This window comes from Eumetopias jubatus, unplaced genomic scaffold (assembly GCF_037043125.1).
Source record: "Eumetopias jubatus isolate StellerSeaLion01/CBP00866 unplaced genomic scaffold, mEumJub1_p1.0 scaffold_3, whole genome shotgun sequence".
Lineage (NCBI taxonomy): Eukaryota > Metazoa > Chordata > Mammalia > Carnivora > Otariidae > Eumetopias > Eumetopias jubatus.
In genome coordinates, this window is record NW_028274809.1 from 194063696 (window position 1) to 194131486 (window position 67791).

General features: G+C 55.1%; 3 protein-coding genes across 5 annotated transcripts in view; 2 read left to right on the plus strand and 1 right to left on the minus strand.

Moving 5' to 3' along the window:
- Positions 1 to 3275: 3275 nt before the first annotated feature.
- Positions 3276 to 44056, plus strand: TFDP1 (transcription factor Dp-1). Of its 3 annotated transcripts, none has more exons than XM_028087330.2 (12): positions 3276 to 3298; positions 4053 to 4127; positions 22149 to 22215; positions 30656 to 30762; positions 33654 to 33775; positions 34820 to 34985; positions 35353 to 35496; positions 35959 to 36027; positions 38024 to 38175; positions 38662 to 38828; positions 39691 to 39769; positions 42795 to 44056. In XM_028087330.2, exons 2-12 carry the CDS (start codon positions 4116 to 4118, stop codon positions 42940 to 42942), a joined length of 1233 nt encoding a protein of 410 aa, XP_027943131.1. In that variant the 5' UTR covers positions 3276 to 3298; positions 4053 to 4115; the 3' UTR covers positions 42943 to 44056. The 3 variants fall into 3 exon arrangements, with proteins under 3 accessions (XP_027943131.1, XP_027943130.1, XP_027943129.1); XM_028087329.2 differs by lacking the exon at positions 3276 to 3298 and adding an exon at positions 3305 to 3393; XM_028087328.2 differs by lacking the exons at positions 3276 to 3298; positions 4053 to 4127 and adding an exon at positions 10949 to 11039.
- Positions 44057 to 45463: 1407 nt separating this feature from the next.
- Positions 45464 to 51100, minus strand: ATP4B (ATPase H+/K+ transporting subunit beta). The gene is made up of 7 exons (XM_028087331.2): positions 50989 to 51100; positions 50355 to 50483; positions 48159 to 48272; positions 47818 to 48017; positions 46775 to 46831; positions 46084 to 46182; positions 45464 to 45625 (listed from the first exon to the last, which is right to left on the minus strand). Exons 1-7 carry the CDS (start codon positions 51098 to 51100, stop codon positions 45464 to 45466), a joined length of 873 nt encoding a protein of 290 aa, XP_027943132.1.
- A 7860-nt stretch (positions 51101 to 58960) lies between these two features.
- The window catches only part of GRK1 (G protein-coupled receptor kinase 1), a 17341-nt gene continuing 8510 nt past the window's right edge, over positions 58961 to 67791 (plus strand). The window contains exons 1-4 of the mRNA XM_028087383.1: positions 58961 to 59659; positions 61417 to 61544; positions 66438 to 66595; positions 67123 to 67206. Coding sequence (XP_027943184.1) covers positions 58961 to 59659; positions 61417 to 61544; positions 66438 to 66595; positions 67123 to 67206 — 1069 coding nt within the window. The remainder of the gene's footprint in view (positions 59660 to 61416; positions 61545 to 66437; positions 66596 to 67122; positions 67207 to 67791) is intronic.

The following is a 67791-nucleotide window of genomic DNA, read 5'->3' on the forward strand; positions in this document are numbered from 1 at the left end:
AAGGGCTGTGGGGTTAAATGACAAAGACCGAGGGGGATTTCCCGCATTGTAGAAGCCAGAGAGCACTGCAGGCAAAGGGTAAATAAAGGAAGAAGGTCTGAACAGTAAACAGGTTGGTGAGATCAACTTGAGTGAACTGGATGCCGCAGTCTAGAATTTGTCAGATCTGAGAAGTAGTTTCCAAAGGGCCGTGGCTTCAGCCTGCAAATGCTCATGCAAGTCTTTTAAGATGTGAATAAATGCTGGTAGCCTAATGTACAAGATGGTCCAGTACTGGCCCTCTTCCCAAGAAATTTGACCAGAAATTGTCAAAATGAGTCATGATGTAAGAAGAGCAAGGATGTCTCTGTGTCTAGGAGGTGGGGGCTGCAGAATTTCTTGGTCGATGGGGCTTAGAAGCCATGGCCTTTCTGGAGAGGGCCAGGGGATTTATCTTGAGGTTGAGCAAGCACACTGATTTAGCGATATTTTATGATACCCAAAAATAAGCAGAACAAAGTTTTCTAAAAATGCCTGTATATTTTAGCAAAGAATGAGAAAATGTCCCTTGTCCACCTTAGGAACATTCTATATAACTTCCATGAACCTGTCCCCCATCCCTGTCTTCCCACGTCTTGATGTCACCATATTGTGATCCAAGAAGGTGGAAAACAGGAAGGCTGGAGAGAGAGGACCGTGTCATCAAGGAGGGAAATCGCATATTTAACAAACACTCAGAATTTCAATTTCCAAGGGGCTAGAACACATTCTCTCCTAAAAAGGACAGTTTAATGGGGTGGGGAGGTTGGGGGTAAGGATTTGTATCACCCCCTGAGACTCAACAGGGCAGGCTCACAAAGAAAGAGGAAGCTTTTGGGAGATGCGGAATTTTCCTGGGAAGGATCTAATCATCTTGTTCTAATAAACACAGAACAGTACCAGGGATGATGACACAGGGCTGAATGCCAGCCACTGAGAAGGGACAGGTCAACGCCCAAACATCACGCTTCCTGAACCCATGCTGCAGATACAGAGTGGATACTGGAGGGTCAGGTGGATGCAGGCACTTGTAGGCTCATTACCCATCAAGAAGGTCGCATTTCTTCCATCCAGTCTAGAGACTTCAAGGCAGTGCAGCAGCCGAAAATACCTGGATCTTCAACCAAAAATTTTAGAAATTCTGCTACCTTTTAACACAGAAATGAGGGTTCTCTGGTATGACTGTAGAAAGTCAAAAACTAAAAACCCCAACCAACTTTTTGCCCTTTTCCCAAGAAAAAGCAGAGCCTCTTGAGCTGTTACCTGCTGTGGGAGCTCTTGTAAATTCGGCATATTTCACTACAGTGATTTCCGTGCAGACATTACTTAGAATATTAGGGGTAGTTATCCTGTGTGAATGTTGTTGAATTACTGGAATCTTTTTTTTTTTTTTTTGATTTTTACAATTTATTTGACAGATCACAAGTAGGCAGAAGAAGAGGCAGAGGGAGAAACAGGCTCCCTACTGAGCAGGGAGCCTGATGCAGGGCTTGATCCCAGGACCCTGGGATCATGACCTGAGCTAAAGGCAGGTGCCTGACTGAGCCCCCCAGGCGCCCCTAGAATTACTGGAATCTTGAGTTCCTGGGGAGAGGTTTTAAGATTCTGTACTCTGATCCTGTTTCTTCCTGAGCCTCCAGCTCTTACTGAGAGGCTTGCTGCCCTGTGTACTTGGGTCCAAGGGCTGGGAGTGAGGCTTCCAGCTGCTGCCTGGGGGTGAATATTCAAATACCGTAAAAAATAAAGAGATACTGTGCAAGGAGAATGGAGGTAGGACACATGACCACTAGAGGGACAACATGGAGGGTGCAGGTTCCGACGCCCCAGGGACCTGCTGAGGGGCCAAGAATGGTATAAATTGCACCAGCAGAGAAATAAGACCATTCTGCAGGCAGGCATGTGCAGGATTTTGCCTCTCCCCCATTACCGTTCGGTGCCCATTCTGTGCTCATCTGCACAAAGAAGGCACCTATTTCTGCTGTCTTCAAGAAACCAACGCTGAGTCCAGCGTTAGCAGAAGTAGGAGTGGACACGAACCGCGCCGCGGAGTAATGGAGTAACAGCTGCCCTCACCGTGGGGAGAGGCCTTTGCTCTGCTCCTCACCGCACACGGCCAGGGAGCCCTGAACTTCAGACTCCAGCCCGCCCTCTGCTGGGTCTCTAGTCTGGGGGGTGGAAGGTGAGGTGGTCAATGCCATGGCCCTGCAGGTGGTGGGCTCCAGGGAGGAGGAGTCTCCAGGACTCAGGGTCCACCGGGCCCACCCAGTGATGGCGAGCAAACAGGCTGCCTGATTTCCCTCCTGAGCACCCCAATGGGATGCGGAGGATCAGGTGTAGGCTGGGTGTAGGCACGGAGACCGCTGGCCTACAGGTGGACAGGGCCTGCTGTGCTGTGTGCATGCACACCCTGTCCTCTCTGCGCACCTATACTTGCACATGGGCTCACTGCACAAACCCAGTCTGCCTTTCTCTTCCACAAGAACGCTTGCCCACATGTGCACACACACTCACCACCTCTTCTCCACATGTGCACACACCGGCCCTTCTTCCTCTGCGTCTGTACAGCCACACCTGCACACAGCTGGCCTCTATACAAGTGTGCACACACCTCTGCCCTCTCCTCCAAGGACATGCACGCCTGCATATGCACACCCTCAACCCCCTCTCCGCATAAACACCTGTGCGCACAAGATCTACCCTCCTTCCGCCCGCATAAACACACACCCACAAATACACTCATGTGCACATGCGCACACCCGTGCACACACACTTGCCTCCCCACCTCTGCACACACCTGGCCCCTCTCCGAGTGTGCGCGCACACCAGCACAAGCACACTCCCGGCCCTTCTCCAGGTGCGCGCACACCTCTGGTCCCTCTCGGAGTGTGCACGCACACCGACACGTACACACCGCCCGCCCGTCTCCAAGTGTGCGCGCACACCGGCACGATGCACACCTGCGGCCCCTCTCCAGGTGTGCGCACACCTCCGGCCCCTCTCCAGGTGTGCGCACACCTCCGGGCCCTCTCCAAGTGCGCGCGCACCACAGCCTCTCGGCACCAGACTTTCCGCCTCCGTCCCCGCCCGGCGCGCACGCGCACATGCACCCGCACCCGCGCAGCCCATCCCCCTCGGAGCGCGCGGGCCGCACCGGCGGGAGGAGGAGGAGGAGGGAGGCGAAGGCGCGAAAAGGCGCGCAGGCGCGCTGCGGGAGCCGGCCCGCCGCCCACGTCACGCCGCCGCGCCGCGCACGTCACGCCGCCCGACGCCCGCTCGCAGGGTGAGCCCCGCGCGCCGGCGCCTCGGAGGGCAGGGACCCCGGGGCCGAGCGCGCCGCCGGGACCCCGCCCGTGCCCGTGCGCCGGAGCGAGCCAGGTGCGGCGGGCCGGGGTCCCGCGAGGGGCGCGGACGCGCGGGCGCTCGCCCCGGTCCCGCCGCCGTCCCGCCGCGTGTGCGCGTCGGCTCCGCGGCTCCCGCGCCCTGGGCCCCGGGCCCCCCGCGTCCGCGCCGCCGTCGGGGGCGCCCGGGTGGCTCGGCCCGGCGGGGTCGCGGGCGGGTCGGGAGCCGGGGCCCAGGGCGCGCGGGGGGCCTGCGGGCGGGACTCCCGCGGAGCAGCGGCGCTCGCGCGGGCGGAGGCCGGGGGGCCGGGGCGCCGGGGTCGGCCCGAGCGCGGGGCTCTTGGGGGCCCCGCGGGCGCGGCGCGGGGTGGGGGCGGTGCTGACCTGACTGCCGGTTCCGGCGCGGGAGGCGCGCGCGCGGCGGCGGCGGCGGCGTTCGGGTGACAGGCCCGCCGGGCCGGAAGCCCACCTGTCACGGTGGCCGCGGGTGGCCGCGGGTGGCCGCTGGCGGCCGGGTCTTTGTGTGGGCCGGTGGGCTGTACCCGCTGTCGGGGGCCGCGGGCGCCGGGGGGCAGCTGCCCCCAGGCCGGGCAGTGCGTCTGGAAAGGAGGGAGGGCCGCTCCGGGGGGAGGGGGTGCCGGGGCCACCGGGGTTTTCATTCTTACTCATTTCTTGTCTTTCCGTCTTTCTTACCAGAAAAATCAATTTTCTTCTCTGGAGGGTGAACATTTATAGCATCGATCTCACGGATCTGGTAACATGGCAAAAGATGTAAGTATGTCTGCCCCGTCTGCGGGCACGTTCTCGCTGTCCGTCCGTGGTTCGGACGCAGCGGTGCGCGGGCCCTCCGCGTGGACGGCAGCGGCCGCCGGTCCTGCAGGCGGGGTCACCCGCTCGTTCTGAGTATTTGCGTTCAGTGAGGCCAAGCGCTGGGGCTGCGGCCGGCCGTGCGCGCAGGGACCCCGAGCACCTGTTTGTGCGGAGGGGACGCAGTTCAGCCCTAAGCGCTTGCTTTGGCCTCCTTTTTTTTTTTTTTTTTTTGCCTCAGAAAAATGAAATTTGGTGACTAATGAAATGTGAAAAATCCTACTTTAGTTTTTTCCGTATTTGTCACGAAACTCTAGAATATGTTTGTTCCAAGAAACAGGCCTTTAGGTCCAAAGCCAGCCTGTTTCCTGGGTCCTGCGGCTCTTTGCTGCACTGTGACCTCAGGCAGCTGTTCCGTGGTCATCGGTGCAGGGGGCTGCTTAGTATCTGCTGCCCAGAGTGGACACACAGCCCAGAGGAGCGGCATCTGCCTGACCCACGAGCTATCGCGCTTCTTGCAACCCCTTGATGGATGTCCAGCCTTCCCGTCATTCCCCAGAAAGCCTCACTGGAGGCATGCCCGTGCTCAGCCGCCGTTGGGCACGCACTGCTGTTAGGCTCCTGCCCTCCAGCGCGGCATTTCACTTGGCAGAGAGTGTGAGAATACGCACTGCGCCCTGCATGGTGTGGTTTAAGTTAAAAGTCAATCCACACACAGTGTGAGGCTGTGGTTATCACCTCTGGTCGCATTTGTTGATGGCCGTGCCCTGTTCCCTGGCATTTATCCCCCACGGATGCCCGCAGGTGGTGTGTGCTCAGTAACAGAGGAGGTAGGAGTTTCAGAGGGAGTCTCTGTTAGTCTGGGGTGACTGCTCCAGGGAGCCACGTTGATTGACTTTATTAACTGTATTCGGAGGCTGGGGGACTCTCTGTTGGAGGCCCTCTTTGGAGCCCGTGATGGCCTCTGCAAAGTTCAGGGCAGCCCCCTGCCTGGGTGTCCCTGGAGCTTATGGTGGGTGACAGGCTGGAGGGTGGAGTGGGGTAGTTGAGGCCGAGAAACGGTGTGAGGAGAAGCAGAGGTGAAGGGCCTCTCTGTCCTGGGAGCTGGGAACGTCAGGTGTGGCTGGAACCAGGTCTCAGCAGGGCTGGTGGATCAGGCTGGACTGGGGAGTGTGGTCCAAGGAAAGGCTTTCGGCTTTTCCTCTAACTGCCTTGTTTATTAGGTAGGGGTATGACGTCTGAGTTTGGGAAGAGGACTGACAGCCAGTGTTGGGGGGAAGCAGCAGTGGTTAATTTAGGAGGTGGTGCTGCGATTTGAGTCAGTGTAGGATCAAAGGCCATAAGCACGGGCGGGAGCTGAGCCCCTTCCTTGGGTTAAAGGGGTTGGCTGGGATCCCAGCTTTACAGAGCTCTGGCGTTTCTGTGGAAGGCTGGAGCGGGCTGCAGTTAGGTTCTGGGGGTCATAGTGAAGGAGGGCAGATGTAGGGACAGGTAAGGGTCAGGCAGATCTTCCTGAAGAGGATACGGGAAGACGGCGTGGCAGCTTCCTGCCTCCAGTGCAGGTCCAGGGACAGCAGCAGGTTTTGGGGCGCTGGACGGCTTGAGCCTGTTCACCGAGGGTGATGGGGTGGTGGGTGTGGGCAGGTTTTAAAGGGCAGGAGCCACCCCTTGAGGGAGAGGGGCAGCCAGCTGGAGGGCCTAGGGAGGGGCAGCAGGCCCGGGGCCGCGATGGCCAGCCTGACCGGTGAGCCGTGGGCCACACCGTGGCCCTGGGTGGGCGTCGAGGCATGCAGACCGCTGTTGTAGGCTAACCCCCCGAACTGTGTCTCTGGTGGAGGGGCCTGATGTCATCTTCTGGGAAGACCTGTATCTTTTCACTCGTCCTGTTGTGGGCGTGTCTTGGTTTAGAATTGACAAGAGCCAGGCCCGTGGCTCCTGTGTGCACTATGTCTGCCTCAGGTCTCGGCATGTGGGGACGAGGGGAAATGCCTGAGTCGAGGCCGACCTGCTTGTTCTGTTCATGCGTCTATCCTGTCTGTTTGATGAGTGCCCGTGCCCGGCGGAGAGAGCCAGGTGTGCCGTTCGGCTGCTCTCATGAAGCTTGCGGGAGCCGGGAGGCCTGGGGCAATGGGGGTGGAGGGGGCGCTGGGGGCATGGGGGAGGCCCGGGGGTGGGGGTGTTGGGGCAGGAGGGGAGCCAGGGGTATGAGGGGGCCCTGGGGGCAGGGGGCCGGAGGGGGTGCTGGGACGTGGAGGGGCCAGGGGTTGTGGGGGTAGAGGGTGGATGGAGGAATGGGGTTTGCCCAGGGGCAGGAGGGCCTGGGGGGATCGCAGAGGCATGGGAGGGCAAGGCAGGGGTGATGGGGGTGGAGGCCCCCGAGGAAGCCGTGCTGTTTCCATTGAAATGGGAGGACAGGAAGAGCGTGGAGGTGGGTGTGTGGGACCTGCAGGAGCCTGGACCTGGGGCCCAGCCGCTCTGGCACTGACTGCACCTTGTGTTTTCTGTTTCTAGAACACGAATAAATATTTCTGTATGTTTAAAAAGGATATCTAGACAAAACACTGTAATTCCTTTGCTTAAAAAAACCGTTGCATTTTCTAGCAACATGTGAAAATAAGCCAGATTCCTTCGTGATTAGTCTTGAGCATTGCATTTTGCACGCATGTCTCTTCACCTGGAGGTGTGTGTGACAGGAGTGAGTGGGCTGCCGTCAGGTGTCCTGGGGCAGGACCCCAACTGCCCTCCTGTTTCCCTGGCTTTACTCTGGACTGACACAGAGGGCTGTGCAGCCTGGGGCAGCGCGTCAGGGTGGAGGCCCGCTGCTGCCCGTCTCCAGGGAGCTGGCTGGGCAGCAAGGGCTCAGTGGGCTGTAGGCCTTTGACGTTCGTTTACTGGAATTATGTTGGTATAAGCAGGCAACGAAAAATTCAAATGGTAGACATCGAAATTCCGTATTCATACCTGGCATGGAGGAAAGAAAGCTCAGCTGGTGCAAAGCACAGTTTGGAAGTGACCGAGACTCCCAGCTCAGTCATTCCCAGAGGTGGCCATGAGCAACAGTTTTGGGGTTTGCTTCCAGAATTTAATATGAGAATATTGGCGGGTGCTGGGATCTGGGGCGGGAGTTCCCTGGCTGTAGAGCCTGCCACACGGTGATGGCGGTCCCTCCTGCAGTTGGGGACAGCTTTGGAGGCCGACACCTGGGGGTCAGTGCAACCAGCAGAGAACTGCCTCAGGGCCTCCCACCAGCGCCCACGTGGGACCACCTGGCTGCTCGCAGGCTTCCCCTCCACGCTCAGCCTGGAAGCTTGGGGCCCTCCATAGATGAGCATCGTGGGCAGTGTTTCTACAGTCCTATGGAGAGAGTCTCGGCTGGGCAAGGCACACGGTGACATTTCAGTTGCCGCCCCCGGACCGCGTGGGTCTCTGCTCCCACAGCCATGGACCTGTCCCTCCGTCATGGGGTCTCAACACCCTGGGAGGTGAAGACTGTAGATTGTGTACTGGTTGATGAAGCTAGGTGTCTGAATTTCGTTTTGTGCCAACCAAAGCTCCCATGGACACAGATCATGAATGGGGAGGTTCGCCAGACTGAGGAGACAGTCACATTTCCAGCCGGAGAAGGACTCCAGAGAGAAGTGTTGACTTCAGAGAAAATACAGAAATTGTAATGGCTTAAACATACTCATTGCATTAGAAATTACCCTTGGGTGAAGTAGGAAAGGGAAGGCATCTGATGCCAGTGTGTCCATGTGCCTGCTGTGTGTGTGCACGTGTGGTGTGTGTGTGGTGCGGCCCCACAGGGGTTTGCGGATTTTCTCAAGGTTACAGGCAGAGCCCGGGGTCCTTGTGAGCCCCAGTGGGAAGTCCGTGTTCTTGTCCTTGTCCAGTACGGTGAAGGTTTGTAAAGAACAGGGAGATAGCTGGTTGTAGACTGACCGAGATGCTTCTGCGGGGCCGCCCCTGCAGCCTGCAGGTGGGGGAGCCAGAAGGCCGGCCGGCCTGCCTGTGGGGAGCCCGGTCCGGGGCTGAGGGCAGTGCGGTGCAGCTGGAGGAGTGGTCTGTAAGACCCTCTGCAGCGCGTGTGGCTCCGTTTTGAGAGCTGGTGTGTGACTCCACTCTGTGTTCTGTGAGTTTGTGGAAAATTCTCTGAATGGTGTCATCAAGAGCTGGAGACCAAGGAAGAATGCATCCCATCTAAGCTTTGGAGGGATGATGTGATGAGGCCTGCTTTAATACCACTAGGAGACTAATGAGCTTATCTAAAAATACACGTACTGAGTATCATTTTTCAGACCCAGACCTCGATGGCGAAATGAGGGCTGAAGAAATAAATGCGGTAAAGCAGTAACGTGCAGTTTCCTTCAGTCTCGGCTGCAGTGAGTTGTGGGATCTGATGCTGACTCGTGCAGCGGTGACGTCACATCGGACATGGAGAGGGGCGTTGGTGGCGTGCCCCCAGGTTACCAAGTGAGGAGTGCTGAGGTGGCAGGCTTGCGCCTACCCGGGCTTCTCATGGCTCAGAATTGACGTTTTCCCGTGCAGGATGCACTTTCCTCACAGATCACAGAGCCACCTTTCTGAAAAGCTCTTCTCTTTAAGTGTTTAAAACACCTTATTACTTTTCGGTGTAGAACAGTTAGGAAATTCTCATTCGGAGTCCATACCAGGCTTCTCCTGTGTTGAGCTTTGCACCCTCTGTGAGGAGGGACTGGGTTTCCAGGAGCTTCCAAGAGCAGGCAGGGAGGGGTCGCCCAGCAGGTGCTTGCTGAGGGCGTGTCGTCTGGGCTGTGGGGTGTCGGCACTGGCCAAATTAGAGGGGGACCCCCCCAGGCACCTTCTGACTCTGTCTTGTGACACGCGAGAGAGGTGTCTGCGGCGAGTTTGGCAGCTATATGTTTATTCACGTTGGGGACTTGTAGATGGTTGGCTATTGAGAAGGTGAGGTAAAATGGGAAATCAAAATGGATATAAGCCTAAACACGTTATTTTAAATTCAAGCAAATACTTTAGTCCCCACTCCTTGCTTTAGAGTGGAAGCCCTTTCTTAGCCCACTTGTTTGAATTTCTTGCCTGAACCGTACACATAACATCCAGTGTCAGTGTCTGTCATTTAACCTTCTAGGTTGTTCGCAGTTTCTCCAGGGTCTTAATAACAGAGGACTGGCACAAAGAGGTGTGTAGGAATGCGCGCAGCCGAGCGTCCCACAGCACTCCACTGAGCTACTGGGAGCACAGCTGTGCAGGCCGCCCGAGGCTCCTCAGGGAGGGCCGAATGCCCACCGGTTTGGCAAATGCCCGTCCTGCCATGTGGACGCGCCCTCAGCCCCCCACCTCCAGCGCCGGGGGTTCCCGTACTTTCCGGCCAGCTCTTCTCAACTTTGTGCCAGTCTGTGCTGACATCCGGGGCTGAGTCTTCGGTCGTGGAATTGTGCGTGGACACGGGCGGGCACGTGTGCGCACGCGCTGTCTCTGAGAAGGACTGTGCTGGGTTATACTTACCCATCAGGTTATAGCAGAGAGCTCATTGGGACGGCATTCGGTTTGAAATTCAGTTTAAAAGCCCAGAAAAGTTGCTCCCTTTGGTAGGTAAACTTTTAAATTGTGTTTTGTTTTAGTTTGCATCTCTTGATACAGAAGTTGGATATTTTCCTTTTAAAATGTGTTTCTCTGTGAATTGATGAGTGTGTCCTGGTGCTCATTTTCCTATTCCAGTGTCTGTTTCCTGTTGATTTATTTGCATCCACTCTTTATAAATTAAGTATATTAAACCTTTGTTCATCATTTCACAGCAAAATGTTAACATTAGGTTTGCCTGGGTCATTCTAGCAAGAGTTGTAAATATAAAATGATTTCATTGTAAACCTATGGGAAATATACCTTGATTTCATACCCTAAATTTTAATGTTAAATACAGATAGTTTTTAGGTGGTTTAAATGTTTGTGCTGTGTTTAATGAGTTAGTGTGTTTTTGTTCACCTTCAGTCAGTGTGACCCGCAGGACTCTCTGAGGCCCACGTTCAGGACGGCGGCCGGTGTTCATGTAACTTCCTGAGTAATGACAGCGCAGCATAAGTGTAGCCCATCGGGTGTGCTCGGCCTTGCACAATATCTTCCTTCCTCTGCTTGGGAGTATCAGTGACTTGGACTCTACCCCGGAGGGGTCTTACGTTTCTCTTGTTTTATTTGCTTTTCGAAAAATGAGGATTTGAATGACAATATCTTATTCCCCCTGTATTGACAGACCCTAAATCCTGGTTTACAGGGAGGGAGGGTAAAGAGGGAGGTGTTTATGTGGGAGTCCAACCTGCAAATCTGTCCCAAGGCTGAGTGTGGGGGTCAGTTAGTAAGTCATACGTGGCTTTGATGCAGCGCACTTTGTAGTTAACCCAGATCATCCAGAAGTTGTTCATTCCTGGAGGTCATCAGTACTTCTGCACTTCTGAAACTCTTGCTTTTTTAAAAGTGAGGTACCTTGTTTGTAACAAAATACAGCGTAAAAGATGAATGTTTGTCTTAATGTTGTCTAAGTAAGTAGGCTTACAGTCGGATGGCTGTGGATTGTGAGGTGTCCCGTCCTTGTTTTAGGGTGCCCTGATGTGCCCTCCCCCAGCACAAGCACCAGCTTGGGCAGGAGGGAAGTCACAAAATTAAACAATCTCATGGGGTTTTGCAACTGCAGAGAGCTTTGAAATGGGGCCTGTAGACCTAGGTGCTGGAGCACTTCCCAGCCGGAAGTGGGGGCTCCCTGGGGGCACCTTCCTCCCATGGGCGTACCTCCTCTTTCCTTGACAAACTGGACAGTGGCGCCCACAGAGCTGCATGGCCACATTGCACTTTGAGGGCAAGAGGGATGAGGAGGTGGTTAGTGTGCAGGTCAGTTTGTTTGATGGCTGGGGCCCCGACCTCTTGTGCATCCTGGGTCGTTGCTGCAGTGGCTAGAAACTGCTCATTCTGTATTGTGGAGCACTCCTTCCCCTGTGAGGGGCCCCACCTGGGCCCCAGGGAGCGCCTTGGAGGTTGTGAAGAACTGCGGTCCTTGTTTAAGCTCCTGGCCTTGGCGACTTGGTTTTTGTTGAGAGGGAATTTGGGGTCTCTCTGAAAGGGAGAAAGTGCCCTGCAGTGACTTTTCTAGGAGAGAAGTTAGAGTAGCGTGTTTTTAAGTTAGCTGATAAAATAAAGACACTCCATGAGCAGAAGTGTCTCCACCTCTGGCTCTGTTACTCCCAGGAGAGGCCTATAGGCCTGGACCCCGCCAGCCTCCACTCGAAGCCATGGGACCGTGGGCATTTCCTGGAAATGGTGTCTGTGTCAGGATGGACGCAGTGATTCTGAGCAGCTGTCCGTCTTGCTGAGTCTTCGGAGGGCTTGGTGACTCGTTGGTAGAACGAAGGTGACAAGTGTCCTATCCCTTCCTCTCTTGGGGCAGTGAAGATTAAAGGGCCAGGCACATCATGTGTCCCGCCCAGCCTGGCAACACTTGGATGGGTTCTGAGAGTGCGGCGTGTGGCTTTGAACATCGCAGCCCTGGGTCTCGTAGACATGCTCCGTGGCTGTGAGTGGTTGGTCTAATCAGAGTTCTGGGGGGGACCCCACTCCTAGTGAGGGAATCGGCTCCTTGTTAGGGCCTGAACTTGGGAACTGAGTTGGGGTGCAGGGGGCAGCAGGCTCCTGGGTACGGGGTGTAGGGGGCACGCTCCTTCTCTGCCAGGAGCCCAGGTCCCCAGGCCTGTTTTAGCCCCGTTCCTCACCTCAGCCCATCTCTGCAGACAGCTCTCTGCCCTGCCTCCTCCAGCTTGCCCTGACTACAGTTTGGACAAATTACATGGGATGTGGGCAGCGGGAACTCGTCCTGGGTGGATGGAGCCTCTGACCCCTGGGACTCCCCCTTTAGGGGTTGAGGCTGGGACCCGGCCGTCAGGAGGGTGGGTGTGGGGCAGTTAAGTAGCATGGACTTTGGTTAAGAAGAAAAGCACTCAGTGTGGCCATCTGGTTGGCTCAGCATTTGTCGTCATAAAGAGGGCGGACTCCTGTTCCGCTGGGGAATGGCTTACTGATAAATTGCATCCCAGCCGCTTTGTGCTCCGTGTTTCGAGTCCTCGTCAGGCCCCTGAGCCGTCTCTCTCCGCTGCTCGGCAGGTGTGAAAATGCAGGACACAACATGCAGCGCCACCTCCGTGCAGGTTGGCCGTAGAAACGCCAGAAAGTGAGATACAGGCAAATACTTAAACATTGTTTTGGAGCCATGTTATATTTTCTTCCAGGCAGTTTTGCATTTCTGCATGCTCTAGAATAAATTTGACATTTTTCTGGCAAAAAGGCAAAGGGTGAAGTGCAGAGTGCAGTCAGAGAGGGAAGAAAAGCAGCTGCTGAGGTTCCGGCCGCGTCTGCCTGGGGAGGGCTGTGCCTCTGGGGAGGGCTGTGCCTCTGGTGAGTGAGACAGACCTAAGGAGCAACACAGAACCTTGTGGGAGTAGGAGGCCGTTGCTCCTGTGGTTTCTGAAGTGGGGTGGGGAATAATACTGCAGTGATTCTGCATTTGGTTGACATGCGGGTCCCGCTTGGTGGGTGGAGTCGGGCAGAGGTATCTGGAGACACTAATTCATACCGAATCTCTGGTGGCGCTCACAGGAGCCAAGGGGTGCGGGCATTCCTGCGCTGGGAGAGACCTAACGTTGTGAAGCAGTAAGGAGAATGCGGGAGAGCTTGGCCTGGGCTGTGAGTCGTCCTGCTGACCGTTGCAGGAGGGGATGGGCAGGAACAACTGTACCTTGTTTGTCAGCTGCTGGGGGTGGCCCCTGGCAGAGAACCCATGTTCTCACCTCAATTTCAGAGACCCTGGTGGCAGTACCCCTTCCCCTGGGCCACACCCACTCCTTCCCTCCCCGCCCCCCGCTCCCCTGCACTTGCTGGGATTTGCAAATTTGACTCCTACCTCCCAGGTCGCCCCTCACTGATGGACTTGAGGCTCTATCCTGAGGATGTGGGTTTCTTACGGCTGCTCACTGGGGTGCGCTCCTGGCGTGAGCCTGTGCGTGTCCTCTCCAGACTTGCCCTTCTGCTCTCTAGCTACCACTGCCCTGCCTGGGGCTCGGGGCCACCTCCCCGTGACCTTCCCTCCTTCTCTGTTCAGTCTGTGGACGTGGACCTCTGTTCCATTGGCTCTTGCCACCATCTTGGTTTCTTTTCTGTGGTTGCCCCTCGGGGTCCTGACATCCGATCTGCAGCCTCTAGCCTGCATCCTGACTCATCCCTCATCACCACTAGGTTCGCTATCCTTGGGGCCCCGTATCCTTTGTTTTATCCAGCCTTTCGCTTTATCCAGTTACAAAACAGCATTTCACTAAGAATTCAAAGGATATCAGAAAGCTAATAGTTATTGAAAATCATAGTCCAGGGTGACTATTATTAATGTGCTGGTGATGATTTTGGGGGCAACTCCCTAGCTATGTGTGTTTAAACATATGCATCTCTCATACGTTATGTAAACGGACTCCCACATTTCTGTTCCCTGCTGTTTGACCCCACAACTCCTCCTAGGTACATTGGCAACGATAAAGAGAAATAACTGGAAAACCACTTTCATGGAACATTAGAGACGTATGCAAGTGCAGAGAGAGAACGTGTTGCTGACACCCTGCACTGTCCCGAGTAACGCTGCTCCCGGCTGCTGGGGGTCATGACGCTGGTTCCAAACACGTTGTCCTCCCGTTAAGTACTCTAGTGTGCATCTCTAAAAACGCCCAGAATAATGAACGGTAGTTTGTTAGTATTGTCGGAGAGCTAGCGTCTGGGAATTTGAACGGTTTGCGTCCAGGGAGAGCCGGTGTTTTGTTTGGCTGTGTCCTCATGTATTTGGTCCTGCTGAGGGCATTTAGGTCATTTCCAGGAGCTTCCTTCCCTATCAGTGGAGTTTGCTGGCGGGCTCTTGCAGTGGTGGGTGGCTCAGGGCGCCGTCCCCTGCCGTGGGAGTGCACTGGTCTCTGCAGAGCAGGCGGGTTGGGTAGAGGCAGGATCGCTAGCTCATGTGTGCTGTTTAGGGCAGGGGCTCGGTCTGAAGCCCACCTCTGGGTGCAGCATTCCTACATGTTTCCACTTTACTCTTTTGTCCACTTGCAACCTGTTCTTCATGTGATGAACCTTGGCTCTACTTTAGGCTTTTTTGCATAATGTGCCACATCCGACTGTCACTGTGGTGCCCTTTCTGTGCAAGGATAGAACCCGCGGCAGGTGGGCAAGGCAGGAAGGTGTCCAGTGCACAGAGTTGAGGGCACGGGCCTCGGTGCATCCGCCTGCGTGGTCAGCCTTGTCACGGCTTGCCCAGGCAGCCTGGAACTACAGTGTTGTTACTCCACAGTTTCTGTGGCTCGAGTTCGGCTGCAGCTGGGCCAGCTCCCAGTCCAGGACCCGAAGTGGCCTGATGGCTCGAGGTCCCTGTGGGCAGGACCATGCCTGAGCTCACTCACCTGGTCCACGGCGGGATGTATTCACTTCCGGGCTGTTGGTTGGAGGCTGCCCTCAGTTCCTGGCCTCTGTCGGGGTAGCTAATGTTGCCAGAGCGAGGGGGGAAGGGGGTGGAGCGAGGCCCACACACACAGAAGGAGCGAGAGGCGAGCCAGCAAGACATGGCTCCTGAAACCTAACCTGCTTTTGCAGATCTCGTCACTAGGTCAGGCCACACTCAAGGGGAGGAGATTGGGCAGGGCCACGAAGTTCCACAGGTGGGAGACCCCCCTCACGTCCCACATTGGATGCAGGCAAGGCGCCTACAGGCTGTCCTCTGGGCCTGTCCTCGAGGGGGCGTCTGTGGCTGGGAGGATGGTGGTGCTGGAGGCTCTGGTCCTGTTTGCCCTGCAGTCGAGTGGTGTTTGCAGGGTCTACGTGGGACCCGCGGGGTGGAGTGAGGGGTGGGTTCTGCTACGGGTCCCCACGCCTTCCAAATGCCTCGACTCAGCTCCTTCCTTAGATCACCCCGAGGGCTTGTGGTGTTGAGCGTCCAGCATTCTGTGATGGGATTTGCCGTCTGGACGTTTCTGCTCAGTGATGGTGCTGTGTATCCTTCAATGAGGTTCGGGAGTCTCCTTGGGCCCTGCATGCTTCTGTAGTGGGATCACTCCTGGTACTCGGTGTCTTTGTTGCCTTGTGAGAGGGCCCCACTGCCATCTTTTAGGGCAGGTCCCTGCTGGTACAAGGAGCACTGGGTGAGTTTTCTTGTTCTCCCTGTCACCCCGTCGGCCCATATGGAGGTGTCCCCAGCAGCACCCGCGCACTCCGTGCTCCCTCGTCCCACAAGTGCTTCTGATGCCATAGCTGGGGCGCGGGCCGCCGCTGGGGCCTCTGAAAGGAGGAAAGTCAGGAGCGGAGCTGAGGGCGAGGTCCGCAGAGGGAGGTTCCTCTCTCAAGGTCCTTGTGGATTCTTTCCAGGCGCCTGGACAACGGCACCTGCTGGTGTTTTGTGTGACTATCCGTAAGGAGGTGGGCGTGCAGGTTTCTCTTTCTGTGCTGGCTTTTCCAGGTTTCCGTGTCCTCATGACGCCGTTTGAACCTTGACTCTTCATCCCCTCCTTGGCCTGTCGTGGTGTTTTCATGCTTCTGTCTTGGAATATGTCTGCATCTCGGTTGGCAAGCTGCCCGGCCCACGGCCTCTTCTAGGGAGTACAGTTCTGTGTGGGTGCTGCCCAGCACTTCCCAGCCTGCCCCTGGCCAGTGTCCTGCCTCGTGGGGCTTCTGCTCCAGCAGGGCACGGGTGCAGCAGGAAGTAACTGGTACGGGAGTGAAGGTGTGCAGAGAGGCGGCGGGACATGTGGGGCCTGCCCGCCCGGCGCCCGAGCTCAGGGGGCGGTGAGGCTGTGTCCTGCAGCCCGACTCCCGCTTCATCTCTGATGCGCCCCTGTGGGTGCGGGTGGGCCCTCCGCCCCGGGGCTGTGTCTGCTGCAGGGCCTGGCCACCAGGGGGCTGCGAGGGGCCCCGGGGACACAGGACCACCGGGGCTCACAGCCTGTGCAGGACGCCTGGAGCTCGGTGACTTCCGGCTGGTTCTGCTGAATTACCTAAAGTGTCCCAGCCGGGCTCCATCAGCTCGGTGTCCCGTGCAGCCTTGTGCTTTGGCGCTATGAGCCGGGTCCTCGGAGCCACCGCGGGAGCAGATTGGCAGTTGGGTTTCCACTAAGTGCAAACACGACAAGATGAACGATGTTTGTGAGAAACACTGAGGTGAGCTGTGGCCGAGTGCTTCTGTGTCTGGTTTACATGTTTACACAAATTTAGCATTTTGGTGTTTTCTTACTGGAGGGTAGGTTTGCACCTTCAGTATAAAGATTTTGGAGAAAAATACATCCTATGCACTTACCTTAAAATTAGCTGCAGCTTTAGGAATAACTTAAAATACAAAACACAGCCTGTGTTCCGATGCCTGTAGTTGCGTCCGTGCGGGTCTCGCCTCTGGGCAGAAGACAGGAGGGCCGTGGGTAGTGTGGCCGCGGTACTTTCCTGGGCCCGTGTCGGGGGTGTAACTGAGGCTCTGTCGTGTTTACTAACTAAACCTGTAACAACGGGTTCGTGTTGGAGCATCACAGGGAGGCTGTTGCAGGGAGGCTGTCACTGACGTGTTGGCATTTCCTTGTGTGGAAGGCGCAGGGTGTCGCTCGTGGCTCTGGGCAGAGGAGCTGAGCACGTGGGCATGGCACACCTGGGCCGCCGCAGGAAGGCCGCGTGTCCGTCCTCACAGAGAGACAGGAAGCAAGCGTGAGAAGAAGGAGCTCCGGGAGGGGCACCTTTGAATATGCGGCTGTGCTGCGTATTCAACACAGACGTGAGTGTGGTCTCAGCCCGCATTATAATGCGCATCCTCTGCAAGGGAGTCTCCCCACGTGTCTGCTGCACACCCCTCGTAGACCTCATCATCGATGGCGGGTGGCTCTTTGGGCTGCTGCTGACGACCAGTCTCAGGGACCACCTTGCACTGGCCTTCTGGTGTGGAGCCCTGGCGGTCCTGTGCCCCCGGGGCCGCTTGGAGCCCCATAGTCGTGGGCAGGTGGAGATGACTCGTCCCCCGGGTGCAGGTGTTTAAAGGTTTGCACGTCACGCTGTGATTCTTGTGAGGCTGTGAGGGAGGTGGGCTCGCACTGCTGTTCTCGTCCTGCAGGTGGGGACTTGCCCGGGGTCCCCCCACAGGAGAGCCCAGGGTGGGTGGCCGCTCCACAGGGGGACGTCAGCGAGGGAGGGGCGCCAGGCTTTGGCACCTGAGCGGGGGGTCTCACAGCTGACGCATAAATCAGATCCACAGTAGTGAGCTCTTCTCAGGAAAGGTGATGGTAATTTCCTGCTGTACTAGGTTGGGTCTTGCCACACCTCACCACGGTCAGCCCCAGAGGTCTTTATCAGGTGTTCTGTGTCCTTTGGGACTCACACCCCATGAAGGGGGTGGTGTTTTAGAAAAGCACCATTGGGGGAAGCCTGAGGCCGGGACCCGGGGGTGGCGGTGGGGTTCTGGGTGATGATGCTGGTGACCTTTCCATATGTCCCTGAATTTGTGTGGCTCAGACAGACCTGCTTCTCTCCTGAACTCCACGCCACCCTCGTGCTTCTGCCGAGCGATGCCCAGTGCCCCCCTGCACTCCACTGTACCAGCCGCTGTGTGGGAGGGGAGCGGCCCTGGGGGGCTGTGCACCTGCAGGTGTGGTAGACACACAGCCTGGAACAAGCAAGTGTGTCCCCCTGAGTTGGTCAAGCCCAGAAGTGATTTCTGTCATCTTCACAGAGAGCAGAGTCAGGGGGACGAGCTGGGTGGGCCCTGGATTCAGGCTTCATTTGGGAACTGGGTTGTGCAGTGAGTGTGGGCATTCGGGCAGGATGAACCAGCACCGGAACCCATTTAGGTCATCCATATGTGGAAGCTGGTTGACCTCGAGAGTCTGTCCGGCTCTGTCAGGCCTTTGCTGGCTGGGCCATTGGCGGCATTCCAGCCCAGCCAGGCGCCACGGGGCCCTCTTGTTCCCAGGCTGCCGCTCCTTACGGACAGACTTGTGAAATGCTGTTTTCTGTCTTTGTCTGAGGTCAGGAAACCTAGATAGCTCATTCTGGTCATGACTGTTTGTCTTTGATAATTGGCAGTTAGGCATGTTACACCAGGAAATTTGGGCCAAATCTGTATGCTCCGGTTAGAGTTTGCTTCAAAAATACTTTCAGTGACTTCCCAGTTGGTGAAAGAAGCACTTTCTCTTATGTTCTAGAGAAAAATCGTTGACCACTGTCCTCTGTTGTGGTAGAACAGATGACCCCAGAGTTCAGTGGTTAAGAGAACAGTAAATGTTTCTTCTCCCGCACGGTTTCCGTGGCTCAGTTTGGGAGTGGCTGGGTTGCAGTGGACACACTGCCCAGGTTGGCAGCAGCCAGAAGGTGTGTGCCTGGAGCGTTTGCCTCCACGGTGGCTGCCCTTACGTGCCTCGCCACCTCTCCTCACCTCCCACCACACCCCTGGGCGAGGAGAAGGCTCTCGGGTGGCGTGGAACCCTCCTGGAGCCTGACGTCCCGCCCCAGCCGGAGCTGGGCCAAAGGCCTGCAGGCTCCCACATCCCAACCGTAACAAGGGCGCCATCCCCCAGGCTTGGTTTGTAGGCGTTCTGCCTCGTGTTCTCCACCTCACCCGTGAACAAGAGCATTAAAAGTAGCTAATTTCCTTAGTGAAGAGCAAGCTTGCACTTCCTGTGATTCTGACATGTTGTGTCCAGAAACAGATCATTTCTGTGCCTGGAAGACTTACTGTGGGGTAAACTGGTCACTGTCCTGAGTGCGGAAAATGCAGGCCACAGGAGCCAGTCACCAGCTGCTTGAGTTCTCCCTAGGTCCAGTTTACTGTCCTGTAGGTCTTGGCTTGGGAATAAGGCAGGTGTGTATTTTACTGACCTGGCAGCTCTCTGGGGAGTGTATCCTGTCGGAGGCTGTGCAGTTCCAGAAAGTGGCCCCTGGGTCTGTAGCACCCAGGTGGTGTCGCGGCTGGGAGGCTGCCGGCGTCTGGTGGTTGTGGCCCCTGGTCTGCTGGCCTAGCAGGGAACGGCAGCCCCGTCAGACAGTCTTCCTAGCCCAGTGTCAGGACTGGCAGTGCTGGGACAGCCTGCTCTGGACGCGGCAGCCACTTTGTGCCGGGCCACCGCGCATCACCGGGCTCTCACGGACCAGACTGGGCGTTGGGCCCTGCCTGCTGTATACGTGGGGGTGGGGCTTCGCTGACCGGGGCTGCCCACTATAGAAGTGCAGCCCCCTTCTTGCAGGAGCTCTTTCAGGGTGCAAGACACGGAAATGTGTCTTGCCAAGTGGGATTCACCTTAGGGTTTTCCTGGTGCCGTGGAGCAGACTTGATGCTTGTGGGTGGGTCTCTTGTCCAGGGCTCGGGTGGCTCCCTTCATTCTCTTCGCTCTGCCAGTGTCTTCCTTTATGTCCTGGTCTCTGTGTTCTCCAGTGACTCCTCAGCTCAGGCTCATGACGTTGAGATGGTAGGGAGCGACTGGCCCCCTTGTCGGTTCCCAGACTTGGCCAGAAAGGGCCGGCCTGGTCTGTTCCCGGCCCAGGCCGCTCGTTGGTGGCTCCTGCAGGCAGCATGTTGGGAGGGGGGGATGCAGCCTTCTCCAGGGAGGCCGGGCTACTCTGACCGCGTGAGTCGGACTGGGTGTCCCCCAGGGGAGCCTGGGGCTGCCCCGCTGGGTTCCTGATCTGGGTTGTGAGGGCTTGGTTGCCAGGGTTGTGCCGCTGCTGTGCGGACCGGGGTCGCCATCTCTGTGGGGGGGGGCGGCATTCTTGGCATTCCCGCCACGCCCAGTGACCGCGCTGCCGGAGCCGCACATCCAGTGTCGGGCGGACGGGGGCCCCTACCGGTCCCACCAAGGCAGACCCACGCAGGCAGTGGCGGCCTTGTTCTCACCGGCTCTGGCATCCACTCATGCATCTGCTCTGGTGTGGACGGATGGTGGACCAGGAGGTCAGGCCCGCTGGCTGGGGGGCTGAGGAGCCCTTGGGGCCATGGGAGGGAGGAACTGGCAGCGCCCGTGATGTGCAGGGGGCCTCGGGCCGTCGGATAGGTGCTGCTGTCAGCGTGGGGGCTGAGGCTCTCGCTCTGGGGTGTTTGGTGTCCTGTGGCTCTGGGGCACTTTGAGCCTGTTTGCTGGGACCAGCCTAGCCTGGCGCAGGCTCCCTGGCCCAGAGCGAGTCGCTCTGCTCCTCCAGGAGGTGGAGAGTCCTCTTCACCCACCTCCTGGCCGGTGATCTTCTAGCCCAGCCAGGCCTCAGTCTGTGATCATCGTCATGGGCACACACTTGGCTGCCTCAGTTTCTGTGGGAAGGTGGGGTTTTGGAGAGTCTGGGAAACGTGGCCCATGTGGTCTTGCCAGGCTCAGAGGCCATGCAGGTGGCCCCTCACCTGCGCGGGCCTGACTTCTATCTCCGGTGAATTCAGCAGGTCAGGATGTATGCTCTGAATTCTTGTGTGGATTGTACATTTGGGTGCCTTTGGTTTGTTCACGATGCACACAAAGGAGACGGTGAACCCATGCCTGGGATGCAGCAGGGCCCGAGGTGGGTGGTCTCCCGTGCCAGGCTCAGGCGAGCTGTGTATGTGTGTGCACTCCAGGCTTGTCACTGCCACAGGTGTGCTTGGGGGGTGTCCCTCTGGAGGCTTCTCCCAGGATGGAGGCTCCGGCCTCGGCCGTGCCCCTGGGGTCTGCATTTGCTCGGGGTGGGAAGGCAGTGGGGCTTCCTGGAAAAGCAGGATGGTGCCGGAAGCTGTGCTCAGACCCCTTCGCAGGCTGGCCTGTGCTCACACAGCCCGAGAAGAAAGTCCAGGCCCACAGACGTGAGCTTCTGTGGGTGTGTGTGAGGTGACTGTGGACACAGGCGTGAGTCCCTGAACACCTGGGCCACGGGGTCTCCGGGGCGTTCTTGGGGGTGCTCCCGCCAGGCCAGGAATCCCACTGGCCTGGTCGCTGGAGGTCAGAGGCCAGGGCAGGAGGGAGAGGCTTGTCTGCCGGGCCCGACTGACCTGTGTGGTGGCTTGTGTGTGTGTGCGTGTGTGTTTGCGCACATGTGTGTCCACATGTGGGTGTAGATGCCCGTGTCTCTATGGATGTGTGCACATATGTGAGTGAGGGAGTGTGTGTAAGCATGTGCCCACATGTGCCCACGGCAGGGCAGGTGTCGGGAGGCTCGGTTCCCCGGGACCCCCTTCCCCCCAAGCAGAAGCACCTGTGCTGGCTCAGTGCGGCATGCAGACGCCTCTGCTGGACTTGGGACGCCAGCTGTGCAGGGTGCCTACAACTCACTGCTTCCCATGGAAATCTAGATAAACAAGAGGAGAAGGCAAGGCAGCAATCATTCCTAGACCTGGACACGACCACTCGTAGCGTCCTGGGGGCCCCTGCAGGCCCTTGCTGCGCACTGTGCGTTAGGACGTTACTTCCCTGGTGCCCCCAGTGTGCACAGCGGGTGCCCTGCTCACGAGGCAGGGCTGCCCCGGGCGTCAGGCTCACCCTGCAGTCCTGCTGTGCCCACACTCCTCTGCACACCGCGGTACGTTTCTCCAGCTTCAGGAGGAACTGCTGTGCCCGGGGCTCTGACCAAGCCCTCTCCTCAGGTCCCATTACTCAGCTGCCCTCAAGATGGTCAGATGAATTTCCACGTCCACCCACGGTATGCCCCTGCCAGTCTCAGGCTTGCCGTTTAATGCATGTGCGGACTTCACCTACGAAAGCTGTGTTTCATTAGTACGTCAAGGGCTAAGCTTCGGAGGCAGACATCTTCGAGTGACCTTTTCTCTGCTGAGTGTCCAGCCAGAGAGCTCAGCGGCGGGAGGCCCTGCTCCCCCTGCATGGCATCCTGCCCTTGTTTGCATAACTGTGACCATTGTATCTTTTAATGCTTTATTTTACACCTCCCTCAGACGGGCTGGCTTGTTGCTCTTTCAGACGTGCTATTTATTGTCCTTGTTGCTTTCTGCAGGCCGGTCTAATTGAAGCCAACGGGGAACTCAAGGTCTTCATAGACCAGAACCTTAGTCCTGGAAAAGGTAAGGCATCTTTTTCTGAAATACAGTTCTGTTGATAAGAGTGTTAAGTTTGGTGTGTTTGTGAATTTCTCTGGTGTGAGAGTCCCGGTCAGCGGTGGGGACCCTGCTGCGGGAGTGCTCTGGCCCAGGGCCCCCGATGGAAGGGGTGGTGTGGTGTTCGGAGCCCAGCTGGACACGCCACCTGCGGGCACACGGCAGCGGTGGAGTTCATCTTGGTCTGTAAGTCATACGGTTCGCAGAAGTTCGGGAATGTGAAGAAGTGCGGAGAACCCAGGGCATGTGCTTTCCTCCACCTCAGGGCCGCTGTGAGCCCTCCAGGTGTCGGCTCTGGACACGGGCGCCAACCAGAACAGACTCGATTCCAAAGCTTATGGTGCACACCTCGTGTGTGGACGAGCGTCCTCCCCGTCAGGAAGCCATGTGTGTATGTTCAGGGGCAGGCGCGGAGGTGGATTGGCCGAAGCCCCTTCTTCCCCTGGGGCCCCACGGCTCCCCACGTCGAGTGACCGTGAGGAACAGACGTCTGCCAGTGTGTTTGAGCCCGCTGCTTGTTTCCTTGGGTGGACTAGCCATGGAAGCTCCAATCAGAGGAGATGGCAGGCGACCGCCAGCTGCCCATAGCGCTGGGTCACTTCCGCAACCTCTGCTCTGCCCGCATCAGCCGGATGGAGGCCCGGACACGGGATCTCTTGGCTCCCGAAATGGGTGCTGTGTCCCAGCCCCTTCCCATCCATCTGTTGCTGGCTGCTGCTGGCAGCCGTCTCCTGCCCTGTGGGGCCCTTCCTGTGTGGGTCAGCAGGCTGGCGTGGTTTGGGGTGGCAGGCTTATGCCCTATCCCCTCTGTTGCTTTGGGGCATCACCGTCAGATGCCCCCGGAGGTTCTCGTGCCCTGCAGGGCCCCTGGCCTGCCCCCTGTCCAGGCTCCGCTGGTTTTCCTTGTCCCACAGGCCGCTCTCCCCCAGGATGGGCTGTGGGCCTGCAAATGCTCTCCTGGTTTCTGTTTTGGGAAGGTCGTAAGCAGTGTCTTGCTTTTCTGTGGATCCCTTGCTCTTTTGCTTCCTGTGCAAGGATGGAGAGCCCGCTGAGGGGTTCAGTGTGTGCAGACGGTTTATCTCAATGGCTTTCACTATTCACAGATTGCCTGAGTGAGAGACGCGGTAGCGTAACTGACAGGACCCTTAGAATTTCAGGAGCTGTAGGCATGATGTGTTCTGTTAAAGTGATGAAGCAGAAATAATCATGGAAAAAGTCCACAGACTTTGCTCCCTTGGAAATATGGAAATCTTTCATTCTGGTGTTCATCTTGCATGTCTTTGTTGTTCGGATACTCTGAGAGTCTCACTTATTATCACATGTTGCTTGTCTCCTTTTCCTTCTTACGAGATGGGCTTGTGTCCTGCGGAGTCTGATGGTGAGGCAGGGGGTTGAACTGGACCAGAAAACAGCTTCTTGAGTTCATTAGAATATTCCGGTGTTAGCTGCCTGCACTGTTTAAGTATTTCGTGTCCTTCTTGGGTGTGGTCTGGCCGCTCTGCAGCCCCCTTATCTTGCCCGGGTGCGCCCCCAGCGGGTTCTGTGCTCCACTCTTGGCTGGACGCAGAAGAGCTGCCCCTCGAGGCTCTCCTGGCTTCTGTCTCTGCTTCCACACCTCTGCTGGGACCAGTGTGGCCTCCCAGATGCTTGCGCTCCTTGCCTTCTTCTGGGGCTCCTGCCCCTGCACCTCAGGGGTGTTCTGGGTGCGAGAAAGCCCGTGACCACATCTCTGTGACCTGCTCTCTGGCTCTGGCCCTGCCCGTGCAGGCTGAGTGCTGCCAGGCTTCTCCTGCACTTCTGATCAACAGAGCTGTTTGTCTGTCGGACGGGCAGCCCGGTGCCGTTCTGGCCATGGACGGAGCAGGACCAGGTTGTCTGACTGCTCAAGCTCCGTCCCATTCTATCTGCCCGTTGAGACCGTTTCCACCCCCAGTCCCCTTTGCTTCGGACTCAGGAGTTTGAAGGGTAATTTTAGGCAGTGTGGTGCTGACTTGAGCTCTTCACTTTGGGTTATTCACTGGTGTTTCATTAGGTTGAGGAGCCCGTGGGGATCACACTGTGTTGTCTGATTCAGTGGTCACTGCAGGCACTTCCCAAGGAGGTTTGGCAAAGTCTCAGCCAGGGTCATGGTGAGTGAGGCGCAGACCCTCCAGCACAAGCTTGTCCAGGAGCCCACGGGCATGGCTGGCAGTGTGTGCCGGAGAGCTGTTGCTGGAGTGACCTTGAGGGGCAGGAGGGCTGCAGTCCAGGCCCGGTGCAGGCTGGGCGTTGAGGGGCAGGGGCTGGTCTCTCTTGGCCCCCACCCCTGCGCCCCTGCACCCCGCACCCCTGCGCCCCGCGTGTTGCACCTGCAGGACCAGCTTGCCACCGCTCCCGGGTCCACCCAACGAGAATTTGGGAATGGGCCGGCATCTGAGTTGTGCTGGGCCTGGGCACTCACGGGGTCCCTACTGCCCTCGGCTGGGGTCAGTGAGCCCCTCCTGAGACGAGGCCTCCTCCCTGCCTCCTGTGTTGTGCTCCTGTCCAAGCTCTGGCTTATGATGCCCCCCACAAGGGGGTCCTGTGCACTCCCAGGCGGGGCTTGTTGCTCTTGCCCTCTTGTGTCCTGACCGTGACTGCTCACCATCCTGGCCTTCAGCGCTGCCCGTGCCTCTGCTTTGCTGCTGTGTGTGGGGCCCATTTCCAGATCCCAGTGTCCACAGGCTTCTCCAGAAGCAGGGCCTGTGGGAGGCACATTGCAAGTGTGAGAGAGGTGGAATTGGCCCACGTGACGAGGGGTTGGCAGGTCTGACATGTGCAGGGCGAGCCAGCAGGCTGGACCCAAGCAGTACTCCTTCCTCCTTGGGGAAACCTGGGTTCTGCTCTGAAGGCCCTGGTTTGGTTAGGTGGTTCTGGAGGGTGGTCTCGTTTCCCTGAAGTCGGCTTATTGGCTCCAGAGCAGCCGCCGGCTGGCCTGCAATTGGATAGCTGGGGATGGGCACCTTGGCAGGTGGGCATATCAAGTCGGTCATCACAGCTTTCTGTACCCACCGGCTCTGAGGACCAGAGCCCTGGCAGTCGGAGACGGGAAATTTTTGTGTGCGGTCTTGGTTGTGACAGCATCGATTACTTCCAGTGTTTTGCCCATGGCTGTAATGCTGTGTCAACCTTTGCACGCACATTTGTTCCTGTGTTTTGGGCTGATGCTCGGGAGTGGAAACCGGATCACGTGGCACGTGTGCGTGGCTGCACCATTTTGCATCTGCACCAAACACGTGAGCGCCCCAGGCCCTGCACACCTGCAGCAGCACTCCCCCTTCCCGTGTTCTGGGTTCTGGTGGCCTCAGTGCGTCTCCGCCGTTTCGCTCCTGGGCCTGCCCTCCTGGTAGGGGTCTGTCCAGGGCCTTCGCTGGCCCAGTTTCTCTCTGGTGTTCCTACCTGGTTCTCTTCTGCCAGTCATCTGGCTGCTACTCTGGAGCTCAGGCCGCCATCCCCCGCCACGCGTGCACCCTCCCCCTCCCGATGCACCTGCTGCCTGCCTGGGGCCACAGCTCACGTGTGGGTCTCTGGCTGCAAATCCTTGCTTGGACCCTTCCCCCAAATTTTTTCTTTATTAGACACACAACACATGCTCCCTGAAGAAACCCTGAGTTACCTGAGTACAGTTAAAGCGTGTCTTCACCGTTCCATAAACACTTTCCTGACACGCAGTGTTGGGGCGTGTCATGCTGGCATGGGTGCTCATCCAGTCCCCGCAGTGTGTGACTTAACACTTGGCTGTTGCTGGGCCATTCCTGGAGTTTCTAGTGCCACCTTTTTGTGGAGAGCTGTGATACCTGTCGATTGTTGACAGAGACCCCTCTTCTCCCCAGAGAGCTCTGTGCCTGCGTGTGCTCCATGTGGGGGGCAGGCCCGTCTCTGTGGAGCAGTGCTCCAGCGTCCATGGCCGCGTCTGGCAGGTGAGAGGGCATCTCCCGCGGCCTGCGGCACTGTGCTTCTGCTTCGGTGTTGCCTCTCCTTTTAGAAGGGCTCTAAGGCAGGAGAGATGAAATTTTGGGGTGTGCTGTATGGCTGAAAATGTGGCATCGCTGTGTAATCCTTGAGACGTGGTGACTGCACCCTCCCAAACACACACACACCGGTGCACACAGTGGGTCCGTTCAGGCTGGTGTTTGAGCGGCGGTTTGGAGAGGGGCCCCGCTGTAGGAGGAAACAGCAGGACTCGCTCAGCCCCTCAGAGGCTGCCCTCTTGGGGAACATGGAGTAGAGGCATCAGCTTGTTTTCTCCTCCCAGCCGTTCAAACCCAGAGGATGCCTAGAGCACGGAGTGATGTCCCAGCCTCTGAGCCCTGCTTCTGGGCTTGCGATGGTGACTGGCCGTGGTGCCCAGAAGAGTGCGCACTGAGCACACGAATGGTGAGGGCGTCGTCGACCCGCCTCGGTCAGAGCGGGCATCCTGAGACGCAGCGCACTTCGCTCGGACCGGGGGAGCCCCTGCAGAGCCTGTTTCCCCCTTTCAGGGTGCTCAGCTGGTGAGCAGCGAGCGCGGGAGGTGACGTAGGCGCCGCAGTGGCCCTAGGAGCAAGCCTGTCCTGGAGCTGCTGCTGTTGCCTGGCGTGGAGCCGTGCACACCGTGGACACATTCTGGTGGCCCTTTTGGCCATATCAGCGTATGCAATATCTGTAGTATGGTGGGCAAAATAGTAACTCTTAAAACGTTAGGTTGTCAGAACTTAAAAGTGGTTAAAATTGTTTTCAAGAAAACATTCAGCCTTACGATTTCATAATTTAAGGTATCTTAAAACCTATAGATATTAATAGGTTGTGATTACTAATTACAATATGTTTACATAATATTTTTAGGATCCTTTTTCTGTGAGTGGTTACAGCAGTTCAGACCACATGTGTCCCTAACGCATTTTCTTGCCGGGAAAGGAATCCTCCATTTCATGATGTTATATTTGAAAATACCGTGTTACATAGTTCCCTTAATAAAAGGCTTTAAGTACATTTTACAGTTAAAATAATACTATTTCTAGTGAGTAGATTTCTAGGCTGTTGTAATCTCGCCCGTCTTGTAACTGAAGTGTGAATTCCTAAGCCCTGCAAGTGGGTTGTGTGTGTGGCGGTCTTTGTTGGAAGAGGATGTTAAACATTCTAATTTCTGTGGTCAGATTGAACCAGAAATGAAATCCCATCCTTGAGATTGACAAAAAGGGCTGTGTCTTCCTGAGTCAGCAGTTGGCAGGAACCTGGGAGAGGGACACTGGCTGCTGGGGGGTGTGCCAATGTGTGCACGCGTGAGTGTGTCTGCTGGGGCGCATGCCCGTGCATGTGTGTGCATATGTTTGCATGTGCATGTCTGCTGGGGTGCGTGTGTGTGTGTGCGCGCGCGTGCCGGGGTGTGTGTCCATGCACGTGTCCGTGTGTGCATGTGTGTGTGTGCGTGTCTGCCGGGGCGCGTGCCCACGCATGAGCACACGTGTGTCTGCACGCACATGTGCGGAATGGCCCTGGGGATGTGCTGGGCTGAAGCCCAAACACAGATGGTCACCTGGACTCAGCTGGAGATTGACTGGACTCCCTGGACACCTGGAGACTCAGCAGGAGGAGGCCCGTCCAGCATTAGCCGCCACATCGTAGTAGGAGCTTCTGTGCATTCGCGCAGCCGACCTGTTACCGGGGTAGCGGCACAGCGTTAAAGGCATCAGCTAGATCTTTCTGTGGCTAGGTCCCAACAATAGTGTAAGCAAAGTGGCAGACTGTTGTTTTCTAGATTTCAAAGGCCCACACCAGTAATACTTGTATTTTCTCAGATTCATGGATGTGCGTGGGAAAGTATGAAACACAGACGGAGTGCATCCCTCAAGCCCTGATGGCTGTGGGCAGGGATGGGGTGGGTCTGTGGACGGCGAGATTAGCTCTGCTCCTCAAGCCTCTTCAGCAGATAGGATAGAATGGTCGTAGTCAGTCCTAGCTTGTACTCTGGAGCAAGATTGTCTGCAGAGTAATTCTTTGTATTGAAGAGTTTCTCACTTAGTAAAACAAGGACGAGACCCTGGTGGGAAGGACAGGTGGTGTCGTCCAGGAAAGGGGTCCTGGCCCCGATCCACTTCTGCCTCTCAGCCCTGCCGTTGCCCAAACTGCTCTCCTCCTCGTTCCCCCAGCTGGGGGGAGCTCTAAGCATGTTAATTTTAAGAAAGACGTTCCTGGGGTTTTGGGTGGTTTGTGTTGTCCCTTTGGTAGATGGCCTTGTGGCGGACCTGCAGGTTAGCCCCAGAGACGAGCACCTGACCCGTTGGCCCCTGTGTTCTAACATCATTTATTTGACGTGCAAAATAAGTTTTAAGACACATCATGAGAACCGCCTGGATCGCTGGTGTTGACAGGGCGTCATTTGCAAATTTAAAAAAATAATTTTATGTTTTTTAGTGAATCAGTTGAGTATTCTTAGAAACCTAATTACTAACCTATACATGAATCTGAAAAGTGATGTTTTAAATCTCTGTGCAAGATAGAATAATTTTGTTATCTTTTAAAGCATCTTTTACATATCTAAAACAATTGTTAAAAATTTGCTTTTGCTAAGATACAGGTCTCTATGTTTAGAGGAAAATAAAAAACTCAAAGCAAATATTTACAGAAAATAAATACCTGTTGGTGTTGGTTGGTAAAAATGCTAATATTCAGCCAGTTGGTTTGGTCGACTTGTGCCGTTAAGAAATTATTCAGTGTTTGTGTGTAGCAATAAGTCACTGTTTACTGAATTCTGAAGTCTGTTCTTTAAAATGCATGGACTGTGCAGGGCTCAGAAGTGAGGGCCAGGCTAGAGGAGGACAGTGTTTGCGTATTTGGAGGCCGCCACGAGGCAGAGCCTGTGAAGCGGAGGAGGTGTCATCCTCGTCCCACTGGGCTCGAGGCCCTCCCCCCGCCGCCCGCCGCAGGGTCCCGTGCTCACCCTGGGTGGCCGCAGGAGCCTGGTCTGCTCCAGGAGCCAGGGGATGCAAAGCGTGATGACCCGAGCAAGGTTTCTCCGCCCCCCATGCGGCAGTGACTGGGAGACCAGAGTTGGTCTGCTGCTTCCCCAGGGCGCTCAGGCCCTTCTCAGTAAGGCTCGGACGGTGTGCACGCTGCTCGCCCTCCCGGGTCTCCAGGCACCTCTGTACACACTCCCTTTGTTTTCTCTCTGCCTTTTGAGGCTGCCAGGGCAAGGGCTTTGTTTCTGTATTTTGAATTTTAATCATTCCTACTTCATTTGATTTTATTATTTATTATGTAAAATAAAATGTTTTACCATTTTTATTCGCTGTTGTATGCCTAACACCAAAGACAGAGCCAGGCATACAGAACTCTTAGCAAACACTTGAAGGAATGAGTATTTCTGCTCCTCGTATGTCCATCTGTGTGTTCAAAGAGGGGGCAGCTTCCTCCCCAGGCATTTCTCTTCCTAGAAACAGAGATGTGATTCTACTTCTTAAGGAAGAAGGGTGTTAGATTTCTTTAGAATTCTTTTTTTCTTTTTTTCAGAGAGATCATGAACACACGTGGGGGTGGAGCTGGGAGAGGCAGAGGGAGAGAGAGAACCTCAAGCCGACTCCACACTGAGTGCAGAGCCTGACGTGGGACTCAGTCCCACGACCCTGAGACCTGAGCTGAAACCAAGAGTCAGATGCTCAGCTGACTGAGCCACAAGAGTGTTAGGTTTCCAAACTAGTTTTGCAAACAGAGAGAGAAATGCTGGAGCATTTAGAAGACTCTAATTGTCACAGAATTGTAGGTTTTCAAGAGCTGCTCTCCCCAGACCCTGTGGCCCACCAGAATATTCCATAGGTGGGCAGGCAGCCCCACAGGGGTTCGGGGCAGGTCGGTCATGTGCCTAGGGCCCCTGGGCCCCTGCGCCCTGGACACAGAAGCGCCCAGGTTGGGGCTGGTTGGGTGGGAGAGCAGGTGGTCATGTCCCGCGCAGACGCCTGAAGATGAGAGTTGGACTTAGGAGTGCGTGCAGCTGACCCACAGACCTAAGGTGGGTAAAGTAAGGGTCTCGGCTAGAAGCATCACCGTCCTGAAGCTGCCCCACTAGCCTTAGCCGGAGCAGAACTAACCTGTTAGCTAGAAGCATCACCGTCCTGAAGCTGCCCCACTAGCCTTAGCCGGAGCAGAACTGTCCTGAAGCTGCCCCACTAGCCTTAGCCGGAGCAGAACCGTCCTGAAGCTGCCCCACTAGCCTTAGCCGGAGCAGAACCGTCCTGAAGCTGCCCCACTAGCCTTAGCCAGAGCGTCACCGTCCTGAAGCTGCCCCACTAGCCTTAGCCGGAGCGTCACCGTCCTGAAGCTGCCCCACTAGCCTCAGCCGGAGCGTCACCGTCCTGAAGCTGCCCCACTAGCCTCAGCCGGAGCAGAACTAACCTCTTACCTCCTTGCGTTGCAGGCGTGCTGTCCTTGGTAGCTGTCCACCCCTCCACAGTGAACACGCTGGGGAAGCAGCTCTTGCCAAAAACATTCGGACAGTCCAATGTCAACCTTGCACAGCAAGTGGTAAGGGGCCCTGGGCAGGCGGGCTTGCCGATTCTTGACGGTGGCCTGTAGCTCTGGTGCGGAGGTCGGGGTGTGAGGTCTGCCTTCTGCAGTGCCCTCTCGGATGCTCGCAGTGCCTGCGGTGCTGGGACGAGTGTGCACTCCCCCGGCTCAGGCCTGCCTGCGGGCTCAGGCCCGGCACCTTCCCCTCCTGCTACACGTGTCCCGCTCACCCCATGTCTGCCCCAGAGCGTGGGGTTATGTGGGGGTGGCGGTGCCTGGCCTTGACCCTCCTCGGCGTGAGCGTTACTTGCCTGGGAAATGAGGGTGGGGTCCTTGCGGGACACACAGTGGGCTTAGGGCTCGGTAGGCTGTCAGGTGCTGGGACAGGTGTCCCTGCTGTGGCCCACCCGCTAGCAGGAGGTGGAGGTGGGTCTGTGCTCCTGGGACTGTGCTGGGTACCCCTGCTTACTGATCACCTGTGGGTGGGTTCAGTGGGCCCTTCCTGACGGAACTCTGGTCAGATTGCAGCCGCCCCTCCTCCTGGGCCATGTGTAGCAGCGACAGAAGGATGTTGACTGCCCAGCTGCTCTGGGCAGACCTGAGCTCCCACTCTGGGTGAACACCCTGGGCAACGGTGCGTGTGCCCACTTCACCCCCATCAGAGGATATGACTGCTTTTCCTAGCAGAGTTGCTGTGATTTTTTTCAAAGCAACACTGTGTCGAAGTCCTACACCATATTTGGCTCATCACAGCTTTTTAGTAAACGTCTTTTTAAGTTAAATATTCCATTTTGTGTTTTATTCTGTAACTCATTATTTTTAGTTACTATGTATCACAGCAGATTTAGCTTGGGAATACCTCCTTAATTATAGGAGTAGTTCTGTTTTTATGGTTACAAATAGTAGTGAGGAACGTTAACATGAAGATTTGTCTGTTGGTGCCTTAAACTTTATCAGCCTGAAAGTTGTGGCCCTGGTCCGAATCTGGTTGTTTCGGGGCAGCTAGTGATGGTAACTCATCCTCCGCAAACCCCAGCACCGTGGGCTACAGCTTACACATCGCGGGGGTCTCTCAACTTTGTCTGCCAGAGGGTTGAGGACAGAAGGACTGGCACACTGTGACCTGAGAGCCTTGTCTTCCTGGGATGTGAGCATGGCTTGGCTCTCGAGGGGCTCAGGCCCCGGTCCTGCCCGAGTTGGTGCCCATGGGCACGGTTTCCAGGAGAGCGGTTAAGATGGGGGAGGATCGGAGAGAGAACAGCTCCCTGTCGTCCAGTGAGCAGGTACTGAGCGCCTGCTGTGTGCCTGGTCCTCTGACTTTCGTTCTCGTGTGGACCAGTCACACCAAAGGGGTCCAGCTTAGGGAGAGAACGACAGTGAGGAGTTGGCCGTGGGGGCCCAGATCACGTCAGGCAGCCCTCCGGTGGCTCTCCTGCCCATCTGCGTGGGTGCTGGCGTCCTAAATCCACTCTCCGACCCAGTCCGTGTAGAACGTGTTCAGGCTGCCCGAGTGTCCCAAACTGCTGGCCTTGAGCCTCGGCTAAAGCGCGTTCTCCACAGTGAGCCAGGGCCCCGAAAACACTCATTTAACAGAAACAAGGTTTGGGAGGCGCGTCTCCTCTCTGGGGATTCATTCTCTTTTCTGTCTCCTCTTTCTTTTTTTCAGAAAGCTTGCTGTTTGATTTCATGGCTTTTGAATGAGAGTGATCCACAATTTGGAAAACACTGTAATGAAATTTTGATCATTGGAAATGTGAATTAAAAGAATGAAATTGAGAGTGTTTTTTCTTTCTGTGGCTTGTGGGTCATTAGCCCTGACCGGTGACCTGACCTAGGTCCGCCCGGTCAACTGTCCCCCAGCCACAGCAGGCAGTACACGCCTCCTGCGAAGAAGGGGCCCGCCTGGCGGGCACGGCCAGCCCCCGAGGCTGTGCCCCGCCCCCGCGAAGGGCTGCCCCAGCGCCTGGTGCCGGACGGTGACTCGGGGGGGCACTTGGCTGTGCAGAACCTGAGAAGTCATGTTTCTGAACTGTTTTCCTGGATCAGCTCTTTGGTGTGGGTGGAGTCATGTACAAGATCCTAGAAAACTGGGATTTGACTTGGCTGCACAGCAGCATCTGTGTGTCCCGTGTGTGAATATTTGCATATTAATCAGTGGGACCACATTCTAAGTCCTTGTTGAAGACAAACCGGGCTTTCCCTTCCTTCGGGGAAGAGATGGCTTGGGGTGCTCAGACTTAGCCACGTGCGGGGTGCGTCACACTGCCGTCCCCAGAGCTGCCCTCGCCCTGGGGTGTGTGTCTGTTGCTCCCAGTGCTGATTGCCCCCCGCCCTCCCATGCTGCACTGTTGGGGGTGCTGGGTCCCCCGCAGAGCCGCTGTTGGGACGAGGTTCTCACACGCGGGTGTGCGATCCTTGTGCTTTGGCCTTAGTTTAGCACCCCCGGAAGAGAGGGTTTCATCCTCATCTGCGTCACTAAAAGGAAAGGAAAGTAAACTAGGGCGAGAGGAACGGCGGGAACAGTGCCCTGAGGCTCGCTTTGCAGGCACCTCCACTAACCGTGACCTTCTTGGGAGACCTCCCCAGGGCAACCTCCCTGGGCAATATCCCCGGGGCTCGCTGTTCCGTCGGGCTAGGGCTTGCTGGGGTGGGATGGTTCCTGCTGCTTTTGTTGAACCGGGGAAGACACCTGAAGTCGGTGAGGGACACGGCTCGTTCAGAACAGAAGTGCCGATTGATGGCGTCTCTAGCTCAGCAGTGTCAGCCATTGGTGCTCACGCGACCGTGTTCTCCAGTCTTCGTAGTTTATGGAACTCGGCAGTACCTTTAGAGAATGGGAAATGATAAAATGGCAGGGTCGTATGCGGGAGATTGCTGATTGTGTTCTGAATTGTCTCTTTTGACTGTAGGTAATTGGTACGCCTCAGAGACCTGCAGCGCCCAACACTATCGTGGTAGGAAGCCCACACACCCCTAACACTCACTTTGTCTCACAGAACCAGCCTTCAGACCCCTCACCTTGGTCTGCCGGGTGAGCACATTGCCTAGAATTGTAACCCCCAGCTCTCTGTGCCACGTGCCCGGCCGTCGTGCCCGGAATAGACGTAGTCAAGGTGCACTTTTCCTCGTAAAGGAGAAGTCTGGCTGCAGAGGGGCTGCGCCCCGCGGTTCGGGGGTGGCGGCACCGTAAGGGGTGGGCAGCTTGTGGCCGAAGAGGAGGAGGAAGCTGGCTTCTCAGCGCTGCGGTGACTTTAGCGCTTTTCCCGTTGTCTGCACTGGAAAGTAGCATCTAGGGAACAGTGCGCCCACGTGCCCGCTCACGGCGCTTCACCCACTGCAGCTCTGTAACTCGGTGGCCCCGCGGGGGCCCCCATACTGTCACCTTGACCGTGTGAGAAAATAGTTTTACTCAGAGGTCAGCTCTGTGACTTTCCTTAAAAACAAAAACAAAGCTTTTTGGCATTATTGTCTGTATTGGTTCTAAAGCAAAAATCATGATTCCCTGAATCATCCAGTGAGAAACTCAGAGCCACCCTTTCCTTGACGTGGTGACTTAACAAGTTGAGACGCAGGGTTTCCCGCGATCTGAAGCGCACTGCGGTCTTCAGTGTCGGGTGCCGCCGCCACACGGCTGATGTGGTCTCCACGCCGCCTCGGCTCGTAGTCTGCTCAAATTTTCCCTCAAAGTTCTTAAATTTGCAGTAAAAGTTCTGTAATTCCCACGTCTGTGGACATCTTTTTAAGAAGCGGTGTTGGTGTATCAGGATGCAGTAGATACGCACTGGCTCCTGCCCTTTTGGGTGTCTGCCCCGTGTTTCCGGGGAGCTGATGCAGATGTGAGGCCTGGCCACTTAAAAGTTTGTTTTCTGGCCCCTAAAGAAAGCAAGGGAGCCTTGGCCCCATGGCTGCGTCCAGTGCGCTCTGTGCCCAGTGCGCTGTGCACACGAGCCAGGTCCCTGGAGCTGTGCCCGGGGTGTCAGCCCGAGCCCAGCTTGCTAGCCTTGTGGGTGAACGTGTGTCGCCCTGGGACTGGCGCGGAGGGTGCTGAGGGCGCTGTGCCTTTGTATTTTTGAAGGAAGCGCCACAGGAAAGGGGAGAAGAACGGGAAGGGCCTGAGGCACTTCTCCATGAAGGTCTGCGAGAAGGTGCAGAGGAAGGGGACCACGTCCTACAACGAGGTGGCCGATGAGCTGGTCGCAGAGTTCAGTGCTGCCGACAACCACATCCTACCAAACGAGTCCGTGAGTATGTGCCGTGCGACAGGGACACGCCCCAGCGTCGTACAGCTCCCTCTGGGTTTCTCCGAAACAACCGGAGACAGTTCAGAGGACAATGCAAAAGAATTTCCCGGACCTGTTTGCGGCGTGACGCCTTATCCTCCCCAGATGCTGGGATGTGGGATGTGCAGGCTCTGGCTCCTATCAGGCCAGCTCCCTAGAGAAACTCCCTCTTCCTCGGGGCTCAGTGGGGATGTGCTGGGTGTGATCTAGATGCTGCTGGGGGGTTCACGGGGCACGAGCAGGTTGGTGGTGCCTTTTCCTGCGTGTGTTCTGGGTCCGTGAGCCGTTCTGGACCGTTTGGAAAACTCACGCTTCATCCTCCCACCAGGCTTACGACCAGAAGAACATCAGACGGCGAGTCTATGATGCCTTAAACGTGCTGATGGCCATGAACATCATCTCTAAGGAGAAGAAGGAGATCAAGTGGATTGGTCTGCCCACCAACTCGGCTCAGGAATGTCAGAATTTAGAGGTACACGGCTCACCTTCTATTTCCTGTTGCGCCCCTGTGGATTTGCCCCAGAGCAGGTGTTTGGAGTGGACATTTCTGTTGTGTGTCCTGGGGGTGCCTGCTCAGGGTCTGGTGCTGTGTGTGCCTGGCCTGGACTGCGGGTCAGCTGCTTCCCCGGGCCCCATGCTTGCCCACCGAACGTTGGCGTGCTGCCCATCCAGCCTGCAGCAAACCCCAGCGTAGGAAATTCCCTGGTGGTGGGGTTTGAGTCTTACAGCCACTGTGTCCAGAAGACGAGAGAAGTTGGAGAAGAGTGTGCAGTTTTGAGATTGAAGAGACCCCCCCCTCCCCGTCCTGTCCCATGTGCCTGGTCGGCTCTAGGTCGTCTTTGCCCGCCATTAGGTTTTGGCAAACGGATTCCGTGAGCACGTCCCTGGGGGGCGCTGCTGGATGCGTCGTAATGCCGCTGTCTTTGTTTTGAAGGTGGAGAGGCAGAGGAGGCTGGAAAGGATCAAGCAGAAACAGTCTCAGCTTCAGGAGCTCATCCTGCAGGTAAGGGCGCTGTTCTCTGCCAGTCTGGCTCCCTCCCGCTGCGGCGTCCCCTGTGCCCCTTGATCTGCTGCCTGGACGCATCGGAAGGTCCAGAGCACGTCCCGCACCTGCGCCTCTTCCTGTGCGGACGGAGGGCGGGAGGGGCGTCCACGCAGCTTTTCTCCGGGCGTTGTCCCAACCACTCTGCTCTTACTGTCCATCTTTTTTTTTTTTTTTTTTAAGATTTTTTATTTATTTATTTGACAGAGACACAGCGAGAGAGGGAACACAAGCAGGGGGAGTGGGAGAGGGAGAAGCAGGCTTCCCGCCGAGCAGGGAGCCCGATGCGGGGCTCGATCCCAGGACCCTGGGATCATGACCTGAGCCGAAGGCAGATGCTTAACGACTGAGCCCCCCAGGCGCCCCTTACTGTCCATCTCTTACCATTCCTTGCTTGCAAGCTCTGTCCTAGAGCGCAGGTCTAGGAGGAAACGCAGATAAGCAGGGTTCAGTACTGTCTGCGGCCTTGGTGCATGTTCGCCGTGGAGAATCTCTCCTTTGAGAGTTTGAGTGGACATTTCACAAGCACCTGCTGAGCTTCTGCTCAGGTGTTGTCGACATGAACTCTTACAGGCGTGGGCCTTACTCCCAGAGAGAGTGCGTGTATGTGAAAGGGAACATGCCGCTTGAGTGCTGCTTGTTACAAAGTCTAAATGGCGGGAGGGATGCCCCTTGGAAGGCAGCAACGTGAAGCTTCCTTGGGACAGGTATGAAGTGCATTCTGAGTACCAGACCCCAGACCAGGGGTGTGAAATGCAACTGTGGGTCAAGGGTCAGCATGTGGGATGGTGGACATGTGTCACCATCCCTTGCACCTGCAGAGATATCCCCAAGTGTGGCCCTCATCCCTGCAGGGTCCTGGAGATGCCCATTCAGGGTTGGAAGCAGAAATAGAGATGTGTACCAGGCCCTGCCGTCGGGGGTGGCTGGTCCCTGGACCGAGGCCGTGTGGTGCTGTCTGGCGGGGGCCTGGGGTGTGGGGGCAGCCGCCATGGAAGTGGTGGTTGGCCAAGGAAGGGAGCATGGCTTAGCAGCGATTTATTGAGGTGTCTGTGGAGGGAGCATGGGGGAGCCCTGGGACCCTGTGGGGACGTGTAGCAGGGTCTGAGGACAGGCGTAGTGTCTGATGTTGGGAGATGTTTGAACATGGGGAAAGGCCAGGAGGGGTCAGTGAGGGGCTGGGGACACGTGCTGGCCCAGCACCTGCAGACCATGGCAGAGGGTGTGCGTCTTGCCCCACTGGGTGTACTCGGCATGGGGGCACCGGGGTCACTCCTCTGCCCCAGCAGAGGCATCCAGAGCAGGGAGTGAGTGCTTCAGTTGGGGGGGAAGCGGCCTCAGGGCCGAGGGACGCAGGAGAAGAGCAGGCACACGTCTGCCGGGCAGCGATCCCTCTTTCTTCCTCAGGTCCCTGCGGCATCCACAGCAGGGATCCAGTCACAGAAAAGATCCAGTCACCGCCTCTCCTGCTAAGCTGTGAGCCCCAGGTCCCCTCGAGGGGCACTGTGGCGGGAGGGGTGTTTTCTGGCTTTAACTGCAGGGGAATTAGCGTGAAGGTGTGTGTCACCAGAGAGCCCCGTGCCCGCGGGTCTACTTCTCTTGCTGCTCTGGGAGGCTCCGGGTGCTCAGCCGAACGTCCGCCTTCTCGGGACGCGGAAGGGACAGGAGGGTGTGGCTTCAGCATTGGCGCGTTTCTCGTAGCCCTCCTGGAAGAGGTCTCTGTCTTAGTGGCGTGGTCGCCTGCCTCCGTTCCCCTCGGGGTGTTTGGTTTTAGGGTGCGCGCGCTCTGCCTGGCCGGCACCAGGCCTGGCATCCCCCAGCTGCTCCGACCTCTCAAGGGGCCCAACCCCCGTTGCTGCCCTGGGGGGCTGGGCGGGGTCGTCCACCACGCCCACGGACAAGGCTTTAGGTTGGTGGCAGCTGGTGTGAGCACGTGCTGGTGGCTCATCTTTTATAGCAAATTGCCTTCAAGAATCTGGTGCAGAGGAACCGCCAGGCGGAGCAGCAGGCCAGCCGGCCGCCGCCTCCCAACTCCGTCATCCACCTGCCCTTCATCATCGTCAACACCAGCAAGAAGACTGTGATCGATTGCAGCATTTCCAATGACAAGTAGGTCCAATGACAGGTGGGCCCCCGCCCTGAGGTCCCAGCTGAGCCTCAGGCCAGTGGAGAATGACACCGTCACGGTCAGCGGCACGTCCGTCACTTCGTAGAAGTATCTGATTGTTGAAGAGTCTTGTAGCGTAACGAAGTTATAGACTTATTTCTCACAACCCTGGTTTTGTGTTTATCTTGTAAAAGAAAAACAGACTCTGTCAGGGTTGTTGCTAGCAGAGCCGTTGAACCCTTGTACAAACAGCAGCCAGTGTTCACTGTCGACCAGGGCGCAGGTGGGCTGCCCCATGCTCGGGGGCCACCTGGGCCATGGAGCTTTGTCATGCGCCACCGCTTCTGAGTGGATGGGATTTGGAGGGTGCCGGATGAAGTGGGGGGGGCCGGGGGAGGTTGGGCTGAGTGGGGCGTCTCTGCTCGGGGCCCTGCGCGGCGATGAACATGGCAAGTGGCTCCTTTTCTGATGGTGACTTTGTCCCCCAGGTTCGAGTATCTGTTCAACTTTGACAACACGTTTGAGATCCATGATGACATAGAGGTGCTGAAGCGCATGGGGATGGCCTGTGGGCTGGAGTCTGGAAGTTGCTCCGCCGAAGACCTGAAGATGGCGAGAAGTTTGGTGCCGAAAGCGCTGGAACCCTACGTGACAGGTCCGTCGTGTCTGGTTCCCTTGGTGGCCGCGGGGCCAGACCCCTCTCTGGATGTGTGGCCCGCCTTTGCTGAGGCCGCCTCTGCACTTGGCACCAAGAGTGGAGACAGCCGATTGGGGGGAGGGGCCGTGGGGATGGGGGTGCTGGGGGTGGCTGGCAGGATGCCTGTGGGGACTGTGGTGCATGGAGGCCACGCTGGCATTTTGTGGGTTTGTCGGTGTGGTTTATGTGATGAAGGTGTTAAGTTAAGATTTCACCTTCCGGGTTCAAGTAGGGAGAGACTGGAATTCTCAGAGGGCGTGGCGGCTCCCCCGAGGTGGGTGGGTGGCCTGCGTGGGCAGGTAACCCAGAAGAGCCTCCGAGGGGGTCTCTGCGCCTCCTCCTGACGCGGGGCTGAGGAGGTGTTTGCTTGGGCAGCTGCACTCTGCTTCTCTTGCCGCCCTTACCTCCTGGGAGGCCTTTGTGGGGCGGTGGGGGCGTGGCCACAGGGCAGGTGCTTTGTGGTGAGAAAGCTGCTGGGCCTGCCCCGCTCCGTGCTGTGGGCCACCCCCCTAGCCGCTGGGCTGCATCAGACTGTAGCAGCTGTCGGCAGGCGTCCCAGCCAGCATGCCATAGAAGCCCCCGACGCTGGCCACGCTCCTGTGCGTGCTGTCTCCCAGGATGGGGAGTCGGGGTCCTCCCGCCTGCGGCCCCGCTTTCCACTTTCCGACAGTGTCGCGTAAATTCAGGATGGGGTGCCTTCTTGGGAGGATGGCCGGTGTCCCGGCAGAGAAACCAGTGGCTGGTCAGCTGTCTGGCCCGTACCCGCCTCATGGCAACGTGAGCCTCTTGTGACCTTTGCTTTGTGTTCTTGTCTTTTCAGAGATGGCTCAGGGATCAGTTGGAGGGGTGTTCGTCACGTCATCGGTTTCGACCTCGAATGGCACAAGGCTTTCTGCCAGGTGACTGCGGCTCTGGGCCGAGTGGGGCCTGGGCCCTCCTGTAGGCAGCCCCTCCTCCGGCCCGGCTGGCTCCTTGCGTGGATGGGGGACCCCAGTCTGGCCGTGGTGTCGGCATCGGCCACTCCCAGCCAGGGCTCCTCTTGAGCTGTGCGCCCCAAAGGCCCGCTGTGGCTTGTATCCTGGGTGCACAGGAGCCTCTTTCTTATGGTTTCTTCCCCCTAAAACTTCAAAGTGACATGTGACTTTTATTTTTTAAAAAGGAGCATGCGGTGCACTGGGGCCCAGACTTCCTGAGCCCCCCTGCAGGTAGCCTGAGGGACGGGGAGTTTCTCCATCTGTGTTTCCTACTTCTGCTTAACACACTTGACGTGAACACACTTGAGGTCACACCGTACATAAAATTTTGTTCTCTGCTTTGTTCTTTTTTTTTTTTTTTTTTAAGATTTTATTTGAGCAAGAGAGAGAGAGCATGAGCTGGGGAGGGGGTAGCGGCAGAGGGAGAGGGAGAAGCAGATTCCCTGCGGGGCTCGATCCCAGGACCCTGGGATCATGGCCTGAGCCGAAGGCAAATGCTTCACCAACTGGCCAGGCAACCCCCCTTTTCACTTTACTAGTTATTGTATGTATTTTTTTCTGTGTAACTGAAGGAGTTTTATTGTGTAAATCAACAGGTGTTAGCCTTTGACCTAGCTGTCCCCCAAAGCAGAATTATGTCGTCCCTGGGTATTTATCTTAGTTTTTTAAAGATTAGTGTAAGGTAATTTCCGTATTAAGTATTGACAGAACAATGGTTTTATTAACTTTCACATCATTTTATGTTATACATATTACCCTATATCAGTCCTAAATATTAATAGATGTTTAATTTCTTGAAATAAGAGATAGATTAGCAGTCTGTAGATTCAACAAAATGGATTGATCTGCAAAAGGGTGATGCGGTGCTCTGTGGCTGTCTCACGCTCCAGGGTTCTGTGACACGGGTGAGGCTCCCGGCCTGCGCTGTGAGTTGGACTGGCCACGGGGTTGTCACTGAAGTCCTTTGTGGGGTATCTGGCCTGGGTCAGGTTTGGGCAGAGATCAGCCCAGTTTTTAACTGTAACCCTCTCGCTGTGCGTGTGTGTGGAGGTCAGATGCTGAGCACTGGTTATTCCAAGAGACAGGATTTGGGTATTGATTCAAGTTCCGGAGACTCACATTGGGTTTATAACGAGGCAAGTAAATTCACTACCATTTCAGCAAAAAACCAGTGTAGAAACTGGCATTATTTTATGAAGGCACAATAATTTCTTGGGCAGTTAGGTTGTTCCCGCTTGTAGGAAAAGATGCAATTTGAAGCAGCTTTATGGCTAAATTTTTTTACCCTTTCTGACTTTCTTGCTGGGCTGGATTTCACAGATGCAGAGTTCCTTTCTCAAAGAGCCTAACATTTAATAGTTTTTACCGTATGTTGTTACTAAATACTAGTAAAAAACATACACATATGGTTGTGTGTAAAGAAAAGCGTTTCTTGGCGCCCTAGCTCTGGCTTGTGGTAGGTGTGGGTGCCGTACACTTGGGGCCCCCCGCTGCGTTACCCAATGAGAGCCCTGCTCGTCGGTCAGCCCACGCCCCAAACCTCCTCTTTTTCGAGGGTAGAACAGCAGTCTCCTGGGTGGTTCTGTCCTTTTGTATCCTGTCATGTTGAGGCCGGCGGCTGGAGGCATTCCAGTTGAGTAGCAGAGAGGATGCTGGGTGCGGGGCTTCTCCTGGCATGACCCTGAACCCCTGTGTGCTTGTGGTAAGTGTCCGGCTTGAATCTGGAGGGTCTCTGTTGAGCTTTAAATTCTAGACTGGTATCCCTTTAGTATCTGATGTTTCTTAGAATACGTTTTCTTGTTGCTCAAATACTACAAAATCACAATGAGTTTTGATGACAACTGTCTGAGCAGATTATACGTCGGGGTGGACGTGTGCATCTTGTGGGTATGGGCTGTCAGCTGCCGGTGCCCCAAGATGGTGTCTGACCCACTGTGCCAGGTGCTGGGAGGTGGCTGAACCTAGAAGTTTTTCCTCAGGATCCTGGCTTTTAGAATCTCTCTGTTCTAGGCCATGGCCTTGCCTGAGGCGCTGTTGACATTTGGGGCCAGATGACTCTCTCGCGCGCTGCCATGTGCTTTGTGAGCTGTTTAGCGGCACCCTGGGGCTCAGATGCTAGTAGGCCCACTGCAGGCGTGACGGAGATGGTTAGATGTCCCCTGTCGAGACTCCCAGGGGCACAGTGGCAGCGTAGACGGGTTCCAGACACCCGTCTGAAGACAGAGTGTAGGGCCGAGCGGCCTGCTTCCCAACAGCACCCGGCCCTGCAGCTCTGCCCCCCTGCGCCCTTGGGCTCCACCCTGCCAGCCCCACAGCCTTTCAGCAAGTGCCATTTCGTGAGACGGTAGACAGCTGTGGGGTCCTTGGAGTTGATTCTGGAGTTCAGGTTGCAGAGCAGCTGTGTGAGGCTCACCTGTCTCAGCTCAGTTTCCTGAGCTCTGCCCTGGGGCCAGAGGAGCTGAGGGTGGGGCCCGGGTGTCGTTGACATATGCATGACACAGCATCACTCATCAGTCACACACACACACCCAACACCTGCATGCGCATGCACAGCCACACACATGGCACGTGCACACAGCTGCGCGCGCACACCCACACACAACATGCGCATACACGTGCACACGCACCTTGCTGGGCACCTCCCATGCGCTGCTGTCTGGGGAGCCTTGCTTTGGAGGGTCCTCTGTCCTTTCCTGGGGCCCCTTTTCCTAACCCCTCGCCCGCCCCCCCCCCCCCCCAGAGATCAAGGCCGCCACAAGTACCAGGCCTGGAAGAAGAGCTGTGGTTTTCCAGCCTGAGCACGTGGGGTTCTGTGTGTGACGTAGCCAGCGACCCCGGCGGCTGGTGCTGCCTTGTTCCAGTTGTTGTGTGTCGTGGAGGCGGGGCCCCGGCGGGGTGTTGGGGTCGCTGGTGCTCTGCCTGACCGCCTCGTCTCGCCTCGTCCTCACAGCGACCTGACCAATGGTGCGGACGGCACGCTGGCCACGAGCTCCAGTGGGTCCCAGTACAGCGGCTCGCGGGTGGAGACCCCCGTGTCCTGCGTCGGGGAGGACGAGGAGGAGGACGACGACTTCAACGAGAACGAGGAGGAGGACTGACGCCGCCCGCGGCCCCCCGCGGCCCCCCGCGGCCGCGCCGGGAGAGACTGCTTCCGCCGCGGCCGTCTGCTTGCTCTCGGCCTCCCTCCCGGGCGCTGGCCGCGAGCCGTGGCCCGGCTGTGTGCGCGGCTCTGGCCGGCGGGCGAGGGCCGTGCCCCGCGGGGTCTCGGGTGAGCTGCGGTGCGCTTCCACGTCAGCGGCGGCACAGGGCCTTTCCTCACTGTCTGGCGTTTCGTTTTCGCGTCTGTTTCTCGTTCAGAGCTCACTTTGCTCCCTCCCTGCTGAGTGCGCCGGAGCCGGGGCGCTCTGTCCCCGTCGCCCACGCGCCCCGCCGGGTTGCGCGGCCCGGGTCTGCCGCGCGTCGGGGGCGGTGCAGCGCTGGGGGCGAGCGGCTCCCTCCCGATGCTGTCGCACCTCGGGGCGTCCGCAGCCCGGCCAGCGGCGGGCTCTGCTCTTCAGCGTCCAGCGCCATTAACTGTATCATGACTTTATTTTCCCTTAAATTATATTGACTGTGTGATTCCATCGAGTTTATACTTCTTTTTTCTCTATGTTGCAGCGAAATTGCGAAGTTCTTTGTTTTGTTTTGTTTGGTCAAGTTGCCTGCCGCGCCGGTGCAGCTGTGAGAGCGGTGGAAGGCTCGGGCGCACGTGCTCGTGGAGGCCCGCCTGATTTCTCACAGGCGGGCGTGGACTCTCGTGTCCGTGTTTACAGGCCCACACGTCTGTCATCTGAGGACACGAACGGAAACAAACATCGTCTTTGTTTCATGAGCATCTTCCTGTAATCTATGATGAAGTTGACGTTAAATAGAGAGAATGTTCTAACAGTTTTTTAACTCAGAATTTGTCAATCATTTTTAATAGTTCTTTTTTTATAAAAAGAAAAAGGAATTTCAGGACAGGCAGTAGTCCCTTTTAAAATTTATTCACAAAGAACCATTAACCGCACAGTTGCTGTCAGCTGCCTGTTCTAAACAATAGTCTTTTTATTGAAACACAAATAAACTTTTCTGTAATATTTTATGGAATATAAAGAGACTTTAATTGTTTGACTTGTTTAACTTGGCACTGTTAGTTTTTATTAATAAAACGCGCATGGGCATTTTAAACAAGCTCTGTGTTCCTCTAATTCAGGATTCTTGTCCACAAGTTACTTTATCTTCTGTGTCAGTCTTCTTGCTGAGCGAGGGGTGGTTGCCAGGCCAGAGCGGGGCCCGGTGGACACGCCGAAGTGCTCCTGCCCTCCCTTGCCCGCCCCGCGGACGGCGGCCCCCGCCTTCTTCCTGAGCCCTGGGGTTGAGACTGATTCCAGGGGTTTGACTTTCAGGAGTAAGGTTGTAAGGTAAGAAAGGACAGCAGAGTGTCGTACGAATAGGGGAGATAGGCCTCAGAGGGGCGTCCGTGGTGCCGTGTAGTGACAGCTGGTCCTTTCTTGCCACTCGTGACTCACGGTCCTGAGGGCAGCAGGAGCTGGAGGGCGGGGGGCAGGCGACTGCGGCCGGCGAGTTCTGCTGCTCACTGGCTGCTGTCTGCCCACAGGCCTGAGGCGGCCTCCCTGCAGGACCTGTTGAAGTGACACGGGCGGGCATCTGGCTCCTGGGGGCGTGACTCTGCCTATCCTCGGGGGGTCTGAGGTCTCCCACCCTAGCTGCGTGGGGCTGTGTCGCTCCGTGGGTGGCAGCGTTGCACTGGTGCTTGTGTGGGATTAGGTCACCAGGTCGCACGGTGGCTGGGCTGGAGGGGGCGCTCCGGGAGAGCAGGTTGGTTTGATCAGAATGCTCTCGTTCCGGGATTTTGCACAGGGCCTGGAGTGATCCGCCCGTCCGTCCCTGGGTGTTGGAGGGTGGGCTCGGGTCTGTGGCTTCCTCGGGGGCTTGGACCCCACCCCATGCATGATGCCCTCACGCCTCACCCGCTCACCTCTTGCAGCTGCGTGAGTTCTCGGGGGCGGCCCCCCTCCAGCCTCGTCTGAATTTTGCTAACGGGGGTGTGAAACTTTAGAAGATTTTTAAAGAAAAAGTGATTTTGTTGTTATATTTTCTCTTATCAGAAAAGACATAATTGTTTCACATAGAATAAGAATGACTTTAATGTTTTATTTTTACAGTTCAGGAATTCCATTCTTTAAGAGCAAACCGTCAGAATGCCTGTTCTCATAAGGCCGTGTTCTCTGAGAGCGTGAGCAGTCTTCATGTTGACGCGGGTACCGGGAGTTCATCAATGTTAGAAAAACGAAGGTATAGTGAGGAGCGTGAAGTCGGCTTGGAACGATCTTTAGGGTCTTGTTAGTTGGATTGCTGCTGCCTCGGGGTTATCACGGCCCAGTGTTGTTATCCTAGCTACAGATTCGGGGTCGGAGAGCAGAAAGGATTTAGTGAGAGGCCGCCGACTCTACACTAAGCTCTGGGGGCACAGGTTCCTGCCTGCCGTTCCTGGGCCGCAGAGTGTCGGAGGTCTGGTGGGGAGCAGTGGCAGCTGGGTCTGTAGTTGGTGGGGCCCGCAGGGCAGCCCCCCCCCCCCTACTGCTGAATGTTGAGCTTGAACTCCACTTTCCCTTCGAAGGGGTCATGGGGGTTGTCAAACGTCACGTGGTCTGCCAGGATCTTGCACACGATGAGAACTTCTGTGTTTTTGGGGACGTTGAGAAGCTTCGCGGCGACCAGAGGGTTGCTGTAGTGGGGCTGGGGCACGTGTGGGAAGACGGGGGAGGAGAGCGTCAGAGACCGTGTGGCTGGGACCAGTCGGCCGGCACAGAGACAGCCCGCCTGCCCAGTCCACCCACACCCATCATGGGGGCACTCACTCTCTCCATCAGGGACGAGGAGAGCCAGTCTGGGGTAGGGGGATAGCACCAGGGACAAATTCGGGTTCAAATTATATTTGATGAAAATGGGTATATGGTTGTCGAAAGGGATTTGGGAAACTCTGGGAAAGTGAAAGCGTTAGGTTTGGTGTTTGTGTTTTGCCGGGGAGCTGGTGTTTTTGAGAAACACCCAGAGGGCTGCAGTCACCTTTGTTTCATTTGTGTAACCGATTGAAATCAGTTCAAATCCTTAACTGATTGAAATCCTTTTGCTAGTCATTGTTAAATCTGAGACGATTCTGCAGCTGTTGTCTGGGGAACGAGAAGCAAACCTACCTGCGCTTTCTTCCCGTAGTAGGGGAAGTAGTGGAGGCTGAAGGTGCCGTTGGGCGGGTAGTACTCCGCCTGCAGGGGCCGGGCATTCTTGTGCTGGTCCTGGGGGCGAGTGGAGAGACCACGGCCTGAGTGGGGCAGGGTCTGGGAGCGTGTGCGTGTATCTGGGCGTGTCTGCCTGTGTCTGCGTGTGTGCAGATTGCCCGGATTGCCTGGCGGATAGCTGGAGCTTGCCCAAGCACGGATGGAGGGCACTTTGTGTCTGTTAAGAGCTCAAGTCAGCCCCCACGTGTGGTCGAGTGACTGCAGAAGGACACAGACCGAGGCAGAGCCTCACCCACAGCAAGGCGGCTCTGGGGGGTGGGGCGCTGCCGCTAATAGGGAGCCTTTGGTCCGGAAAACAATCGTTACAAAATAGTCCATGAAGACACATTTGATTTTTTGGTGTTGGGATTTAAAACTGGTTTTGAGAAATTAATGCCAGCTCTTAGCAGGTTTTTCCAAATTGCCACCAAATACGTGTAAGGGTGTTAGTAATACACTGTCCCAGATGCTCCTTGAAACAAAACAGTGAAAAGAATCAGTTTTTCTTCCTAGGTTCTTGTTCCCTGCAGTAAAGCTGCTCTAAGGGATGGTTCGTGTGGCTGTGAGGGGAACTTGGGGGAAAGCGGCTCTGGTGCGGCCGTGCACTCACCAGGAAGGCGCAGTCCACTTTGGGCGCCGTGCTGTTGCTGGGGAGGAAGTTCACGATCTGGAAGGAAAGGGCGTCCTGGTAGCTCTCCCCCCGGCTGTGTGCGTGAGTGGCCCGTCCAGGCTGGGGCTGCTGCCGGCACCTCCTTCAGAGCCAGAGCCCTGCCCCACATGGTCTTGGCTGCCGGCACGTGGCAGGGCTGGATGAGAGGGTCCGAGCCGTGGCCACCCCTCTCTAGTGCTCCGCAGTGCCCTGAAATGGGTGCCCTGAGGTGCCCACCTCGCTGCTCCCATGTCGTGCTCTCTTGGCCTCCTGGGTCCCGGCCCTGGTGTGTGCCTGCTTGTGCCTGGCGCCCTCCCCACACTCCTGCCTTGGTGTGCACAGCTTCCCCCGCCCGGCAGCGTCAAGACCCAGCGGGGACCCAGGAGTGTGTGCCGTTCACAGATGCGTGGCTGTCCTAGGACTCTCGGGAAGAAAGCCTCTTAGTACTGCGCGCCCGCTGGCCGCCATGGAGCAGAGATTCCCCCTCCCCTCTTGCCCTCCTTGGCCTCCAGGGGGATGTCCCCCTGCCCTGCACCCCGAGGCTGGATGGACCATGCCCTCCTGTGGTTTCCTTGCACTGGCCTGTTCAGTCTCCCTCGTGCCCGGCAGAGGGTCCCTGGCCCAGAGTGAGAACCTCTGCTTGGGATGGTTCCCAGCTGTCCTTGTGGTACCTGACACAGCCCGGCTGCTGTCAAGCTTTTGTGTGCACGTGGCCGCCCTGAGCAGCTCAGACTCTGCTGCTCAGTGTGCAGGTGCCGCAGAGCATGAAGTCAGGGCCATGTCTGCGCTGAGCTCAGGTTGTATTTGGGGGAAGGTCAGCTCCTGAGCCAACATGACAGGTGCACGCTGAGCGAAGGTGCAGGGTAGGAGGGGGCTGCGGTGCGTGTCCCAGCCCTGCCAGCCTGGACCCCTGCACAGGGATGCATGGGGTCACGTGAGGACCAGGCACCCTGGCCCCTCCAGGCCATGGCTGGGTCAGGGGTCTGCAGCTCCTCCGCACTCACCCTGTTCATCTTAATGATAAAGCACGGCTTTCCTTCCGCGAAGCCGAAGTTGGGGTCCGTCAGGCCTGAGCAGTTTTGCAGTGTGTCTGCCGTGAACTTGCAGGAGAACTTGGTGTGGTTTGGGGCCCGGAAGCTATCCTGGAAGAAGTACTTCTCGGAGGTGCAGTTGATGCTGTCCTCCTGGGACGCTGGCGAGTAGCCTGCTGGGACAGACCGCGCCTATGGGTGCCGACCGCCAACCACAGCCACCTGGGGCTGGCGGGAGGGTGGCGGAGCCCACAGCCCTCCATGAAATTGGCTTAGAAGAGGGAAGAACAGGCGGGAAGCGTGTTAAACGTCACCTGCCAAGAAGCCGTGGAGCGTGTGCACGAGGCCCACCCAGGTCCTGTTGTCAGAGACGTTGTAGGAGATGTCCAGGCCTTTCTCCCCGTAGACATCCGGCCTCAAGGTCACCCCTGGAGAGAGAGCACAACACATCTTAATTCCATTCCCCCCAAAGTGTTGGTCACATCCCAGCTGCTTGCTACAGAGATGGGTTGTGTGCAGGGCTGGCCTGGCCCGCGGCCAAGCGTGGGATGCTGCGGTCCCTCCTGGGCCCGGGTCCTTGAGGGCCCCTGGGCGAGGAGGCTGTGGCCGGGTGTCCTCTGTAGCACTAGCTCAGCGGGGACCTGCCTGCCCGGGAGCCGCACCGGCAGCCAGTCGGGACCTCGTTGCCAAATGAAGTTGTGTTTGAATGCATATTTGAAAATTCTTCACTGGTTTTGGTCAAGTCTGAAAGCAGTCGGACAACGTGTTAATTGTACAAGAAAAGATGCACATGTGTGGAGTCGGAATAGCTGCATGTCTGGTGGGCATCTTCACTTCTGTTCACACGAAGATGCACAAACCCGTCGTCATCAGTTAGATAAATGGGATCCTACCGCTCAGGTCCGACTTGATTCTTCCGTTTTCTGTATTTCTTTTCTTTTTTTTAAAGATTTTATTTATTTATCTAACAGAGAGAGACACAGCGAGGGAGGGAACACAAGCAGGGGGAGCAGAGGGAGAGGGAGCCCGATGTGGGGCTCGATCTCAGGACCTGAGCTGAAGGCAGATGCTTAACAGACGGAGCCACCCAGGCGCCCCTGATCCTTCCGTTTCCCACGCCGTTGTCGTCAAGCACATCATTGTCACGCTGACTCACCTCCTCCTGTCCACAAATACTGTCGTGTTTTGCCGTGTGAATGTTCCACAATTTACGAAGCCAGAACTGTTGACGTGACTTTTTAAGTAAGTGAGCTAGTGTTCTCTTGTTCATGGATGCTGTGGAAGTCACAGCTGTACGTGGTTTAAAATAAAGACCTTGAGGGGATTTGACCCGGGGGAGAAAGTGGGTACCCCTCACGAGTGCCTGCTCCGTGTGTGTTCTACAGCCGCTTCCCATGGTCTCAGGGCTTGCTCGTCTGTGTCAGTGGCGGCCAGTGGTCGCCACCTCCCAGCCTCCCCTGCCCCTTCCACCCACTGGGTTGTGGACGGATTATAGGATGGTTGCGTCCTGAGATTTTTAACGGACTGTGTTCTGCTCTGAAACTACATTGAAACCCCCATGGCTATCTGTTGGTTGGCTCTAAAAATGACACCCAGTAGAGCCCTTGGGTGTTGTGATCACTGATCAGGGTGTTCACCCCGGGCAGAAAAGCTGGACCTGCCTGAGGGAGCACACCCACCCCGGATCCAGTGTCTGAGCCCACCGTCTCTTAGAGACTTGCGTTTTCCTTTCCTCTCCTGGGGGAAGTGTGGGGACCGCTGTTGGGCATTATTGCTTTCTTAGAAGGTGTTAAGGGTGTGTGGTTGATAAACGTGCTCAGTAAACATGCCGGAGAGTGTGTTTTCCTCCTTGATTTCTCTGTCCCTTCCTTCACCCCAGCTCCCTCCTGCCCTCGTTTGGTTTGTGCAGGCAGCTGGGGTGAGCCACCGGCCCCAGGACCTAGGAGGTGCCGCCTCTCTGTCTCAGGCTCTGGAGTGCTGTTGTCCCCAGTGACCTCTCCTCTCGGTGCCGACTCACGGGAGTGGGTGCTCAGCCTCCAACGGGATGGGCGACAAGCTGCTCTTAGAGAAAACTGTGTTCTGGAAAACGTGTGGTTATGGAAGGGATCCTCCCACAGAGGAGAAGCCTCAGTGCTGAGGGGTGTACAGTGCAAAGCAAAAGCCCTTTCCTTCCCACAGACCCTCTGTTTCTCATCTCCCTGCTGTCTCGTACATCCTCCCAGACACGTTCTGCGTGTTGATCAGCATATTAAGTAAGTGAGGTAAAGACTGTCTGTTACTAAATCTGTTTTAATAATTAAAACTAACCCTACGTCAGACCACAGTCTGGGGCCACCGTCCTCAAAAGAGGGTGAGGGGTTGTCCACACCCGGTGTGCCCCTTCAAGACCCTGGGGCCACCAGCGGGAATGGCCCCTCAGGCTGCCTCTTGGGGCTTTGTTCTGCAGGGACCAGGCATTGCCCCGACGCATGGGGTTGTGGTGTCTGGGCGCAAGCCACCGGCCCCGTTACCTGGAGACTTCAGCTGGTCTTGGTAGTCGGGTGTGTATGGGTCGAGTGTGCACATCAGCGTGTAAATGCACAGAGCGAAGACTCCAGTCATCACCACGTAGAAAGCCACGTAGTAGAGGCTGATCCACACTGTGGGGAGAGGCAGGTGAGGTGCAGCCAACCTGTGGGACCCAGCGTGAGACTCACTGTTTCACCATCTTAGGGAAGGACTCGGTGGTGTTTATAGTGCCTTCACACACAGTGTTGTGCAACCATCACTTCTGTCAAGTTCCAGAATGTTCTCATCACCCAAGAGATGCTCCATACCCCTTAACTTAAAAGTCTGTAAGAATCATAAGTTTTAGAAACATAGCTTTAAAAATACTCTTCTCAAATCTAGGGCTGAACCTTTGGGGCTGCCCCGTAGATGTTCCCACTTCATAGGCATCTGCTGTCAGTGGTGATTAGAGCCGAAATGGGCTTTTGGGGTCATCTGGTGAGGGAGGTGTGGCCTGGCCAGAAGCCCTGGCAGGGCCTGGGTCCTGGGCACCTGGACTGCTGGTGGGTGGTCTGTGCATGTCGTCAGAGCGGCGCCTCCCTGCCGTCCCCGTGGTCCCCCGCCCCCGTCCCCCGCCGTCCCCCACCGGGCACGTACCCCACCGGGACAGTGTGCGGCCGAGCATCTGCCCCGTGTCTGGGTTCCAGCAGTAGCGCTGGAATTCCTCCATTCGCTGGCTGCATGACTTTTGCTCCTGCAGCGCTGCCATCCTGCAGAATGGGGCTGCTGCCCACAGCCAGCCCGAGAGGAGAAGGGTGGCCTCTGGGTTTTATAGTCTCCTCCCCCAGAGGTCAAAGGCACTGTGGAGACAGGCTCCAGGGAAAGCACCAAGGCATTGTTGATCCCACCTTGCTATCCAAACAGTGGCTATCAGATGCCTCCCCGCCTTGTCGCCTCCCGCCCCTCCGCTCAGGCTGCCCTTGGCCATGTCCTTGTCTGTCCTGATACCGACCAAGGAGGACTTTGGTGCAGGAGCAGCAGTTCCTCAACTCTGCTCCTTTCACTTCCTCCAGGGGCAAAGATGTGAGGACTGCAGGGTGGGGGTGGGTCCAACCCTGGCACAGTGCCCGAGATGGTCCTGGTCTGAGCTGATGGGGGTGGCGACCCAGGGGGCTCCTGCCACTCTCGTTCCTGCTGGTTATCACTTGCTGGGGAACACGTCTGACAGTGAAGACAGGGCCACGTGCTAAAGGGGCTAGAGGCTCTGTTCTAGACAAGAGGGTTCAGAGGTTTCCCATCTTCACCTCCCATCACTTCTGATGCTTAGTGGAGCTGATGGGGGTGCTGTCCTCTGAGATCTGTTGTTGGGGTGCGGCTGGGGCCCTTTATGACTATGCTGTGTCTATGAGGAACTCATATACAGTCTAGAGGTACTTTCTAAAATTGAAAGCACGCCAGTCCCTGGCATCCTGTTGACCTACAGTTCTGACCCAGTGGAGACCCACTGGGCCCAGGGGCTCCTGGTGAGCTGTGCGGGTGGCTTTAGGACCCCAGCAGTGTCCAGGCTGGGGCATGCTTGGCCTGGCAGCACCTCCGTGTCTGCTGGGTGCCTTGGATTCTCTGACACCTGTCCCACCACCAGGTTTCTAAGGGAGCCGACCTGCCAGATGGCCTGAGTGCCCAGACAGCTGCAAGCCCTGCAGACCATCTTGATGCATGGCCAGAACCAAGAGACCTTGGCAGTTTATGTAGCGGGCCCGCGAAGAAGAATAATGAAAAATGCTCTTGTAATTGTTCTGCCTTATTTTCTTTAGGATGATTTAGAGTTTTTTAGCAAAACAAGAACCCGAAGATTCAGAGGGGAACAGCATCGTTTTAGCTTGGACTCATAACTTTTTAATGAACCAATTCTGTGTGTTTTCTGCAACACTGTTTTCATTCACAACTTTGGAATTTTAGGTCAGTAAGATACAGAGTGGTATTAGGCTGCAGTCTAATTGCCCACAGTCTGTGGGCCTTGGACCCCAGTTGCTGGGGCCCGAAGATACAGTGCAGCAAATGCTGCTCGCAGAATAAATGCCACCCTCGTCTGGAAGGTATAGACACACCCTTGAAATGAGTAAGATATGAATTCTTTCTAGAAGTCATTGAATGAAATCTTCCACATTCAGTGGAAGCACATGAAAGTATGTGCTGAACTGCACACATTATCAAAATGACCTCTGGATGTGTGCCTGTGGGGAGGAGAGGCAGGGAGAAAGCAGCCTCCTGCACAGCATGCTCTGAGCATGAAGGACAGGTACCCCATAAAGAGCAGGCTCCAGGCAATGTGGGGAGCCCAGACTTCTCCCCCACCTGGCAGTAATGAGGTGGGGCCCACCCCCTTCTGCTGCTGGAGTAGAGTCAGAGAAGGCCAGCTAAAACCAAAGGATTATATAATAGGAAAATTTCCAGGTTTCAACTGATAAGCATGCATCAGACCAAGAACCAGGAAGATTTCAAAGTGAATTAAGACAATCAATAGATGCTGATATCAAGGTGACAGGGATGTTGGAATCAGAGATTTTAAGGCAGTTATAAAAATTCTTGAGTTAGCAATTATAAACATGCTTGAAACATGAAAAAAGCCTCAACAAAGAAAATTAACCAATGGAAATTTTAGGTTCAAAAAATATAATGAAAATAAGCTCAGCAAATGGATTCAACTGCATAAGGGAGGGGACAGAGAAAAGAATCAGTGACATGGAAGAAAAAATAGTAGACCTGAACAGTAGGAAGTAGATTCAGAAAAAAATGTGCAGTGCCTCAGGGATCTGGGGGACTGTAATGAAGATGTGACATCTGTGTTGTCAGAGCTCTGGAAGGAGAGAAGAAAGAGGGCAGGGCTGGAAACTCCCCAAACTTGGCAAAAGACATAAACCTGCAAGTTCAAGAAGCTGATTGAAACCCAAATAGGATAACTCTTCCACAATCCAAGATACGTCATCATTAAACTTGAAAATTGAAAACATACACACACACAAAATCTAGAAAGCAGCCAGAGAAAAACCATTTGAATTACAGAAGATTATTCATCAGAAACCAGAGATCAGAAGGAAGCTGCAGAGTATATTTAAATGCTGAAAGAAGAGACTGGTCACCCAGATCCTGAATCCAGCACAAATATCCTTCAGGAATGAAGGGGGTCCCAACATTCTCAAATGAAGGAAAAGGAAAGGAAGATAATTTGTCACCAGTAGACTTATCCTAAAAGGATGGCTGAAGGAAGTGTTCAAAACAGAAAGACAATGTTAAAAGAAATATTGGAGGATCAGGAAAGAAGAAATAATATGGTAAGCAAAATATGGATAAATACTATAAGCTTCCTTCTTGAATTTTCTAAATTGTTTGATGGTTGAAGCAAAAACCGTAACATTGCCTGATATATTCTAAATGTATATAAATGAAATAATGAAATTATATTATAAACAGGGAAGGATAAAAGGAGGTGATATTTCTGCACTTCACTTGAACTGATAAAATGATAGCAACAGGGGGCGCCTGGATGGCTCAGTCAGTTGAGTGTCTGACTCTTGGTTTCAGCTCAGGTCGTAATCTCATGGGTCATCAGATCGAGCCCCACATAGGGCTCAGTGCTCCATGGTGAGTCTGCTTGATGATTCTCTCCCTCTGTCCCTCCCCCCACTTGTGTGCACACACTCTCAAATAAATAAACCTTTAAAAAGATGATAGTAGAATTTGATAGGTCATGTATATATGATACCAATAGCAACCAATAAAAATCTGCATAAAGAGATACACTCAAAAATACTATAGATAAAATTGAATTCCAAAAAATGTTCAAGTAACCCACAGGAAAAATGGGAAAAGAAAACAAATGAAAAACAAAAATGGCAGACTTGAGCAACAATAACATTAAATATAAATGCTATAAATACACCAATCAAAAAACTGACAGTGGATTTAAAAACATGAGCCAACTGTAGGCTGTCTATAAGAAACTCATCTCAAATAGAATATTCTAGGTAGGTTGAATGGGAAAGAATGGAAAGATATATCCTGCAAATACTAATCAAATGAAGCATGTGTGGTTATATTAATATATAGACCTCACAGCAGGGAAAATTACAAGAGACAGACATTGTGTAATGATAAAAGGTCAATCCACCAAGAAGATAAAGCAATCCTAAATGTGTATGCACCAAACAACAGAGCTGCAAAATACATGAAGCAGACTAATAAACTGAAAGTAGAAATAGACAAACCCACAATTTTAGTTATGGGCTTCAACACTTCTCTCTCAACAATTGATAGAATAGCTAAATAGAAAATCAGCATGAATATAGAAGAACTCAACAATATTGTCAACCAAGAGGATGCCATTGACATTTGTCGAACACCCCACCCAAGCACAGCAGAATAGAATTTCTTTTTAAGTGACCAGGGTAGACCATATCCTGGGCCCTAAAATAAAGCTCAACAAATTTAAGAGAGTCGAGATCATACAGAGCGTGTTCTCCAGCCAAGATACAATCAAACTAGAAACTAGTAATAGATAACAGGAAAATTTCCAAACATGTGAAAACTAAACAATACATTTAAAATAATTCATGAGTCAAAAGGAAGTCTTGAGGGAAATTAAAAAGAAATATGTATTTGTAGGACTGATGACAAATATAGAACATCAAAATTCATGGGACATAGCTAAAGCATCGTTAAAAGGAGAGTTTATAGTTCTAAGTTTATGCATTCAAAAAGAAAGTCTCAAGTTAATAATCCAAGTTCCCACTTGGAAAACAGAAAAAGGGGGGGGTAGCAAGTAGAAGGAAGAAATAAAATGAAATTAAAACAAATCAATGAAATTAAAAACGGGAAAGCAAAAGGGAAAATCAGTGAAAGAACTGGTTCTTTGAAAAGTCAATAAAATTGACAAACCTATAGCAAGAGAAAAGACACATAATCACATCAAAAATGAAATATCACTACAGACCCTTCAGACATAAAGGAAATACCACACACAGTTTTATACATACACTCAACAAATCTGTGAAATTGGTCTCTTCTCAAAAAAACACAACCTGTCCAATTTGAAATAGATACTTTGAATAGCCCTATAACTATTAAGGAAATTGAGTTTATAATTTAAAATCTCCCAACAAAAAAATCCTCCGGGCCCTGGTGGTTTCACTGGAGAGTTCTACCAAACACGTAATGAAGAGCACAAATTGTGCCCTGTATCCTTTGGAAAATAGAAGGGAACTTCCCGACTGATTTATTAGGCCAGTACACCCTTCACCAAAACCAGACAAAGACAGCACAAACAGCAACAAAAACTGCAGACCAAATCCCTCACAAATAGAGCCACAAAAGTCCTTAACCCAGTATTGGCAAATTGAATCCAACAGTGTATAAAAAGCATTAAACAGGCACCTGGGTGGCACAGTTGGTTGGGCATCTGACTCTTGGTTTTGGCTCAGGTCCTAATCTCATGGTTGTGGGACTGAGCCCCGAGTCGGGCTCTTAAGATTCTCTCTTCCTCTCCCCCTTGTGCTCTCTTTCTCAAATAAATGAATAAATCTTTTTAAAAAAAACACTAAACACCACGACCGAGAGGGTTATGTTCTAGAGATGGAGAGCAGGTTCAATATTCAAAAATCAGTGTAATACCCGACTTTGACAAGCTAAAGAAGAAAAATCATGATCATGTCCGCTGATGCAGAAAAAGCACTTGACAAAATTAAAGATCCATTTATGATAAACGTTCTCAGCAGGCTGGGGATAGACAGAAACTTGATGGAAAGCATTGACAGGATCTCTACAGCCGGCATCCCACCCAGTGGTGAAGGATTGGCTATGTCTGCCCTGTGACTGAGCATGAGGCACGGATCTCTGCTCTCGCCTCTGAGGCAACCTTGTGCTAGACTTCCCAGCTAGTGGAATATAAGCAAGAAAAGAAGAGGCGTACCGTCTAGAAAGGAAGAGACGAAACTCCCCGTCTTCAGATGGCCCGGTTGTACGTGTAGACAACGCCAAAGACTTCAAAAAATCTAGAACAAGTGAGTTCAGCAAAAGGCAGAGGACACAAGATTAATGCCCCCAAATCAACTTTTTCATTTACTAGTAATGAACACATAGATACCAAAATTAAAAATACAGTACCATTGGCAATTGCTCAAAACAAAAAGGAACATTTAGGTATTAATCCAAGAGAACACTTACGGACTCGCATGCCGAAGCCTGCATGTTGGTGAGGACAGCACTGAAGGGTCCCAGGAAATGCAGACAGGTTATGTTCATAGGTTGGGGGACTCAGCCCCTGAAGACGCCAGTTCTCCCTAAGTTGATACACAGGTGTAACTCCTGTCGAGATCCAGCAAGATGTTTCTGTGTAGATACAGACTTCTGTAAAATTTACATAGAAAGGCAAGGGAAGTGTGATATTTTCTTCCATATTTTGAATAGTTTTAAAAACTGTGTTGTTTGAAAACTATTTTTGGGAAAAAGAGCAATAAAGTTGACAACTCCATGTACTCGGATCCAAGGCCCGTTATCTGTTGTCGGTATTACGCACAGTAATGGAGACAGAGTGGTGGTGGTGGAGGGACCAGGACAGCCCGGACCACAGCAGCCTGCCCACTGCATCCCCAGGCAGCTCAGGAGACACGCACAGTTTCGGCCCCAGCCTGGGCCACTGAAGCAGAGTCTTTATTTTGGCAAGATCTCTGGGCGATGGGTGTGGCCGGCACCACTGGGAAGCGCGGACTGCGGGCGGACTGCGGGCACACTGCGGGCAGTGCTGGTGGAGGCTACGGCAAACCCCAACCACTGTCCCGTGAACCCTGACGGGTAGGCAGGGGGGCTTGAGGGGACTGTGGCTGCTCAGACGGCAAGTTCTCCCTTGGCCTCCCCTGCCTTCTGCCCACACCCACTGCGGAGCCTCCCTGCCTCCCAGGACGACCACGGGGTGGGCTGGCCTTCCCTGCCTCTTCTGGCTCCTGCGTTCTTGTGTCTGTGGCCTCTCACCTCCTCCCCTCTGTGAATTATAACCAGCCTCCATCACCTCCTTTTCTCCCCACACATTTACTGAACACCTGCTGATAGACAAGACCGTGTCTGTGTGAATCTGACACTTCTGTGGGTCCTGGCAACCCCAGATGTCCCCCACGTGTGTCCCCCAGGGGGGTTCCCCCAGGGTGTGCCCCAGGGCTGTGCCCCAGATGTGTCCCCCAGGGTGTGCCCCAGGTGTGTGCCCCAGGTGTGTCCCCCAGGGGTGTCCCCCAGGTGTGTCCCCCAGGGGTGTGCCCCAGGTGTGCCCCAGGTGTGTGCCCCAGGGCTGTGCCTCAGGTGTGCCCCGGGTGTGTCCCCCAGGGTGTGCCCCAGGTGTGTGCCCCAGGTGTGTCCCCCAGGGCTGTGCCCTAGGTGTGCCCCAGGTGTGTCCCCCAGGGTGTCCCCCAGGGGTGTGCCCCAGGTGTGTCCCCCAGGGGTGTCCCCCAGGTGTGCCCCAGGTGTGTCCCCCAGGGGTGTGCCCCAGGTGTGTCCCCCAGGGGTGTCCCCCAGGTGTGTCCCAGGTGTGTCCCCCAGGGCTGTGCCCCAGGTGTGCCCCAGGTGTGTGCCCCAGGTGTGTCCCCCAGGGCTGTGCCCCAGGTGTGCCCCAGGTGTGTCCCCCAGGGTGTGCCCCAGGTGTGCCCCAGGTGTGCCCCAGGGCTGTGCCCCAGGTGTGTCCCCCAGGTGTGTCCCAGGTGTGCCCCCCAGGTGTGCCCCAGGGCTGTGCCCCAGGTGTGTCCCAGGCCTCTTTACTCCCCTCTCACTCGTCTCTCTGTTTGGGGCCTCAGCCCTGGGTGTAGCTGGGGGTCTCCTGCTTCAGTCCTAACTTCACCTGAAGCTTCTCTAGGCATTTACGCTTTGCTGGCACAGCCCAGGAGAGGGGAGGGAGCTGCTGTGGAGCTAATCCCTCGGCAGGTGCTGGGGTTACCTTAGGTCCCCCGTGCGGGCAGGTGACCTGAAGGCAGGCTACTGTCAGTGTCAGGCCAGGTCCCCACATACTAACTAGCCCCCTGACAGTGGTTCCACCCTCAGACACCCCAGGAAGCTGTTCACTGCGCGGTTTCTTTCTCTCTGAATTCCTGTTATCAGCTGTTTTTCCTCCCACTTGGAATTTTTTTGAGACAAAAATGAAATATAGTGGGAAAGCCCCCACCCAGTGATCTTTATTGAGTCGGGGTTTCTCCTGGGCTCCTCTGCCTTCTGTTTGGCCTCCCATCCTGCAAGGGAACAAGCAGGCGCCCTGTCTACTGGGGCTGGGGGCCCGACGGGGCAGCTTCAGGGAGATGCTTCGGGGTCTGGAGTTTGTCCTTCCCGGTGGGCCCTGAGGAGGAAGCGGCAGGAAGGAGGGGCCGTCTAATCCTCCTGGAAGCAGCTTAGGGGATTGTCTTTTTTTGGCACCTGCTCTGTGACCCTGGGCTGGGATTTGGCCAGAGCTGTGTCAGCTGGGTTCCCTCGGCTCCCGGCGTGGCCCCCAGTCACCCTCACACCTGCTGGGACGCCTGCTGTCTGGGGAGGGCAGGGGGCACGGGCCTGGGGTGGCAGGTCAGGCCTCTTGTGCCTGACGCGGTGGGAGGCCAGCACCAGGATGGATTTCGGTTCCCTGGAGACGGTGGTGGCCAACTCGGCCTTCATTGCCGCCCGGGGCAGCTTCGACGGGAGCAGTGGCCCATCTTCTCGGGACAGGAAGTACCTGGCCAAGCTCAAGTTGCCCCCACTGTCCAGGTGTGAGGGCCTCCGTGAGAGCCTGGACCTGGCGTTTCCGAGTGTGTGCTCAGAGCAGCCCATCGGCAAGCGGCTGTTCCAGCAGTTCCTGGGGGCTGACGAGAGGCATGTGCCGGCTCTGGAGCTCTGGAAGGACATCGAAGACTATGACACAGCAGATGATGACCTCCGGCCACAGAAAGCCCGGGCCATCCTGGCCGAGTACCTGGAACCCCAGGCCAAGCTCTTCTGCAGCTTCCTGGATGAGGGGACAGTGGCGAAGGCCCGGGAGGGGCCTGTGGCGAGAGGGGATGGGCTCTTCCAGCCCCTGCTGCAGGCCACCCTTGCGCACCTGAGCGAGGCACCCTTCCAGGAGTACCTGGGCAGTCTGTATTTCCAGAGGTTCCTGCAGTGGAAGTGGCTGGAGGCCCAGCCGACGGGTGAGGACTGGTTCCTGGACTTCAGGGTCCTGGGGAAAGGTGGCTTCGGGGAGGTGTCCGCCTGCCAGATGAAGGCCACCGGCAAGCTGTATGCGTGCAAGAAGCTCAACAAGAAGAGACTCAAGAAAAGGAAGGGGTACCAGGTGGGCAGCCAGCCATTCATGGCGGTGGGAGGGCATCAGGGACCATGTCCAGCCCCATACAGCGCCCTTCATGGGCTGGCTCCTCGGCCCTGGGGACACCGGGCCCCTCCCGTTGGGCAGCCTTCTCGTCCTGAGCTAACGGTCTGGCCTGCGGGGCATGGAGGGGGCAGTCCACAGCTCTGCACCCACCCCCTGGCCTGGCTCTGCACACACACGGGGTTTGCCCCTCCTCAGAGGCGGCCTCTGTGTTTGTTGATGTGGGTGGTACTGCACATCCCACCAGACATCTATTTTTTAGAGATTTATTTTATTTATTTTTAAAGATTTTATTTATTTGAGAGAGAAAGAGAGGGAGAGCACACAAGTAGGGGAGTGGGAGAGAGAAGCAATCTTCCTGCCGAGCAGGGAGCCCAATGCAGGGCTCGATCCCAGGACCCTGAGATTATGACCTGAGCCGAAGGCAGACGCTTCAACAACTGAGCCACCAGGTGTCCCTAAAGATTTATTTTGGAGAGAGCGCATGCGAGCAGGGGCGGAGGGGCGGAGGGGCGGAGGGGCAGAGGGGCAGAGTCTTAAGTCGACTCCGCACTGAGCATAGAGCCTGATGCGGGGCTCAATCCCATGACCCTGAGCATGAGCTAAGCCGAAACCAAGACTCAGATGCTCAACCGACTGAGCCACGTGGGGGCCCCTCCTGCCAGCCTTCTTTGTGTTTTCACTACTACCGTGAAATTGGGGAGTAGGTGTTAAGAGGGGCTGTTGGTTCTTTACCCCGGCTTTCTGGAGCTCTCCACGCACTGGCTTGTGCTATGATGGAGGGCACACTGGGAGTCCAGCCAGGCCGGGCAGCATCTGCCTTGTCTTCCCCGGGCCACGGGGGACCAAGGCACAGCGTGTTGCTGCCTGGGGTCTCCTGTCCCCAACAGGGGTCAGACTCCCTTTCGGCCGGACAGCAAAAGCTGCTGTGTCATAGGAGTTCCCCTCCCGTCCTACGTGGTTCCCGTCCTGTCCTGCCACACAGTGCAAATGCAGCTTTTGGGGTAAATAGCAGCCACCAAGGGTGCCCACCCCGGGGTTTCTCGATAGTGCTGTCCCCTTGGGGCTGCAGGGGCATGCAGGCATCCTTCACAGCGGTCCACGTGTCGTCCTAACCCACAGTGTCTTCTGTCCCGAGTTCAGGGTCCTCATTGAACTTATTACTCAGGAAGACCCGAAATCTGCCCTGCAGTGTGGATGCAGAGGGGCCTTCCGGAACACCAAGAATTCCTCCTTCACAAAGGAATTGTACTGTCCCTTCCCAAACACAACTTTAAAAAATGTGTTAAATGGACAGAAAATGAGCAGGTGCTGGTGGGCCCCTGGCTGTCCGCTGTCCACGGGCCTGGAGGGAGGATCGGGTCTGGGCGAGCTGGTCAGGTGTAAGGAACGGCTGGAAGGAGGGTCAGCTCTGAGCAAGGGCCGTGCTGGACCCTCACCCAGTGCTGTGAAGGCTGGTGGTCCGACTCCTGCCTCCTTGCTGGAGGCTCCAGGAAGCCTGGAGTCCTTGGTACAGGCACACGTTTGCATGATTGCTTTGGTCTCTGGGAATGGGACAAGTGAGACATGTCTGTAAGTTATTTGCAGTTGCTTTATGCAAGCTGCGTCAAGTAACTTTGCAACTCTGTTGCTATTTTCTGGTATTTTCTGGTACTCGCTCTTTTCAGTGACATCACTTTCCTGCTTAAACCTGGGTACTGATTTGACATCTTGCTTTTCAGGGTGCTATGGTAGAGAAGAAGATTCTAGCAAAGGTACACAGCAGGTTTATAGTCTCTCTGGCCTATGCATTTGAAACCAAAACTGACCTCTGTCTGGTGATGACTATCATGAATGGAGGCGACATAAGGTAAATGGGGCAGCTGGGGCTAGGAGGGTTCGAGCAGTCGAGCTTGGTGAGGGGTCTCAGGGGCCCAGGGGGCTGCCCACATGTGCAGAGAACATGGTGACACCAAGGAGAAGCCCTGGGCCCCCATCAACATGCTCCTCTGTCCCCGGGTTGCTGACATTCCAGGTGGTGTGTCCTTGGTCTTACATGAAATGCGGGGCCATGGGGAGGTTGGCCCATGGCTCTCTAGTTCCTGGGGGACCTCCAGTCCCTGGGGACCTGGGTTGTGTGGCCGCACAGGGTAGAGGTGCCAGGAGCACGAGGCGCCGGGGTGAGGGCAGTCGGGTGGCAGGTGAGTGCAGGGTGGGTGGGGGCGCAGCTGGGGGCACTACATTATGGCCTGCTCTTGGGGATGGTGGCAGAGCTGGAAACACGATGTAGCCAACTTCGGGAACCATGGCTTTGGTCAGTGGATACAGTCCCTGGATTTGTGGGAGGTTTGAGGGCCCGGCCCTGGGCTCCTGGGGGAAGTCAGACCACTGACTCTCAGTGGGGAAACCCAGGCAATCAGACCGCTCTCGCCTCTGTGTGCTGGTCTGTAAAATGGGGATAAAGAATAATCCTGGTGTTCTTGGGGCATTGTGGAGAGTACATTAGTATGTGTACGAAACCTGAAGGAGTGTCACGTGTCACACAAACGGGGCCCCTGCTGTTGGTGTTATGTGCAAGACCTCGGCCTGCATTCTTCCTGCTGGATTCATCCCCACTGAAGCTCTGTCAGGTGTTTGTTGGCCCCATTTTCCAGGTGGGAATTCTGAGGCTACATGGAAGAGGGGAAGAGACTGGGAAGTACACACAACATGACTTAAAGAGAGCAGAGATGATCATGACACTGTCCTGTACTGCACCATACTACACTGTACTGCACTGTACTATACTGTACTACACCGTACTACACTATACTGCACCGTACCACACCATACTGCACCGTACCACACCATACTGCACCGTACCACACCACACTGTCCTGTACTACACCATACTACATTATACTACACTGTACTACACCACACTGTCCTGTACTACACCGTACTACACTATACTACACTGTATTACACCATACTGCACCGAACTACACCATACTACACCGTGCTACACCACACTGTCCTGTACTGCACCATACTACACTATGCTACACTGTACTACACCATATCGTACTGCACTGTCCTATACTACACCATACTACACTATACTGCACCGTACCACACCATACTGCACCGTACCACACCATACTGCACCATACCACACCACACTGTCCTGTACTACACCATACTACACTATACTACACTGTACTACACCACACTGTCCTGTACTACACCGTACTACACTATACTACACTGTACTACACCATACTGCACCGTACTACACCATACTACACTGTGCTACACCACACTGTCCTGTACTGCACCATACTACACTATGCTACACTGTACTACACCATATCGTACTGCACTGTCCTATACTACACTGTACTACACTATACTGCACCGTACTACACCATACTGCACCGTACTGCACCATACCGCACCGTGCTACACCATACTGCACCGTACTACACCATACTACACTGTGCTACACCACACTGTCCTATACTGCACCATACTACACTATGCTACACCACACTGTCCTGTACTGCGCCATACTACACTATGCTACACTGTACTACACCATATCGTACTGCACTGTCCTATACTACACCGTACTACACTATACTGCACCGTACTACACCATACTGCACCGTACTGCACCATACTGCACCGTGCTACACCATACTACACTATACTACACCGTACTACACCACTGTCCTGTACTGCACCATACTACACTATGCTACACTGTACTACACCATATCATACCACACTGTCCTATACTACACTGTACTACACTATACTACACTGTACTATACCACACTGCCCTGTACTGCACCGTACCACACTATACTACACCGTACCACACTATACTACACCGTACCACACCATACTGCACCGTACTACACCATACTACACCGTACTACACCATACTGCACCGTACTACACCATACTGCACCGTACCACACTATACTGCACCGTACCACACCATACTGCACCTACTACACCATACTGCACCATACTACACCATACTACACTGTACTACACCATACTATGCCATACTGTCCTATACTGCACCATGCTACACCACACTGTCCTGTACTGCACCGTATTACACTATACTACACTGTACTACACCGCACTGCCCTGTACTGTACCATACTACACTATGCTACATTGTACTACACCATATCATACTGCACTGTCCTATACTACACTGTAGTATGCCACACTGCCCTGTACTGCACCATACTACACTATGCTACACCGTACTACACCATATCGTACTGCACTGTCCTGTACTACACCATACTACACCATACTGTACTAATCTACACCGTAGTACACCACACTGCCCTGTACTGCACCATACTACACTGTGCTACACTGTACTACACCATATCGTACTGCACTGTCCTATACTACACCGTACTACACTATACTACACTGTACTACACCACACTGCCCTGTACTGCACCATACTACACTATGCTACACCGTACTACACCATATCGTACTGCACTGTCCTGTACTACACCATACTACACCATACTGTACTAATCTACACCGTAGTACACCACACTGCCCTGTACTGCACCATACTACACTGTGCTACACTGTACTACACCATATCGTACTGCACTGTCCTATACTACACCGTACTACACTATACTACACTGTACTACACCACACTGCCCTGTACTGCACCATACTACACTGTGCTACACCATACTATGCCATACTGTCCTATACTGCACCATGCTACACCACACTGTCCTGTACTGCACCGTATTACACTATACTACACTGTACTACACCGCACTGCCCTGTACTGTACCATACTACACTATGCTACATTGTACTACACCATATCATACTGCACTGTCCTATACTACACTGTAGTATGCCACACTGCCCTGTACTGCACCATACTACACTATGCTACACCGTACTACACCATATCGTACTGCACTGTCCTGTACTACACCATACTACACCATACTGTACTAATCTACACCGTACTACACCACACTGTCCTGTACTGCACCATACTACACTATGCTACACTGTACTACACCACACTGCCCTGTACTGCACCATACTACACTGTGCTACACCATACTACACCATACTGCAGTATTCTACAGTATATTATACTACATATTGCTATGTGGCACTACACTATACCATACTCCACTACACTACCCTATACTAGATCGTGTACACCATACTACAGTACACAATATTAAACAGCACACTACACTGTACCATGCTATACCATAATACATTATATGAGATTATACTACACTACACCACACTGTATAATACTATACTACACTATACTGCTCTATACTATACCATTCTCTCCTATGCTACTTTTACCACACTGTACCCCAGCACACCATACCACACTGTGCCGTACCATGCTACTCTCTATTACACTACACCACAACATACATGCTACACTGTGCTATACTCCACTTCCTATACTACATTACACTGCACCATGCTGCACTACATGATATTACACTGTAGGACACTCTACTACACTGTACCACACCACACTGCACCATCATACACCATAGTACACTGTGTTATACTATATCATTCTACACTACATTGCTGTGTACTACACCATACATACTACACCATACCATACTATGCCATACTGTGTCATACTGCACTACTCTACATTACACTGCATTATGCTACACTACACCACACTCTATTACACTATGCTGCACCCTGCTACGTGATACCGCGCTGTGCCGTAGCACGCCATACTGCACCCTGCTATGTCATACCGCACGACACTATACAGGACCATACTCTGCATACTATGCTACACTGTGCTATGCTCTACTATATACCACACTGGACTGAGAAGTGTATCATACTATATTACTATACTATATGGTGCTGTGTCATACTGTCCTGCCCCTTGCGGCACTACATTGTACTCTATTACACTGTGGTACTCTATGCTTAAGTATAGCACACTATGTCACACTATACTACATTACACTTCTCTTCTGTAGCATCTTAGGCTCCACTACCTTGTACTACACTCTACTACATATACTGCACCACACTATACTATAATATAAACGTAATACAAAAGCCATTTATCTTGTCATCGTGGCTGATTTGAGGTTTTCTCTCCTGTTTTCTTGGCCCACCTCTTGCCGCCGGCTATCTGCTATAAATAGTCGGTTTCTTTTATTCGTTAGGTGTTACTTTTCTGTAGAATGTAATAGTGGAAAAGATGAGAAAGCGCAGTCCCAGCGGAGGAGGGAAGCTGGAAGGAGACCCATGGCGGGCCCACCCAGGAGTCCGTGTGCTTGGAGCCAATATGCTTACCCAGACACTGTATTGACTGCTTGTGGTTGAGGTGACTCAGGCTGCTTGCCCAGGCTTCCTTCACTGCCCTCTGCCCTGCCTCCTTTGGCGATGGTGAAGTGGCTTCAGGGTCCATTTCCTAGCCGGTGCAGGCGAGGGTCAGGGAGGTGGGGAGAGCAGTGTGCTCTTCCCTTCTGCTCCTCTCCTAACGGTTGTGGTGGGGGGTTCTGTGAGGGCACATACACCAGCTACCAGGGGCTCTTGGCATTGCTGCAGGCTCTTCCGGCAGATGCCAAGGCCCCATGACAACCAGACTCTGCTAATACAGCATGGGTCCTGAGGCCCTCACTGTTCCCTGAGATTTTACTTCCCGTGCACCCTGCTCACTGTGCCAGAGAAGCATGGCCTCTGTGTGGTCTGGCCCCAGGTACCACATCTACAACGTGAATGAGCAGAACCCTGGCTTCCAGGAGCCCCGCGCTGTCTTCTACACGGCCCAGATCGTCAGTGGCCTGGAGCACCTGCATCAGAGGGGCATTGTCTACCGAGACCTCAAGCCTGAGAACGTACTTCTAGACGATGATGGTGAGGTGGCCTCCCCTCTCAGGTTCCCCTCACCCAGTCTCCCCCACTCCCCATTTCTCCTCCTCCCAGCTTCCCCTCCTGGCCTCCTCCTGCCCAGACTGCCCTTGCCAGGCTCTCCTCCGTGGCCCAGCGGATCTTCAGTAGGAGGATAGGCTGGTTCCTCTTTCTGCCTTTTGAGGGATTCTCATCAGAAGGTAGCAGAGATCTAGATTTTCTTTCTGTCCCTTGGACACCCTCCCTTTGTGTCACTAAGTCATGCAAATGTGGGGCATTCTTGAAACGGTTTTGGGTGGATTGTGCCTCCAATCACAGTGGCGGGTGCTGCTGGGGCCCCTATGTCCCTCTGTAGTCTGGCTGGGAGGGCAGAGGCCTCAGGGCCCTGGGGTGGGTGTGTGCTGCACATGCGTGTTCGTGGGCGTGTGTGTGTGTGTGTGCAGAGGCTGCCCTTGGCTCCTGCAGGCTCAGGGAACACCAGGTGCCTTTGTTCTGTGGGGCCGCGGGTGACCTCAGCCCATGTTTGTTTTTAGGCAATATCCGAATTTCTGACCTTGGGCTGGCTGTGGAGCTGAAGGACGGGCAGACCAAGACCAAGGGCTATGCGGGCACCCCAGGTTAGCACCTGAAATCAAGGGTGGGGCAGCCTCTTTTGCAGGGGGCAGGGAACGAGGCCGTAGGGGTCCTTGGGGTCCCCATCCCTCATAGCAAGTAGTAGAACCACTCGGTGTGGCCAGTGGATGTGCCTCTGGCAGCTGACACCCAGTGGCAGGGGTGATCCCTCCCACCTTTTGGCTTTGGCGTGCCACCGCCTCTGTGATGGGAGCTTCTGCCTTCAGTGGCTTCCTGGACATTAGCAGAGAGTGTTTGGAGTGCCCAGCCCTGTTGGTTGGAGCCCCGAGGATCTGCAGTAGATCACCAGCTGTACCCTCAACTGTACTAACACCGCCCCCAAGGTGGGCAGACTGGGAGAGCTGTGAGGGGTACCCAGCCCCCACCACCATGTGGCCAGGGCCTTCGCTGTTCAAGGGAGTCCAGGGTGGGCTGTGAGGCAGGTGGGGGTGGCCCTGTAGGAGAGGGGGCTGCCCGTGTCCAGTATGTGTGCATGTGTGGGTGCATGCACACGTGTGTCTGTGTGTTTGCATGTGTATGCATCTATGTGTGCATGTGTGTGCGTGCACGTGTGTGTCTGTTTGCATGTG

Coding starts and splice junctions, on each gene's coding strand:
- TFDP1 (XM_028087328.2), top strand. CDS start 10,986: ATGGCCACATTGCACTTTGAGGGCAAGAGGGATGAGGAGGTGGTTAGT. Junction 11,040..22,148: donor AGGAGGTGGTTAGTGTGCAG/GTCAGTTTGTTT, acceptor TGCTTTCTGCAG/GCCGGTCTAATTGAAGCCAA. Junction 38,176..38,661: donor TGCAGCATTTCCAATGACAA/GTAGGTCCAATG, acceptor TTTGTCCCCCAG/GTTCGAGTATCTGTTCAACT.
- ATP4B (XM_028087331.2), bottom strand. CDS start 51,100: ATGGCAGCGCTGCAGGAGCAAAAGTCATGCAGCCAGCGAATGGAGGAA. Junction 48,273..50,354: donor AGACCAGCTGAAGTCTCCAG/GTAACGGGGCCG, acceptor CTCTCTCTCCAG/GGGTGACCTTGAGGCCGGAT. Junction 46,832..47,817: donor TTATCATTAAGATGAACAGG/GTGAGTGCGGAG, acceptor CTTTCCTTCCAG/ATCGTGAACTTCCTCCCCAG.